The sequence below is a fragment of the Archocentrus centrarchus genome, chromosome 1 (assembly GCF_007364275.1).
Source record: "Archocentrus centrarchus isolate MPI-CPG fArcCen1 chromosome 1, fArcCen1, whole genome shotgun sequence".
Taxonomy (NCBI): Eukaryota; Metazoa; Chordata; class Actinopteri; order Cichliformes; family Cichlidae; genus Archocentrus; species Archocentrus centrarchus.
In genome coordinates, this window is record NC_044346.1 from 29059721 (window position 1) to 29131809 (window position 72089).

The 72089-nt window shown below is 38.7% G+C and overlaps 3 protein-coding genes across 3 annotated transcripts in view; all 3 read right to left on the minus strand.

The window, feature by feature from the left end:
- LOC115788053 (RNA-binding protein 20-like) overlaps positions 1–4264 on the minus strand; it is a 51109-nt gene extending 46845 nt beyond the window's left edge. The window contains exon 1 of the mRNA XM_030740934.1: positions 4143–4264. Within this exon, the coding sequence (XP_030596794.1) occupies positions 4143–4264 (122 nt within the window). The remainder of the gene's footprint in view (positions 1–4142) is intronic.
- An 11715-nt stretch (positions 4265–15979) lies between these two features.
- Positions 15980–42717, minus strand: smc3 (structural maintenance of chromosomes 3). The gene is made up of 29 exons (XM_030727631.1): positions 42541–42717; positions 41794–41869; positions 41579–41617; positions 41416–41483; positions 40989–41060; positions 40293–40372; positions 40117–40195; positions 39737–39854; positions 39057–39232; positions 38718–38798; positions 37567–37731; positions 36335–36456; positions 35692–35905; positions 35076–35179; positions 33099–33198; positions 30451–30611; positions 29902–30043; positions 29440–29590; positions 28793–28945; positions 26032–26183; positions 25694–25852; positions 24629–24736; positions 24212–24320; positions 21972–22219; positions 19950–20162; positions 19142–19333; positions 18437–18614; positions 17177–17283; positions 15980–16672 (listed from the first exon to the last, which is right to left on the minus strand). Exons 1-29 carry the CDS (start codon positions 42553–42555, stop codon positions 16601–16603), a joined length of 3654 nt encoding a protein of 1217 aa, XP_030583491.1. The 5' UTR covers positions 42556–42717; the 3' UTR covers positions 15980–16600.
- A 1481-nt stretch (positions 42718–44198) lies between these two features.
- Positions 44199–49121, minus strand: dusp5 (dual specificity phosphatase 5). Its single transcript, XM_030739791.1, has 4 exons — positions 48663–49121; positions 47611–47750; positions 46760–46979; positions 44199–44657 (listed from the first exon to the last, which is right to left on the minus strand). Exons 1-4 carry the CDS (start codon positions 49024–49026, stop codon positions 44251–44253), a joined length of 1131 nt encoding a protein of 376 aa, XP_030595651.1. The 5' UTR covers positions 49027–49121; the 3' UTR covers positions 44199–44250.
- Between the last annotated feature and the right edge of the window lie 22968 nt (positions 49122–72089).

Below are 72089 nucleotides of genomic sequence, written 5' to 3' on the forward strand. Positions count from 1 at the left end.
GCACCGTTTGAGGCATGTCACAAATCCTGCTTGTAACAATGCTTTTCTAAGGCCATTTTACAAACTGTTAGCCTGAAGAATATGCATTTAATAGTTCTGGCAATAGCCTCGGGGTGTGAAAGAATGTGTGCTGAATCTCAGAGCTTAAGAAAAGCATCTTTAAGTAGGTGTACGTAAACTAAAAAGGAACAGAAGCTAGATTTCATTCAGATTAAGTGCAACTCTTCCAAACAAACTGCTGTGTTTTAGAAAGCTGTGACATGTTTATGTTTTTACTGTTGTGCTTTGGTACTCCCCGTTATAGACAGTCATCTTTGTGTACAAGCCACTAAAATTTAATTTTCACAAGTGCTATGTCACAGTTGTAACTATGAAGACTCTCTCCGGTGCCATGCAACTGTCAGCCATTTAACATCAGGATTAGCCACAGTTGTTGCCATGTGTCAACACTGCAATGAACACATGCTTGAGGTGTTGGTGGGGGAGGTAGATGATCCCGAAACGCAAATAGACGACACTAGAAATGAAGATTTTCTGTAAGCAACGAAAAGGACAAATCTCGCTGCCAACAAGTGAGGTACGGGCATGATTAATTTGCTCCCTTCCTTAAGGAGAGATAAGAACAAGTCACTGGAACAGTGATGACTGTGTGTGTTAATATCAAAAATGACTAAATCAAAACATTTTGTAGGAGGCACTGGTGTTCCTTTTTGTCTAAAACTTGCTATTCTGCATTTTATATTTGCTCAGCCTTGCACCAACAGATGCCCTGGGTTTCAGGGAGACCCCACACAATCACAGAGCTGTGAAACAACCTCACAATCACTTGGCACATCTCTGTCCAGATGACCATTTGGGCAGAGCCATTTAAAGTGTGGGAAAGTCTAAATTAGCCCCTGTTAATGACCTTGCAGGGGATATGACTGGAACTTGAAGTTGACGACTCGGTGTAAAGAGCACTTTTAAACGCGATGTGCTTGGAGTGTAAACTAAATGGTGTGAATTTGAATTTTTGTACTGATGTGTTTCATCTACCGCGTTCCTACCAAATTTACAAACATCTGTATTTAATGGGATGAAATCTATGCTATGTAGCTGTAGCTGTAGGAGCACAATCAGACTATATTCTGTCCTGTAAGGCTTGAGCATAGTTGCACATGGCAAAATGGTCCTTCACTTTGACTTGTCTTCTCTCTTGCACTTGCGTTGCCTTACCACAATACAACATTTACAGCCTTCAGGCTCAAGCTCAAGCTCAAGAAAAAAATAAATAAATCAACACAAAAGGACCTAAAGCATGAACACAAAACACAAAGATGGAAGAACTCTGGCATTTACCTTTCCTGTGGCATTTTCACATGTCAGTGTCCTGATTGCAGTGCTGCAGGGTCTGTGGTACAAGGTAAAATTTGCTCAGGCATTTAACTGTCCTCTCTGTGACATGCTGTCACAGTGATATAGAGCTGTAGCAGGTGGGAAAGCGTCATAAGATGAGGAAAGTGAAATGGCAAAATAAGGGAAGGTATGAATGCTAATGCATAGATGCTGTGACAAAGCATGTCAAGCATGCTTAACTGATCTGTTACAGGACAATCCATCACAGACAACTCATCACTGAGCCACCACTAACACACAAGCAAAACTAGCCTGAAATCTAGTCATTTTATCATATTGATCACATATAAAAAAAACTCTGGCTGGATTTTTTTTTTTTTTTTTAAAAACACACCTTTTTGTTTTTGCGGCGCTTTAACTTCACAGCTTTCTTCTTTATTTTGCAGATGTTTGCACACCGGCCCGTATGCCTAACAGTCACAGCAAGTGAGCAAACTGAGTACACAGATGCGCTAAGCTCTGGAAAATCCACTACGCCAAGTAGAAAAAGAAAATTATTTTAAAAGTAGCTTTAAATAATTAGATAACATGTTTGGACAAGTCAAGAACTGCACTTAAAAGCGAGAATCTTGTATTTTACTGTAGCCTGTGATGACTATGTAAAAATAAAAATGCAAAAATAAATCAGAGTTAATGGTTTTCCTGTAACAAATTCCTCATCTAACAATATTGAAATTAATACTTAGTGTAAAGACTTTTTTTTGACATATACTTAAATGATTAAATCCATACAAAAGTTGTATATTTGGGAATTACGGCAAAGAAATTTTTAATAAGATAAGGAGACCCCAGCCTGTCACAGTATAATTAAAAAGACCTTGGTGGGCTTTTTAAAAAAACAGCTAAAATGAAAAACTTACAGTTACAGTCCACTACCCAACATTTTTTTTTATTGTACATTTTTACATGCTGGATTATGATGATCTTGTTAAATTTGAATTGGAATATTTGTACAGTCCTACTCTTGTTTGTTTTTTTCTGTTTTTGAAATTTTTTTATAGCTGTTTTTTGTTTTGTTGAGTTCTTTTTTTTTCATTTTCTAAATTCCTCACTGTTAATAATTCATCTCAAATCTTGATTCTCCAGGTTATCCAATATTTCTTGATAGGTAACTAACAGTACAGTACTGAGAAAAACTCGATCTAAGCCCAGGATGAGCTGTGAAAATACGCCGAATTTGGTAAATGACTTTGACCAGGCAGGGTGGCAGATCCTTGATGGAGAGATGATCTTAAATTAACAACAGACTGGAAATGCATTAAAGGACTATCACACTATTTTACTCTGATTTGCAATCACCCAAATAAAATGTAGCTGCCATCACATTCACACGCAATCCAACACAACAATTTGCACTTATTCATTATCATTCTTGACTCAGTAACTACTCTTTGACCAGTACAGTTTTCTACCAATATCCAGTATACAGCACACACTAAGTCAACAAGAGCACACTCCCTTGCAAAGAAATTAATATTCTGATTAATAAAATAATCACTTAAAAAAATAATCTGATTAATAAAAAAAATAAAGAACCATTCTGTCCTCACACACTGCACAGCAATTCATAGAAAAAATCATCAATAATACAAAAGTACAATCAAGATTTGTTACAGGAATGATTAAATACCTTTCACACAGTTTTGTTGTTGGATTGCAGCGCTTGAGCGCAGTTATTGTGATGCTGACAAATTCGATATACGGACTTTGTGTTTTTTCACAGAAAGACGGAGAAGTTTACTGACTTCATCGAGGATTGTTTGGCTTAGAAATTACATCTGAATTCCCCAATTTAATTGATATGTTTATCAACTGAATTTGGGGGTTTTATGGATGCAGTACATACAGAAAAATAGCCTATTTTTGTAGAGTTATTACTTTGGTTTAAAAAGAAAAAGCAAAAAAAAAGTCAAGAAAATATAATTTGTTGCTTTATTAACTTTAAGAGCAGCAGCCCATAAAACATTTTAAATCCTTACATGACAAGAAAGAGTGCCGTGATTTTTTTTTCTAAATCATAATAAAATATATGTAATCCTCACACAATCCTGTACATAATGCACGTAATAGTGGGATTATTTCCAACCTGTCCAAAATTTTGGACAAGATAACAACAGATTTGAATGAACAGGAAATCTAATTCATAATAGTGACTGATAAGAATTTAGTGTCAGTCAGCATTTTCTGCTGTTACATATAAAACCTGGACATGTTTGGCAAAATGTGTTAGCTCGGTGATCAATATATTCAGATAAATCTCCTGACTGTACAGTTTCCCTTTTATTTCATTTTACATTACTTTTTAAAAAAGCAACAACAATAAGATTAATAGGATGCTATGAAATATCACAATTAATTTTAGAGCCTCTCCATTTATTTTTAAAGCATACCTGTAATTTAAAATAACCTTTTAGAGTGTAGATATGATTATAAAATAAATTAAAAACACCTTTTATAGTGTTTATTCATGCTTTTTTTTTTCATAATTAGAGTATAAAATCCTCAATACTGTATTAATATTCATATACATTTTTGAGACACATTGCAGATAACGGCTGCGTTCTTATCAATTTCAGTTTCATGCAGGAAGACCTTACACCACAGATACAGAAATTATTCCAACAACACAACTACTTTTTTTTTTGTGGACTTTGCAAACTTTTTTTTTTCATATAGCCATGTGAGCACAAGGCGTGTGAATGTGTTGTATACCTTCTGATTCTGAGGTTTACAGATTTTCCTCTTACCTCTGTAAGGTGTCACTTGCTGTCTCAGGGGGATATCCACTGCTTTGTCCTTTCCCCAGCATTTTTGTATGGCCTGGTTTGTCACTGTCAACGCTACTTGTCCGATCCCAAGCGTTCTGCATGGCAAAACAAACTCCCTAGCACCACCCACAGCCTTAACACCCCTTAATCTCTCCAAACAGCCCTCCTAGAAGTAGCCACCACAGACCAAAGACAACAAATCCTGATAGAGTAACTTTCTCCAGCCTGCTTTGTTCTGTTTTTCTTTCTTTTGTTTTTTTTTGTTGTTGTATTTTTTTCTCTCTCCTTTTACTGAATGGCCAGATGAAACAAATACCAGCAGGCAGGAAGAGAGACTGGCTGCTGAGCACTTCAGCAGGGTCTCTGCTGCTCAGCCACTCCTGATCGACAGCAGCAAAGGCAGCAAAGACCCCCTTTACCCTCGTCTGTCTCTCTTTCCCTACAAACTATGCTACATACACTTCCCAGACTTTCCTTCACTTCCTGTGTTCTCTCCAGTGGCCAGAGATGGAGAAATCAGAGTAGCGCCTGTTCAAAGAGAAACAGGAGGATGACTGAGTGAAGTCAAAGAGGGAATAACAGAAGAGGTGGGCTCAAGGGATGGCATGGGTGGGGGGGGGACTAAAAGGGAGCCCCTGCCCAGGACAGCTCCACGCGGCACAACAACAGGGACAAGAAAGTCTCTCCAGCCACTGCTGATTATCGCCTCTGCAGTCACACACAAACACAGACACACACACTCGCATAGTCTGGCTGATGAAGGGATGCACTGCGGTTCTGGGAATGCCATCAGTCACTCAGTAGGTGTCGAGATCAGTTTAGCTGCTGAATCATTGGAGAGATCCAGTCTCTAGACCTGGAACACGGTGTCAGATTATTAACATTTTGTAATGGTCAGACAGTCTGGGGTTTCACATCTGTCAGCCAAAAGGTAGGTTGTGCTTGATAATAAATCACTATTAAGAGAAGAATAGTACGGAGCGAGAGCACCTCAGGGCCGTGCTTGTCCTGTATGGTTGGATTTTTGAGCATGGCCGGGAGGGGGGGGTTAAATTATTACAAGGAACCGAGACTGTTTTCAAGACATGAGTCTTAGAATCTGATCTTGACTTTAGTTTGAATATTATGTTTCTTTAGAGATCCAGATATAAATACTATTTTATCAGATTGATCACAAAACAAAAGATTTTTAACAAATCTGCAAAACCCAAAGATACCCAAACCCAAAGATATCAAATCAAATCAAAATTGGTGAAATCAGCCATCTGGATTTATCCTTGTGGCTTAATGAATCTACTTCTATGAGGGAAAACACGGCACTCATGGTTGCTGCTTCTATTGCCGGCTAGCTTAAAGCCAGCTGCTGCTGACTGATCAGCTATTTGTGGTAAATAATTTTGAGAACACAAACAGTCCAGCAGTCAAATTCAAGAAAAAAAAAAAAAAAAAGGCAAGACAATAGTTAACTTTACATTCTGTCTAACACCCATTCACAGCCTTTTGCAAATCTAATCCTCGTCTATATTTAAGCGGTAACCACATCAACCCAGGGACGTTACTGACTGGCTGAATGGAGACAACACGCTGTTCCCCTATCAGCATTTTACAAGGACTGAAATTATAAATCATAGTAAATGAGGGGGCATTTCCTAATCATCCAAGAGAGGGCACATTCTCTCCATCTTCACATTGTCTGCTTAAATAATGAATGGCTTTTTTTTTTTAAATATCTGACACGCCTTGCTGACAACCACTAGGAAACTATCGCTATGCATTGTGTGTGTGCAAGCGTGTGTATAGATTCATGTGACAACTCTACATAACAACCCCCCCGACTTATTTTTGGCCCTGCAAGAAAGCAGATACCACTGTAGCATGAAGTGGTTTCTATAATGGTGCGTGACTGGATGACTCAATGATAAGCATGGCAGTTACAGAGGTGAAATACATTTGAACTGTTTCTGTTGTGAATCACCTGCAATATTAATAAAAACATCTCAAACAGCTCAAGTTACTGACACGCATTTTATGAAATAATGATTAATGATGATTAATGAATAAATATTTTGTGTTCCCTTCTCTTTGATTTATTCCAATAGTGATGCATCAAGAACACAAAGACACTTTTATCCATCTAGTAAGTGAGTCTGCGTGTGCTGTCTGTAACAAAACTCTGTCTCACTATGTGAGATAAAACCACATTTCCCACAATTCACTAATGCAGCAGCTAACATTAGCACTGTCATGTGAACTGAGACCACAGTGACAAGTGATCTGTCATATTCAGTGTAGCCAGCTGCAGTTGGAAAGCCGAGTGATGAAAAGTCATTTTTGATGATAAGGAGTGACAACAAGAGGCCTAGCAAAGAGCTAATCAGTGACAAAGTGCTGTCCAGGTCACAACTTCACAGCACTTACATGGTAAAAATGGTAAATGGACAGCAATACATGAGACATTAAAGGAAGCCGAGTCGCATCTGAACACATTTGTTACTAAGTAAATGTGTTTTAAGTTCTTTCAGTTTTTCACTTAATGATCTGAGAGAAATATAATCCGTTTCCTTTTGTTGCACCGTGATGGTGTTCAGCATTAAAAATATCAACTCTGAATGTCATGGGAATTATATTTTAAGGAATTCTGATTTTAAACAATTCTCTACACAAACTGATGCCAACTAATAGCAATGTAGCTACCAGTAAGACCTGGCAGCTTTTATATTACAGGAGAAATATGTGAAGTATGTGATTAAATGTACAGTACTGAAAGTCTTGAGCTACCTGGCATTTCTTTATATTTTGCTTCCAAGGAGGCAGACTTTTCTTGTGGTTTTGAGCAATAATTCTCCAGGCTTTCTGAAGGTCTTTCAAGGTGCTTCTTTGGCCGTTGGCTGATTTTTCACTCATTTTCAGTCCAGTCCTCGGACCTGTCCATTTTCAGAGGAACATTTTTATGTTTATTAAGCAACCTAAAATTGACCTACGAATCATTTACGTATAAAAAGTGCAACAAACTCAAAGGATGAATCGGTGTTCTGTTTACACATAACAGACAACTTAGCAAATTATCCATTTTAGATTGCGTTTTTAGGCACATTTTTACTAGCAGCCTGTTGCAAAAACATTTTTAGATGAATCTACAAAAACTACCAATAACAAAGTTTGACTGGATAAAATTCTGTTTTTTGCAACAAATCAGTGGCACAAATCCAAATTTGAAATGTTTGGTTCAAATCCTCAGCGTGCAAAGAGGAGGTCAGGAGAGAGGTACAGCAATAAGTGTCTACAGCCATCTGTGAAACACGATGGACTCTGTCATGGTTTGGGGCTGCATTTCAGTCAGTGGTGTTGGGGATCATGTCAAAATTGATGGAATTACGAACACAGAGAAATACTGTCAGAGTTTGAGCCACCATGCAATAGCATCTGGAAAGCATCTTAAATATACTGCCAATGCAGTAAAAGCATACCTCGATAGAAAAACACACAAAGGAACACTATCAGAGCGCCAACATCAACATTACTGAAGTAATGTGGGATCATCTTGACAGAAAATGAAACAAAAGGCAGCCAACACCCAAAGACGAGCTTTGAATGTCCTACAAGAAGCCTGGAGAACTATTCCTGAAGGCTACTTAAAGAAATTACAAGAAGGTTTGCCCAAGAGTTCAGGCTGTGTTGAAAAATAAAATATCAAGCTTGTGACAATTGTACAAACTCTGCTTTTGCCTTACAGGCTGTATTTTGATGTGTGTTTGTGCACTTCAATAAATGGCTGCACCTATTTATAAGTTTCCTAGCAAAATATAAATAAATGAGGGGTGGCTCAAGACTTTTGCACAGTACTTGTGTCTCCAGAAATATTGCAGATATCTGTGTGACAGACTATTGCTGATACATACTAGAAAATACTGGAACAATGAAATACTTCTGACAGAATTTAAGATATGAGGCTAGAACTCTTGTGTACAGTACCAGTCAAAAGTTTGGACACACTCGCCCATTCATGTGAATGAGTGAGTGTGTCCAAAATTTTGACTGGTAGTCTATGTGTGTGGTTAATCTTGCAGCATGTGTGTCCACACTGCTATGATTTGAAAGCAGAGCATGTAGTCATTATGAGAAAATTAAGAGTGTCTGGTTTTACAGGGATAAATGAAATAGGGATATGGTTTGCCCTTTGTACAAATCTCACTGGATGTAAAGTTTAATGGCACCACAACTTCTCCATATCAATATCACCATTAACTTTTGTGACACAATAATTTAGTGAAACAAATACAACTCTATCAATCCATACCACTTGTGAAATGCTCAAGTAATACTGCGCTAAGTAAGAAGCAACTCCCTTTCCAAGCGATCAGTTTTCAGAAAATTCTCCCGGTGCAGCTGAGAATGCCTCTGTGGAGCCGAGCATTCCCATGAAGATGGGAATGCTCATTTTGCACAGGATTTAAACTGACAAGTGTGAAGCCATTAAGTAGACTTAGTTTGTTAATTAAATCCATTCTAATACTCTACCTTTGGCCTCATTACAGCGAGACCTCTGCACCCAGAAGTGAGCAGTACGCAACATGTAAGAGCTCACAAGCTCATTCACTAACACATGTGGCACACGCACACACACACACACACACACACACACACACACACACACACACACACACACACACACACACACACACACACACACACACACACACACACACACACACACATATGCACACTGAAGGTCAAATGTGGTTGTGGCCATTGCATGAGAAGAAGGTATCTATTTCAGCAGACCTCTTTGCCTCTGTGTGCGCACCAGCTAGCACTAATAGCAAACACAAACATACAGGGCATTAGTGTTAATTGTAGTTTGGGCTGAAGCTGTTTAAGATATCTTTTTAAATTATTTGTAATTATATGGGGTCTGTGGATTAACAATTTTTCCCAGAAATGTTTTTTTTTCCCAATTCACATAGTCACGGGAAGGCTATTAATCCTCAAATCAACATTTGATGCTGCTTGCTGCCTAATTAAAGGTCATATATATATAATAGGAGGGTTCTTTGTAAGTGCCAAAGCTGTTTGGCTTACAGATCCATCTTTCTCTCTCTCTCTCTCTCTCTCTCTCTCTCTCTCACACACACACACACACACACACACACACACACACACACACACACACACACACACACACACACACACAAACCCTGTGTTTACACTTTTTCGTCTAAGACCACTTCATGATGGTGCCCTAGTGGCTAGAAGTTATAACCAGTCATCAGCATTTGGCCAAGGACCCAAAGAACATATGACCTCATAAAACAAGCTTAGAAAAGGAATGATCACTGACAACGGCGTTTAAATTCCTTTGTTCATGACAGGACAGCAGTTGCATTATTTTATTGATGAACTAAAATTACACAGTGACACACCGAGTACAATCACTATCTTCCAATGTTACTGGCTGCATGGAGCATAGAAAGGTGTCTTTTAAATAACCAAAAGCAGAAGCAAGTTTATAAACACCTCAATGTTTTATATGCCCGAACGACACTAACACCAGCAGCGCAAGCTGCATGAGATCCTGTGTAAATGGTTTAAGAGAAGCTTTAAAAAGCTGCGATTCGGAGAGGGTTTGTGAACATTTTATAGACCCGAGGAGCTCCTAAACTGGCTGACAGTGAGTAAGTGGCAAGCCTTTACGACAGTGAACAGTGCAGCTTCCTGTAATTCCACAGGTACTCTTTGAGCTGAAGTTCCTGTATGATAAGAGTACAAGAGCAGTATTTTGAATGTGTATGCACATGTGCTCTTAGATATTACTCACATAGAAATAACATTAATAAATAATAAAATTATGAATATATTATCGCAATGAAATATATTCTGTTTGCTGCTTTAGTTTTATGACCCCAATTCTTGTTGTATTGTCACATTATCATAGCTTAAGAACACTTAAATAGAACAATTCACAATATTGATTAAAAACCTTATTTAACCTTACCTCAATTCTGCAACTCTTTACATGATAACCATGTGGTTAACCATAACCATGTTAGTAAAGGCGAAATCAAGTGTAAAATATTTTCACATTGAATATATGACTGTATTATAGTGTAGCTACGCAAGAAATAGCATGTGTCACATTACTGAAATATCCTCTTTGCATAATAAATATGGCATAAACCTGGTTAAATTCTACAGAATCAATATGATTGGGATCTACTGCAGGCTTCTGTTATCAGCTAAACAGACTGCTCTACAATGGCAGGGCGATCCAGTTCAAGCAGCAAATGCCTCTGGCAAACTGGAGCGTGCAAGAATGTCAAACACTCCTGAACTGGTATGCCAGAAACTGTCAAAAAGGAGATCATAATTTCTGAACCTTTTACCTTATTTTGCATCAGGATGCACTGTGTTGCAAGTTGTGTAGACTGGATAACACCATGAGTGATTGCAAACATCTGAGCCAGTGTACACATCAGTACTGACAAAGACACAACAGGCTGGAGAGTTACTGAATGAGCAGATGATCAGTGAATCATAGTGACTTTGAAATGGCAAAAACTGTATCAGTGTTTATTTCAGCTGGACTAAAATCAAGTGGTTCTTATGGATCCGGAGTTAAAATGTGAGGATGTCTATGATCATCATTTACCAGTCGCAATTGCTGTTATAAGACATTCGCACCTATTTGTGTTAGTCGCTCTTGTCTCCATCACTGTGTTGTTTTTTTGTTTGTATGGACATGTTGTGTTAAAAGCCTAGCAAAGAACAAGGTTTGCAGATCAGCTGTAGATACAAGTCCTTTGTACATTTTATTTAAATGAAGCAATGTTAATTTTACCTCATATTAATTAATTAATTAATTAATCAATTAAGAAAAGAAAAGAAAAAAATTCAGCGCCTGGCATGGCGTAAGGTGTATGAACCCAGGAGCCATGCTGCTCCTTATTATAGCATTAGATATAATAATTAGATATAATGAGAAGCACTGACATCGACATTTCATCATTTTTTAATTCAAAGAGGTGATTAAATGTGAAAGTTTTCAGAATGTAGTTGTACTTGTGCTAAATAAAATTATTATTTTTCTGTGATTATTTTCTGTGTGTAAACCAAATGAGAAAATGTGTTTGGCACCCCTGGGCCTGGATATGCCCCTGAACTTAGAGTGTCAGCAACCACTATTTAAATCCTTCTGCTGGCTCAACATCCCTTCCCTTAAGTGACTGGCAGCTTTGATCTGATCACTTAAAAAAAATAAAATTAAAAAATCAAAAGCTGCTGTGTCATTAACAAAAACATCTTTTCTGAGGTTGAGTGAGAGATGTTTTAACTCAGGTTTAGGATTTCACATTTTGCCAAGTGTGTTCTGTTTATTCACTTCAGTCAACATCAGGGGGCCGATCCCAGGATACTCTGTTCACATGAAGGACCTCGCTGCTAACCCTGTACAGTAACTGGTAACAAGTGCCAGTCTAATTATAATTCTGGCCATTATGCTCACCTGTGTGTAAAGTTATCCGGAGTATAAATACAACCATCTGGCACTAATCTATCTGGAGAGTTTTTGAGGTGCTATAGCTATGGCTACATCTGAAGGAATCCACCCGACTGATAATGTATTTTTTAAACCTTTCGCCATAAAATAAAGAATTGTTTTTATATTGTTATACTATTATTCCAATTGCTCCAAATATACCATCTGTATGGAGTGAAATTGTTCTTGTAAATCAGCACCCAAGCTCTGCAGTTATCTAAAAAAAACACATGTGTGTGTGTGCATATATATATATATATATATATATATATATATATATATATATATATATATATATATTTTTTTTTTTTTTTTTTTTTTTCACTAGTCTTTGTGTTTATTTATAACCTATAAACTTACTCTGAGATATTTAATTAACTCAATGTGCCAAATGAAATGTTGTAACTGGTAGCTATATTAGCAGGATTTTGGCTTGGGTTTACTCAACTTCTCCCCAAGGTCTCAAAAAATCCAATCACTGATTCACTGTATTACAAATGTTCCTCCAGGGCTTCCATAATTTAAGGATTTTGTGAGTTCATTTACACAACACACACACACAAAACCAGAGCAAACCCAGATTTTTTTTTAAATTTCCGTAGCTGGATACACAGCTGACTGTGCTTACTGAGATCTAATGAATGAGTTTTCTTTTCACACCGAGAGCAAAAATGTTTCTGCAATTCATCTCTCACCACAACGTCCAGGGGCTTCAGGTCAGGGTTTGGATCAGTTACATGTTTATGTAGGAACTTTAACACTGAACAGAATCGCATGTCTGTGATGGGAAAAACAGTGAGACAAATAGACAGATGACAGACTGACTGATCAGCTGACAGGCACTTAAAACAGACGGATGACTTTGGAGCGGCCGAGAGGAATAACCAGTCAGACTGTTGGGTCTGTGTGGCAGATGGACCACCATGAAGTGCAAGGACAGAGCCAGTCTTTTCACAAGGCTCCCTCCTCCTCCTCTCCACTGCAGTTAATAAGCACCTGTTACACAACAAATTAATTTGACTGCTTTATGCCTTTTTTTATGATAAGGAGCTTGATTATGGGATTTGGTATTATCAGTCCACTACTGTATTCCATATGTTGATACCAGGGGGCAGAGGGCTGAGCAGATGGTTTGATATGGTGTTTATTCAAGAATCAAGAATCAAGAATGCCTTTATTAGTCCCACAAATGGGGAAATTGAATGTTTGACTATGAAGAGAAGTTGAGATGTCTCCAGAGAAATTCTGGAGACATACAAACTTTTTTAAATTTGCTGCACAAAATTCATGAATAAACATTCACTGTAAACATGTTGGGACTTACACAGACAACTTAAGCAGATTAACAATTACTGGATAAAGTAATAAAACCAACTCCACCTGATTCAGGCATCTGTGTATTCATGCTGGCTTATTTAGTAAAAACTCTGCAAATAAAGCTTATGAGATTTTATTTTTTCTAAACAGTGTGCACACAGTGGTTTTCCTGTTCTATTTAAATGTCAATCGTAAGAAGAAAAAAGTATGAGCCTTTACTTTGTTGTTCACACCTGTGTGAGAGAGCAGATCGTGCTTTTCTATTGGTGGACAGAGTATGGTGGAGTAGGTAGGCAGGCTGGATCCTTTTTGATGTATATCAGCTGACTTTGCAACAGAAAGCGTGCAGAGTTGTTAATATGTGACAGGCAGAGAAAGCAGATCTGCATCCACAGGGGAACAGATGAGCTGGGCTGTCATTACCAATACTTGAAATATTATATTTGATAAGAGTTAGCTTTACAGTGTGTATTCACATATAGAGGAACAGCAGGGCCAACTGTATATTTACCTACCTGTCTATGTGATGGATTTGCCAACATATACCAATCACAAAATGGATACATTCACTCTCATTAACTCAAAGAATCCAATCTGGATTAGTTTTTCAACTTAGGCACACCACGTAACCACGGATTCTGATTTATGAATTTAGTCACTTTCCTTTCCCTTTTTTATATTTTTGCTTTATTCTTTAAAAATTCAATTTACATCTCCTATGCCATCTTACACTTTTATATATTGTTCCTTGATGCTCTCTTTAGACTCAGAAAAATAGTAAATAAATAAATAAAGGCAGTTGAAGCTCTTGTTTACTGAGTATGATAGCCACAGTGGAAAAAAGGAGATGAAGATGCCATATGGTATTTTTTATTATACCCATGGACATTTAAGAATGAATAAATGTTGGGATGAGGTGGGATAAATGGTTATTTCTAATTATTTATGTAAAGATTGTGAATTAGTTTTGGAGGCACTGGCTCTTAAATACAGAGAATCTCACATGGATGGAGAATAGGAAAATCTAAATTGACTCCTATTTGGTTTCTGTCTCTGCGGTCACCCCCACACACCAGCTTTAGGACAGAAATATATTTCTGTTTTAGATCGCGACTAACAACAGAACTGGAGTCATTACGTGTAGGACAAAGCTCCTGGTACTCTGCTTTCAAAGGGGAAAACACTCTGACGTAAGATACCATGCTAGTGCTGGCGAACGCTGCGGACCGAGATGCTCAGGAGGTCTGCGGTATTACAACGGGGATCTAAGACTCAATCTCAAGAGGTCACAACCTTTCAAATGCACTGCCAGTGCAAGGTGATGTTACACTAGAATGGCAGCCATGCATGCGTGACATGCGGGAGCTCCCCTGACACAAAGTAATTCAGGATCATTGATATCAAAAACAAAATATAACACACGTTAAAGGGCCGTGCAGTGTGTGCCAGACACTGACCTTGTTGCTGACCGCATGTCTACTGTGCCCTGTGTCTGAATCTGAAGTGGCCGGGGATTAGGTTTCCTTCTCAGGTTAGATTAATTTGGTGTTGAAATGAAAGGATTACACACAGACAAGTGACGTGGCAGAGTACAATCGGGTATGAGAATATACTGACACTTTTATCTTCCTCTTTTTGTAAATGCATATGTATTGTTTCTATGAATTTATGTTTTCAAAGCTGTTTTAAAAGATCTTCTGTAAACACTTTATGTAGCCGACTTACAGTGCTTAACAAATTTATTAGACCACCACCCAGTGTAAGGTTTATGCCACAGCTGCCATAAATTAACAGTACTCGTAATTACCAACATTATTTTTTAATGTTTCTGTAATGGTTAATCCACCCGTATGTGCAAGCTCTTTAATCAAAAATATTTTTGATGTTAAAATATAATTATTATCCATGAATTTTCAGATTTACAGTTTTAAAAAGATACATGAAAAAATAGTAAAGCACTCTGACTAAAATGACAAATTACAGTTATTTACATGCATTTTTGAACAGAAATTTGTTTTAGTGCTTGAATGTGATACTTGTTTAACTTCTGACTTCTCAGAGAAGAAAAAGTCCAGGATGCCAGCTCAAATCTGGGTATAAAAACATGAACGTAATTTATTTGCCTAATAAACATCATTTGTAAACAAGTCTGACAGATTTCCAAAATATTTGTTTTCTTGTTTTTATGACAGGTGATCTTATAAATTTGTTAAGCACATTACAGCGGTTTAAATTATTTTCCTGTCACTAAATTCGTAAATGTATAATTTGATCAGCTTTGCTGCTCAACAGTTACTGTATTGTGGTGACAATGTAAATAAACTAAATGCAAAAACAACCTAATCATATCCGAACTCCTTAAAAGTTCAACTTTACTATCAACGGACCACTTTGCTGTACAAATACTGCTCTATCATGTGAGGATGTAGGGCAACAGCGGTACAGCACCATCTTATGGTGGGAGTCTTATGAACTAAAATGCAGCATGACAGGATAAGTTTTTTTATTTTTCTTCTGTTTTATTATTACATAAAAAGGAACACAAACATTACAAAAGAAAGATCTGAAACAAGGTACAACATATGAAGAGTTCAATCCCAAACAAAAACTCCAAGAAGAAAATTAAAGATTAATGACAACTTGGGCTTTCTAGAAAACAGCAACTGACCAACTACTGAACCCGAGTGGACACAGTCATCCAGCAGGATTACTTTAACAAATAATCTGTTAGGAGGATGTGCTGATTTCCAAATGGGTATCTGTTGTTTTGGAATTAAACTTGATATACTGAAATGAACTAAAAACAGAAATCAGACAATACAAGCATAAAAAGGGAACCACAGCCTTTGAAAGTTTTAAGCCATGTGGCTTTTGTGACAGACTCATTTACGTAATGTTTCATGAGTACAAAGAGTATACATTACAGAAACCAGAGAGTAAGAATGAACACCGGTGACTTTTTTTTTTCTTCTCCCTCCCAATGTCGGAACAGAAACGCACACCCAGATTAGCCTAAGGCCCCCAAAGATTTATCCAAGTCATATCAAAACACTCAACTGTACACAAGAGGATTTGCTTTCTCATAGATCCTGAAGGATTACATCTCTGGCACTTCTAACGTCAGATGACAGATTACCAAAACTCGGCTAAAATAAAACATTGCAGTAACACGAAAGTGAAGTGCTTCCTTCAGGACCTGTTTTGTTTTGTTTTTAGTGTAAAGTAACTACACTTAGCTGTCAGATGCAATGAGGCTGCTTCACATCAAGTCCTCTGAAGATTTTCAACAGCCACACTTTTTCCTCCGGAGTTTTCTTATCAGCCTTTGATGATTAAACTCTAAATATGATTAATGGCCAGTTTCTAAACTTATTTAAATAACATATCTAATCTTCAAAATGTTCTAAGAAGCACAGACTTGCTGTGTTTTTTATGTTTAACAGGACTATAAAAAGGTTTCTGGATTGAGTTGGAAATTTCTGTCTGGGCCTGCTTTGGAGGCCTTGGAGGTTCGCAGTGCACTGCAGAGGTGGAGGAAGAGGAGGAATAGGAGGAAGGGACCGTGAAGATGATAAAGAGCAGAAGACTCTTAACCATGGGTGGTGTCATCCTCCACAAAGTCTTTGGCCTGCTCTGCTGTGATCACATCGATGTGACTCACCTAAAAACACAAAGACAGTTAATGACTAATCAATGACGTACTGACTGAGCTGTAATCGCTTTTTTAGAGAAACGCTGACAAATGTAAGAGAAATTACTATTTTCTCTGAGGAAGAACAAAGACAAACTAACTTCGAGTGCTATTGATTTAATAAAAATGGATTTATACAGAAAGCCAAATTATGGTTACAACACTGTCACCACCACTACATTTTCTCCCTTAAATCCTAAAGTTAAAGTGAAGAAAATTGATTTTGTTTTTTTTCCCCTACTAACTTTGGTAGTCTGGGCTGTGGAAGCATGAATGTGGCTTATTTTTCTTATTACTGTTTAAAAAAATAAATGACCACATGGCACTGAATACATCAAGTGCATTTGTATTTTGGGACCTCGTGGCATTATGAAGATCCCACACAGGGAAGATTAAAGCTGATTCATCCCTGAGCATATTTGGACAAGTTCAGACCCTCGGTAGAAACACAGAGACTTGGAAGGAAGACCTCACCTTGTTTCTAAACTTGACACCATAGAATTTGTCAGCAGACTCGAGCAGCTCGGGCCTGAAGGTGGTGGTGATGAACTGGGCGTGGCCTGCCAGCTCAACAATCATATCTGCAATTATAAGCAAAATGTGATCTGATTATTTCAAGAGAAAATTTTTAGATAATGAATTAAAAGAAATAAACAGTGGCTCTTTACACATTGTTTTTCAATATTTTGGCAACTGTTCTTTTAAGATAACATGCGCTTTGATTTAAAACCAGCATTAAAAACATCTGAGTCGGACAATCGGTCTCTGGCAGTGTCAAAGTTCTGTTTCATAAAATGTGTAAAGAGAATTTTATTTATTGTCAGCACAGCTGAAAGGAGCTTTTTATGCTGCCATCTTCTTTCAGCTGCTCCCTTTAGGGGTCACCACGGCGGATCACCTGCCTCCATCTCGCCCCATCCATAGTATTTTATTTCATGTCCTTCCTGCATGCCCTCCTTGACTGCATTTATGAACCTTCTCTGTAGTTTTCTGCTTTTCCTCCTGGCTGGCAGCTCCATATACAACACCCTTTGTCCAATATATCCCCTCTCCTTCCTCTGCATATGTCCAGACCGTCTCAGCCTTGTCTCTCTAAATTTGTCTCCAAACTACTTGACCTGAGCTGTCCCTCTGATGTACTAATTTCTAATCCTGTCCATCCTGGTCATTCCCCAATGAAAATTTTAGCATCTTCAGCTGTGCCACATCCAACTTGGCCTGCTGTCTTTTTGTCAGTGTCACCATCTCCAAACCATACATCGTAGCAGGTCTCACTACCATCTTGTAAACCTTTCCTTTCACTCTTCACTGCTATCCTTCTGTCACAAATCACCCCTGGCACTTGTCTGCACCTACTCCATCCACCCTGCATCCTCTTCTTCAGCTCTCTGTTGCTTTGGATGGTTCACTCTAGATATTTAAACTCATCTACCTTCACTACCTCTGCAGCTTGCTGTTACATTTGTCTCCCTCTCATAATACACATGTATTCAATCTTCCTTCTACTAACTTTCATTCCTCTTCTCTCCAGAGCATACCCACAACAGATCACAATGTCATCTGTAGTGAGAGTAGGGAGCAGGTGAAAGAGAGCCTGGAGAGATAGAGGTATGCCAATATGCTGTTATATTAGGTAGATTACACTGGTGTTTAAGTTTCTATTAATCAGGCCTACTGAACCTATATATTTAATTCCTTTAATTTCATGTGTGCACACAGATAACTCATCTTTACCTGAGACAGCCTTTCTGTGCTGAGCGTCCAGGGCCTGGTCGATCTCATCAAACAGGTAGAAAGGAGCAGGGTCACACTTCTGGATGGCAAATATCAGAGCCAAAGCCACCAGAGACTTCTGACCTCCAGACAGCTGCTGCATTTCTCTCATTTCACCTTGCTTCCCTGTAAAGGACACCTACACAAGACGTGCATCAAATTACACTATGCAGTCAAATTTTACTTGAAACAAAAACAGAGAAAGTAGTTTTTTATTATAGTCTCTGTTTTATGAAGTTATATGAATCCTCTGCATTGTTACAACAGCTTTGATAATGATAAAGATAAATTTAGCCTTAAGAGGGTTGCGCATTACTCATTGCATGACCAATCTCACCTTGGTTCTTCTCTGTGTGGGAGGACCAGAAATCATAACAGTCCAGAAATACACATTCACATGTTTCCAAACAAAGACTCAAGGAAACTCGTACACTAAGGGTATTTAAAAAGCACAATTCTACCTCAGAAACACTGTTTAAATGTCTAAATTTTATATAATGTGAAAAATTCAAGAACAGAACTTTTTTGCTCACTTAAGGTACCTTCTTCCCATTTGATTGTCTTCCATTTATTTCTTAAAAAAGTGACTTGTAAATGGTAATCAGGCTAAAAAAATAAAGTCAATCTAACAGCAGATAAAACAACTGAACTGAAAAGATCTCCTACCCTGATGCCGACTCCAGTGAACTGGTCCACTGAGGGAACGCTACTCTGTGAACCAGAGCCCCTCTCGCTGTCTGCTCCCCCCTCTCCTTCATCTTGAGACTGGCTGCCTTCAGTATCACCCTTCTTCATCACCAGCGTAGCTTTGCCACCTGGCACCAGTTTCTGGAAGACCTCACTGAAGTTCTTTGACACCTGAGTGGAGGAAAAGATGGCAAGAAGAGACATAACGTGAATTTTAGTCACACTGCTCTGACATTATTAGCAGGCACAACTAATTTTAATGTCTTAAAGAAGAAAATGGACCAAAATAGATTAACAAAAGTATATTTGTACAGAGTAAACTAATAAGGGTAACAACAGGCAAGTAAAATATTCAAATAATTAAATATTTAAATAAGTACTGAACTTCCTTCAGGGATAAAACTCTTGCCATCTTCTAGGTTTCACCTCAGCTAAAGTGGAGTCACTACACTGGACCACTTAACCATGTTTGTAGTGTTTGTTGCTTTTGAAGCATTTTTATTATGGTTTATGGTGTAATGAAGTGTACTGTTTTATTAGAGTGTTACTAAGCAATAATAAGCAGGTGTCTGAGTTTGTCTAATGCAATCCAACCACTGATGGATGAAGCTTGCTAGCCTTAGCTGATAAGTCAGCACTCCACATGCTTGTCCAAATACAATCACTTCTGATTCCACAAAGGAAATGTGGTGATGATGAGTGATTTAACTACAGGTCTAAGGGTTAAAAAAAAACAAAACAAGCTGGATTACTGAAGATTTTCATCAGAGTCTGCGCTGCACTGTACCTGTTTGAAGGTGAGCTGGATGGCCTCATACTTGCGCAGCTCCAGGACATTCATGAGCTCCATAATGGATTTATAGCCACGGTCCAGCTCATCCTGACGCTTGATTAGCTTTTCCTTCTGCTCAGAGAAGTTGACAAACTGGTCCAGGGCCTTTTTGTTGACGTGACTGTACTTCTTCAGCTCTGTGTTGCACTGCTCCAGTTTTCTGAACAACTGTTGGAGGGGTAAAAATAGGAAGCAACACATCGTTAGTTCCAGGCAAGATCAGATGTGCTGTCAGTCAGTATCTTTTGAAATATGCTTGCTTTTAGAGTTATACTGTAGATTGCTTGTAATTTTTTTCCCCATTTTTATTAGTAGACAGATTCAATTTTTTAAATCTGTTGTGCATGATTTTAGATTTTAGAAAAGAAATACTCATTAAGGTACGCACACAGAGAGACAGTGTAGGAAACTGCATGCTTGTTTCAAATTTAAAGTTTTTAAAACCTGAAGTCTCTAATTTGGCATTTTTGTTTTGTTGTTACAACTACGCAGCCAGGAAATGTTGCTCATTGCCTTCATATTTTCAGACTATTTTTCCACTCAAGGACAGGTTTCATAATGATAGAAAATGAGTTGTATCCTGCCAATTGTAGCTTCAGTTCTACATGTTTAACTAACTGACCAACATACATTCAAAATGCATTTCATGAAAGTCTTTTGTCACATCCTATTCATATCCAAAACATGACACAGCCTGATCAATTAAGAACTAGTTCAGTCTGGCCCAAAAGTGTCTCTCACTCTCTCTCCAATCTCTAAATTCACTAATGACCAAGGGAACATGAGCAAGTGCCATTATTACATGGCCCTCTCATCTACTTCTGCACTCAATGGCACCATCATGCCCCCAAGCAGTGTCCTGCGGAGAAAGATTAACTATATGGAGTGTTTATGAGCAAGTTTGAATCTATTTTTGGCATTGTCGAGGAGGGGAACTGACACAAAGCACACACATAGACACACACAGTGCATACACTCAGACACTTATCAAAGATGCAGCCAAGTCCACTCAACACACAGTCTCTGCCCCTAGTGTCTGAGTCACTGGTGAGTGGGTGGGATGTGATGGCCTTGGGCTTTATTCCTAAAGAGACCTGGCTCTAGCTGCATGTGTATGCGCAGATATTTCTGGATGGATTAAAAAAAGAAGCGCATAAAGACTGACCTCAACACACTTCATTATTGTTTGTGCTGCTGTTGTAATGGCTAAAGTGTCAAAGAAAACTGCTCATGTAAGACTGAATTTCTCTACAGGATACTGCAGTCTTTCAGCTCACTACTTTGGATTTCAGGTCACTAATTTACTATCACTGATCTCTTTAACCGCATTCTAGCCAACAAGTCAAATGTTTTCAGTAGCAAAGTCCTCTACTCTACTGAATCGCTAGTATACACAAGTGGGAAAATATATTTTTTACCTAAATTCATCAGGCAGACAGAAGGGGAGGGGGGGGAATTAAAAAAACTGTGAAATTTAAACACACGCACAACAACACTTTTTACACACCATACTCTTACACTACTCCATCTGTTCTTTACTGGGCAGGTGAATTATTATAATATCTGTGATTTCTCTCTCTCCATTATCACTTACCTCATCTGCTGATCGCATTAATATCATTAACACTGTGTCACACTGTCTATTTGCATTTCAACTGATATGCCGTATTTATATTTCTTATCATACTCCAACAGTTTTTCTTTTATGTGCATCTTTTTTTAATGGACTGTTTTATTCTGTGACTCTCTGCACCCAGAGTTTCTTTTTATTACACTGACCATGTAAAATGCACAATAATTTCCCTCAAGAATAATAAAGTTCATATTTTGAATAAACTCACACTGAACAATAACTGCCTAAAAAAAATTCTACTGTTGGCTGAGAAAGAAAGAAATTTTAAAGCAAGGGCAAGCTTGTAACAACATCATGCTCGCTTGTGTGCCTGGGCTGTGTGTGCGTTTGGAGGGGGCATGTACCTGTTTGAGTGTGAGGGTCTGGTATTTCTCAAAGGCCTCCTGAGGCAGAGAACCAAGCTCTCTGATTTTCTTCATGCACTCCTCTTTCTTCTTCAGCAGCATGCCCTGTCTGTTGGTCATTTTCTCCAGCTCCTTTGTGTCATGGTTGATGGCGTCATTCTGTTCCTTCTCTATGGTTTTCCATCGCTCCATACTCTTTATGTGCTCTTTGATCTCTGCCTCTGTCTTGTCAATCAGAGAATCCAGATCTGGGGAAGGCATTTAAGGAAGTGGCAGTTAGATTTTTGTCTACACAATGTTTTAAAAGTTACTGAAATTTGCTTCTTAAAATCAGCTGGAAAAACAGCAAAGATGGTGCGGGGAAGCTTTTTACAACCTTATTTTGGGGAAAGGTCAGGTGAAATGTTTGAGCCTTTTCTTAAATCAGACTTGGTAATTCCATACGTACAATTTTTATGTACCGGTCTCTCTAGAAATTAAAGTTAATGTTGAAGGGTGTTGAAAAAAATCCCAAAAAGCCCCAAGAATTTCAGGTTCATTAGTTAAAAGTAAGAAAACGCAATCTATTATCTAAATAACAAGGTTAAACCAATCATAATTACCTTGGTGATGAAACATTTAAAATGATGAAATGTTTGACACTTAATGCACTTTCAGATGAGTTTGCCAACAGTAACTAAAACTGGCAGTGTAGAACCTGCAGCTGTCTTTTAGCTGCAGATCAACATCTACACACCTTTGCAGAATGTGGTCACACACTGAAAAGACCTGCAGAACAAACTGGTTTGCAGATTTGCCAACTGCTTTACTGTCCACCTTGCTTATTTACAACTCGTCACAGACAAGAGAAATAAAGGTGGTGCAAAACATCTTCGAGCTAACTGTTGTACATCACTGAAATACGTAGTTAGTTAAACTGACTAGTATTACAAGAGCCAGCTAGCGAGGGCAGCAATTTTTAATCATTTTGTTAACTCCTCTGGTACATCCTTAGTTTCAGGATGGCTGCTGCAGCGCAACACTTGCTTCTAAGACTTTGTGTCATCTTCGTTCAGCAGCAGGTATTACAGCATTTGTCTTTACAGTCTTTTATCAACAGCCTACTAAATCGCAGACAATGTCATTTAAAGAAAGAATAAATGAGACTGTTTACTTGATCAAAAATGGTAAAACTGACAATAGTCAAGAGAAGATGACTGAATATAATGCCTACTTAAGAAAAGGATCATGCCGTGAGTATGTCTTTCATTAGTTAGTGCCAATGATGAAATATGAATCCATGTAAATTAAGTCTATTCAGGAACGAGTGCTTTTTGACAACTGCATTTTATCACCTCTGAGTCAGTGCACCACATTTATAGAACATTTATAAAAATGTGCGACCAAGCCGTTTGTGCAAGAGCATATTATCAAATTGTGAGTCAAACATATCAGAGCCATTTTCACCATCTGCTGGCAGTACCACCACACTAAAGGCATCCTACAGTTTCTCAATTTACACTCAGCTGATAACAACAAATTGGCCCAGACAGATAATAAATTAAAACAAAATCTCAAGAGATACAAGATTAAAATGATAAGCTGTGTTTTTTTTGTCGCTTGCATTTTAACAACAATATGCAGTGATGAGTACTACTTTCAGAGTTCATACACATATTTACCCATAGTCTAGCTATACATGAAAAATAAGACTTAAAAGTCAATGTCAAGAAATATTCGGGGCTCAGCACTGCAAGGATTGCACTTACATTTGTGAAAAAGTAGAACTGAAAGTATTTGGAGCACACATGCACAAAAACAGCAACATTCAGCTTGAGAAGCCTTTTTTTTTTTTTTTTAACTTGCCATGAAAATAACTTTTTTAAATTCCTTTATTTTTCCTGATTTATAATGAGCACACTGATAACTTTATTAAAATAACTGTATGTGATTATCAGAATATAAATCACAAATTGTGTTGCTGTCCAGAATACAGTGATCAGCTGTTCAGTTGTCTGACTTTTCTTCAAAAATTCAACTTTATCTCCTGTACAACTGTGAAACATACTTAGATTTTTTTTGAAAGCGAACAACTACAACAGAGGAACCACCAATAAAAATACACCAGCAGGATCCCCTCGAAGTTAATATATCTAAATTAAAAAGTAGGTGTAAGCTGTCCTGACATCCATCCAGATGTCTCGCACAAACATATGGATAGTCGTATTGACGAGCATATCAGCAAGTTAAAAAAAACACACCTTCTGATCGAGCCAAAGTCTCTTTGACACGTTTGTTGATGCCATCCAGCTCAGAGGTTGTGGCTGTGAGCACCGTGCCTCCCTCGGTCTCACGGAGCTCGTTTAGCTCCTGTGGAATTAAAAAAAAAATAAAATAAAATAAAATAAAGAGGGAACATCAAAATAAATAATAAACAGTTGTTTAACACCCCTCTGCCTATTTGTACAAATGAAAGCATTACTTATAACCAAGTCAGCTGTTCTCAAGACTTCATTTATAACAGAACACAATTTAATTAACGGAAAGCTCTCTAACAGCTGATAACAAAGAATCAAACCTTGCAGTTATAACTTTATAAATAGAGAAATAAGCTGGAAAATAAACATACATAGATCATGTGACAAAAATATTCTGCATGCCAAGTGCTTAAAGTGTACCTGCTCCACTTGGTCAAGGCGTTTCCTTAAGTTCTCATTGAGATACGTTTCCACTCTGGTCATTATACCCTCGAGCTTGATTCTCTCATTCAACAATTGTCTGTTGTCCTGCAATTGGACAGAGAGATCGATACAGAAAAGTTACTCATGTCTTCACCATGTGTCGAAAACCAAGACACCAGCAATTTATTTAAATATCAAATTACTAGAAACTGGTAATTTAATATTTGAAAGGGTTTTTCTTGCTTGGTGTAACACATAAGAAATCTGCTTCACAAAATGATGCTGTCAGAGTGATGGATGCACGAGGAGTGATAGCCATTTATCTAAATGCCTGCACAGTTTCTGCCTTTAACACCATCCTGAAAATCCTAAGGTGGAAGCAATATAAATTTTTCAGTCTATACAGAATAAAACCTTCTAAGAATTGTGTATACATAAATCTGCTTCAGCCGCAGTTATCCAACGTTTTGCAAAGGAACACTTCTCACTGCAAAGTCTTTGCCCACTCATGTCCCAGCAAATGCATATTAACTAAAACCCATAAAAACAAACCAGGAGTAATATAATCTGACAACTGCCAACATAGCAGAACCATACATGAAAGGCTTCATGTTGTGGGGGTGGAGTTGTTGCGCAACGATAGCAAGAATGGCTGAGAGTTCATTGAGGGGAGAGCTGAGAGCAGCTGGCCGTGAAAGAGAAAGACAGGACAATGCTGTATCACAGGAACATCCCACACACAGCTGCTGCCTGCTTCTCTCACCTCAGTCAGATCATTTGATTACACTAGGAGGAGGCAGAAAGTGAAGGGACACAGAGAAACAAATGCAGGTAAACGGCACATTCTCTGAACTTCATGTGTGGATGCTGCCACTATTTCAGATTCAACCGTATATTTCCAAGAAGGTTTTAGCATTTGAATCAGAATATTTGGTCTTCAACCAGCAGTAATTATTTCATAGGAACATTTTTCTATATAGTAAATCAATGTCAGTTATTTTACAGTGCAGAAACACTGTTATAAATTCTGCATGTACAAACACAGATTGCATGTCCACTGACCTGCTGCAACTGACGAATCTCATCGTTGAGGTCATCGACACGCCTCTGGTCCTCCAGGCTGAGCTGAGAGAGCAGATCTGTACCCAGCTCGGCCTTCAGCGACTCCCTGGTGGACTCCATGGCATGGAGGCTGGCCTCCAAACTCTGAAGGCTGCGTTGCTGGAGAGGAAGAAGGAGAAGAAAAAGTAGGACAGCATCAAGAGACGATAATGGGGACAGGCTGAACCTGAGGCAAAGACCAAGTAAAACATTACTAAGTATAGTTCATCCGGACATTGAATGCAAGGTTATTATACAAGTTTAAGTTATAATACACTGCAACAGTAGCATATTACTACCTTGGGCATGAACGTCTTCTCTGATTGCTGCCTCTTCTCCTTCAACATCTTCATTTCTGACAGAATACTGTCTCTGGATGCCTTAAACTTCCTCTGTTGTGTCTCAATCTGCTGCATCTGATTCATCAGTTGGTCAATCTCATTGTTGATGCGTGGAGAAGGCAATTAAGGAAGTATATGTCAAGTTTTACTGTAGATGAGCATTTTAATGTTCTTTCAATAGCCACTTAAGAACTGTGTTAAAAAAATCAAGATGCATTGTTAACAGGCTACTACTGTTTCCTGCAAGTACTGAGACTGTACAGTGTTCCTAAACAACGGAGGCAGTTTTGTTGAAGCAGCAAACTGGAAAGGTACTCAGATTGGATCCTTTGCCAAGGCCAATGTCATTATCTGCCATTTTAAGTGATTTGGCTATAAAATAAAAATGTGTAAAGGGTCTTCCTTTGTGCAAAAATGAACTTCAGCCTGGTAAATTTTCTGTAATCACAGTGACAGACACAAAAAGACACTGATCAGATAATGAGTAAAGTCACAGGGCATCTTGTAGGCTTTTTAGTGCTCCAATAATGTGATTGTGCTTTTAGGGAAGGAGGTGTCACTAAAATCAAAGCAGAGGATTAAGAAGGGCTGCACATGCTCATCATTAAGTTAATTTAACAGACAGGCTTATTGATCTTCAAAGGACTGCAAACCTCATGTGGGCCTCTGAGGTTTACCAGGACTCAATGAACACTAAGGCCAATCAATGTGGTGATATAAAAAGGGCTGAAGGAAAGAGGATTTCCCTGCCTGTTGACCAGAGCAGATTGAGAAAACAGATGTTTAAAAGACCATTTAATAAATGTGAACGGATGATATTTGGCTGCTAACTTCTCTAAAAACAGATTTATTTTTTATGAATAAACCTGATGAATTACCACTTAAATATAAATCACATTAAAATCAGGTGGATTTCAAATTTGTTTCACATACAAACCATATAAACTTTGACTGCAATGTGATGGAAGAATGCCAACTTAAAGTAAGAAATGGCTGAGAGCTCATGCTTACTGACAGGGCAGAGGTGGAGAGTGAACAACAAGGTGTCTTAAATAATTAATCAGTTCTCTGACTCACTGCTCTGGGGAGGGAAGTGAAGCACCATGTCATCAGCTTGCCCATTTCTCCTACTGACTCGCACACATACGTAATCACCAGGTGTTCACAGACTAAGCAGTATACGCTTTACTGACTGAGTGAGAAGCTACACACCATGACACAGGTGTGCAAACAGACATTTAATCATACTGGGCCGGAAGTAACTATATTCATAAATACATTGCACATGCAAACACAAATCCTCTGTGATCCACTTGTTTAGCCCTCACAAGCTGTCCAGCAGTGAGTCATGGCTCTGGCCGATATCATCCAACACACACTAATCCTTCTTGACCCGATTAAACCCTGCCACTGTGTCCTGACCTTGAAGTGGCTACACAACCCAGACTGATTTAATAGACAATTAAAACCAAGGTTCAGCCATGTGACATCACTGCATAACTGAGTGAGGGTGGTTTAACGTTTTGTGAGTTTTTAAACAGAAGAACAGCTCCAACACAGTGAAAAAAAAAAAAAAAAATTCAAATACTCCTTTTTAAATAGAAGATGTGCAAAGTTTGTCTCTTTCTGTTGTCAACACACTTCATGACAAATTGATTGTGCAAGACTTAAATTTGTATCCCCATGATGATGTCAGCCATAGTCAGAGGCATTATGGTTTTTAAGTCCGCTGTCAATTCATCCAACTCCCATGAATACTTCCAGGAAATTCTTCAAATTTGTCAAACCTTTCCTTGATTTGGAAGATGACTAGAATAGATTTTAGTAGTCACAGGTCAATGTTACAATTACTCCGAAATGCAATTATTGTTTTTTTTTTTTAACCATAACTGAAAAATTAATATGCCAATGTCTAGTAGAATAAAATTATGAAGTGATTACATTTTATGTCCAAGGCCAAAGGTGACATATTGTTGTGCAAAAACTATTCTGCATAATATTCACTAACTAAGAAAGGGGCCACATTTCTCTCCATCTACACTAATCTTTGGTGCCCATCTATTAAATTCTTTACAACTGCAACTTGACTGGTTAAAAGAAACACATAACCCCAAGGAAGAAAACATAGTTTGCTTTAAGAGTAAGTCGATATGAAAACTATTTTGGAAAGGCTAGTTTTAACTGAAAATCATGACTTAAAGCATTCAGACAAACAGGAGATTCTATCCTGAAAAGGGAAAGAAAATCTTCTTTGGTAACAGATATGGGAACTGATTATTAACTACCTGTCTCCAGTGTTTATGAATTTCCTAACATTTCAAAGTGGGAAGTGTCTGTTTAGTCAAGTTAGTCATTTTCAAATTTAGTCTTGAACCACACACTCCCCTTTTTCATTGGTATTCCAATCTGACTCAGCCCGTTTTCCTACTGTCGGTAAGTCTCAGCAGGGAGCCAAAAATCTTTTTCTAATTAAGTGATACTTCTGTGAATCTTTCACAAAACTTTCCATTAAACTTATCCTAAACACAGCAAACAGAAAGTAATCAATAAGACAATTCTGATGTATACCAAATTCCTCACAGATTCACTGTCACTGGTACCACAAAGAGCCTTCAGAAAATCTCTCTGAAAATTCAGGCACTTTTGAAAACCTAAGTTTGCGTGTACTCCCAATGGAGATCATGAACAAACTCATGACATGCTTTACCAGAAAGGATATGTTCAATGTTTCTGCGCAGGTTCTCATTGAGTTTGGCCTCCAGCTCACCCAGCTCCTCTTCGGCCTTCCTCATGTCTTTCTGGAGCTCCAGACGAGACTTTCTGGTATCATAGTATCCTCCTGTCAGAGCTCCACGGTGGCTTACTTGGTCACCTAGGAGGGTACAAAACAATGTAGTATTTGTATATGTGGAATATATAGGAAGGCTACAACCAGTACTCAATTTCACAAAGCCAGGTCAGGTTTCAGGTATTTTCAGAAAACACTTCCAAATATTTTCACATCTTTGAAGTATAGTGAAACTGTGATTATGATTCAGAAAGGGTAAAGTGCTAAAACTGCTACACTACAACACTCCTAACATCTTCCACAGTGCAACTGAACAAAGGTTTGACAATGCAGAACTGACAATTCCACAGTTTTTATATGCAACTTTTCTGACAAAACATGCCACAAACATGGCTGACACAGTAAATCGAAAACACAGGCCATATAATCACATTACTGTTTCCTTAGCAGAGGCTCTCTGATTCACCTTTGATCATAAAATTAGCTTCTTGATGGAGCTGCCACCTTTATTTTCTCATCTGTAGTTTTTTCATCTGAAAAACAGTTTAAGATGTAATGGGTCTTGAGGTTAAGCTTACCCTCCAGAGTTATACAATCCATGGTGAAAGCTCTTGCCAGCTGGGTGGAAACCTCCATGCTACGACAAATGAGGGTCTTCCCAAACACGTGCTTGAAGGCTTTGTCAAAGTTGGGGCTGTAGCGCAGCTTGCTGATCATTGGAATGGCATCCTGATGGAGAAAAACAATCAGTATGAATACACGTTAAATGTTACATATTGAAACAAAACTGTCTGTGGCAAGCTCGATGAAAAAATGAGGGTGCTCATTTATTGTGACATTATATCCAATAGGATGAAGACGATTAAATAAGGGTAAATAAACAGTTGCTACATCTCATGGAAAAAAAGATTAAATGTATTTAAAATAGATGAATACCGTTTCTTTAAATGTTGCTTTGCTGTCATTTATCCCCCATTTGCTGTTAGAGTCAACATTTACTACATAAAAAGTATCGGGTGCGATTCATGTCAGGTACTTACGTTGGTTTCTGGGTAGGCGGTGTCTCTAACGTCAAGCTTACTCAAAGGTAGGAATGTGACCTCTCCAGGCAGGTTCATTTTGTTGAACTCCATGAGTATTTTAGTGCTCACTTCATCAGTCTCCACAATGTGGTAAAACAGCCTGAAAAACAAGTTGTCCCTTTTACTACAAATCATGTCTATCGACAAGCAAAAAATATCTGTAAAATGTACAACACCTTTGAGTTTCCACGAGTAGACATGAAAACTCATTTCTGACATTTAAACTTCAAACTGGTTCTAAAGATACAGAAGAAAGAAATTGATTTTAAAAAGCCCAAGGCATATGGTATACTGATACTACAAAACAGGTGAACAACTTTATACCAAACTTTTTAAATGTATATTTCATTCTGACTGGTCTGCTGGCTTCCCACATAACAACCTACTCCTTATACCCACTGGCCACATTTGTATAATTTTGCAGAATAAAGGATGTGGAGCTGAAAAGTGTTGTTTCCAAGTCAGCCTCCATAGACATTTGAATGAAAATCTAAAAGCAATCCACACCTGGTTCCAGCTGTAACCTCCACACAGGTGTAAAAGGCAGGCTCACACTCAAAGTTATTCATGACAATGCCATGATAACCATTGATGACATGTTGGTTGATGCCCTTGCGACGGAAATGCTCGAGGACTTTGTTAATGCTGTCAATCCCGTTCAAAATTGCCTGGAGGAACATTAGAGACACAAAAGGAATAATGATTAGAGTAATGATTAATATGAAACAGATAAAAATTGACTTTGACCATATAAATGATAAAAATATATTGCATAAACATTAAAATAACAGTTACAACAGTCTAAGCAGAGATCCACTCTATTAAGCCTCCTCAAACTCTTCTAGGAGAAGAGTTGAGAGCAAATCTGTACAGCACATCCTGGGTGTGCGCCAGGGTCTCCTTCCTGTAGCACAGAAACATCTCACCTATGAGCCATCCAGTAATGCTAGTTAAATAAAGTACCTCAACTGGTTCCTTTGATGTGGCTATACTCTGAGCCCCTCCCAAATGATGGAATTCCTCACCCCATCTCTTTGGGAGGAAGATCACTTGTATCCATCTTATTCTTTCAGTAACTGGTCACAGCTTGTAGGTAGAACACGGATTGACCAGCCTTTCCTGCTCAGTTCCCTCTTCACCCCAACAGACCATTCTATCTGTCAATCTCCCACTCTACCTCCTCTTGTGAACAAGCTCAAGAAAAACTTCTCCCTAATCTGGAGCTGGAAGTTCACCCTTTACCAGCTGAGAATCAATGTCTCAGACTAAAGTTACAGTATGTAAAATTTCACTGAATTCTGTTTTCTTACCCCTCCAAATTCAAATGCACAATCCTAGCTACGGTGGCTGCTGTAGGACAAGCAACGCTTGCCAGCATCCATCTGTAGTGAGTGTAGGCTGTCAGCCTGCTATTTACCTCAGCTGTCTATGTGTCAATGTCTATTTACTCTTTAAAGCATTTTTATGTGTTACAGCCCTGACTACAGTTCAGGAGACGAGGCTTGACGTGAAGAGAAAGAAGATGACATTTTATCCAGATGCCAGTTGCGTGGTCTCTTTCTTTCATATTTTTGCTTCTTTGGTGAAGTGGACCCCCTTCTCAGATGATAAAACATAGGTATGATCCTTCATATCTCGAGTCTGAAGGTGCAGACATGAATTAAACGTTGCCTCCACAGCACATGATTGTCCACAAGTTCTTGTCTCTGCCTTTGGCATACTATATTTGTGGCCGGTCTCTACCCACATACATAAAATGCAATTAGGCAGAATGCCAATGTCCATCTCAGCTACTGTATTCAAGATGGTGGGGCAACATTATGGCTTCCACAAACCAGCATCCGCAGCCATGTATTTTTAGTGGATTAATTCAAAGCTTATAATAATGCAACAATTTGTTGGAAGACGTAATCACATACTAATCAACATATATTTGTGTGTGCCACATTCTTTTTTACATTAAATGACCTCAAAAAACAGCTGACTATGCCTTTAAGGTGCCAATTCTCATCACTGCCATGTTGCATATAGCTGAAAACCACCCTTCTGCACAACAACCAATCATCCACAAAATGCAAAGATCCGATCATGTATGATTCCATGCCTGTGGTGCGGGTGGCCTAAAATATCTTTAAAAATTTTTTAAATAAATAAATAAATAAAATTCTGTTATGAACAGAATCTGCGACAAAGGGTACCACTGCTGAAGTCGAACGCCAACAGTGATTGAGTCTAACTATGACAAAATGTTTTGATGGAAATGTGCTCACAGTAACATAATTTGAAGGAGCTGTACCTTCACACCTATGCAAAATAAAAGGGGGGGAAAAAAAAAAAAAAAAAAAAAACAGCGTAGAAAAATAAATTCATATTGTATGAGCCATGAAAAAAAAGCTCTGTATTATCCCAATTGCGCAATGCTCCACTGAAGTATACACTGCAAATATAAAATGTGAGGGGATGGATACAGACCATCAAAGGCTGGAGACAGATGAGTCAGCCAGGACTAATGTAAGAAAAATAAATGTAGGACATTTGTCCATGAAGCTAAACACAGCCTCCTTTCATCTGGGCAGACATTATTCAGAAGTGATATTTGATTGATGTATATGCCCAGAAGAAATGACTGGATGAGGCAGAGAGGAGTGAGTCATATGTAAATTTAGCTAGCTATCATAAGGTGCCAGCAGCGAGGTAGATGAATGATTCCATTTGATATACCTATTCTGACAACTGGCTGAGTCACAAAGTGAGTCCATCGCCATATTAAGGTGGGCTCGTTTAGAGAGTGAGGCACCTTTTCTTTTTTTTTTTTTTTAACTTGGGATTTGATTTATCTTCACTTGCCCATTCCCTCTCTAACAGCTCTTCTGTATGTAAGTGCATGTGTGAACTATAATATATGTGCAGCATGGAAGGTCTACCTGTGGCTTACAAGTGTCATCCTGGGAAAGAGGAAGATAAATCCATGTACTCTGTGTGTGTGTGTCCAAGTAAAAGGATTACTTTTCAATCCTCTGAAAAAAAGAGTTTCCATTTCTGTGCCCATACACACACAGCCACATCTTTCACTTGCATCCAGGTGGAAGCATTAGGGATCCTGTAGTTGCATTATGCACGTCAATAATTATGCAGTCATGCACAGTGACACGGACCTTGCCGGTGGCTGCTCTGAGGAGCTGCTGTTTCTTCTCCAGGTCCTCTCGTTTGGCTGCCAGGGCCTGCTGCTCTGCGTTCTCCTCACGCCACAGGTAGCTGGGCAGATACAGAGAGTCACACACTGTTACACTTATGTCACCAGAAACACTAAAACGCAAGCGCAGTCATGATACTAACGGAAAAAAAAAAAAAACCTTCCAACTATAACTCTCTTTTATAAAGGGTTACATCTTTTATCTCTGCATTGACTCATCATTGTTTTTTTTTTTAATATTTGTAAAACATACAAACTACAAAAGGGAAACTCAAATTTTACATTTATCGGGTATTTCTCCTACTAAAAATGTGAAGAAAAAAAAGGAAATGGTGCTGCTTTAAGGACCATATCCTTTTGAAATGGAATATGTAACTGACACAGCTTCTGATTAATGGTTTGAAATAGGTCTGCAACGATCGATTATTTTAGTAATCGAGTAATCAAATAAGAAATACTTGCCTTCTTAACAGTTCACCTGCATATTTTAACTTCCATATATTTACTGCAGATTTTTTGCTGTGTGAAACAAACAGCAGTGGATGGAGCAGCTACAAAGATCTCTTTTCTTCACGTTAACGCTTGCTGATCCGGTAGTTGATGAAGGTCCTCCAGCTGTTTCCCAGTAAAGGTTTTAATGGTGGTTACGCTAGTAAAACGTTTCCTTTCGCTCCACTGTTCTCGATAACGGCTCCGCCTATTTGTGGGTTCTCGTCGCTAGTGCTAATGGCAGCACCGGCTAGCAAACTGTGCTCATCCATTAGCTAACAACTGAAATTCTCAGCCCAGCAAGCACAACACAACACAACACACACAGTGTAGAGAGCAGTGGAGGTGTGGAAAAAACGTGTTGGTTAAAGGTCGTTCTTCCAAATGACAGAAATCCATCACAGCGTTGGAGAACTTTAATGCTGCTCCGCTTACATGGGCACACCTGAGCACTGCAGAGTTTAAATGAAGCATCTAAGCAACGAATTTGTGTCATGGATTTTTTATAATCTAATTGTTTGAGAAACTCGAGAAATTGTTGCAGCCCTAGTTTGAATATATATTCAAATATAAATGAATATAAATAAAGATACAGACTGTGACCATTATCTTCAAGTAAAAATAAATCCTCTCAATTCCCTGCCAAACCACCTCATTGTTCCTGTTAGAGTAAATTCATCATTTGTTCTCATTTTTAGATCTATTACTAATAGCTTGCAGCTGTCATTCTGCCTTCTCACCCGACAGGCTGAGCAGAGGATCACAGTGAAGGCTGCATAGTTAAAAATCTGACAAACTATTCATGGAATCTGTTTTACACTGTGACAGCAATAACGGTTTTGTTGAATTTAATAGAATTCTGTTTAAAAAAAAAAAAAAAGATCACAACCTCTTTTTATGCTTAAGGCAAATTATCCATTTTGAGTGTCATTCCTAATAATAGTTGGAGAGGCCTGAATATGAATGGTGCCTTTGTCATGCTTCAAGAAGCAGAGAACAATATTTGATGTTTTCACTAAAAAGGTGCAACACAATTCAGCCACCCCGAAGGACCTTTTAAAGGCAAGGATACTGCAGCAACAGAGGCCCGAGGTATCATCCTATGTGTTACATAAACACACCTCATTGTTTAAGTGGACTGAGAAAGCCTGGTGATATTCACAGCAAACAATACACTGGCATCTAACTACAAATTGCCAAGCGGAAATAGCATACTGGCTTAAAGAAAAGCTGAATAACCTTTCAACTCAATTCAAGATGTAGGTCTCACTTATGTAAAGCTTCATTTCCTCACAGGATGTCATCTAATATTCAAAACTGCACATTAAAAAAAAAAAAAAAAAAAAAAAAAAGAAAAGAAAAAAAAAGCTCAAAATATGACTGAATTTTATAAATTAACTCAAAGATGTAAGGTCAAAATGAAGATTACATCCAAAGATGAGGTTCTTACTTTCTTTCGCTCTGCAGTTCATCTTTCTTGTTCTTCACTTCATAATACTTTTTGTCCAGCTCCTCGACACGGGTCTTGACTTCATTCAGATCTTGATCAAGTTTCTAAAGACACAAGTTTGAAAGTTTGAAATCAGACACACTAACCTGCCAGGATATCAGATCAAAACTGAAGAAACCTTTTCCAACCCAAATACATCACAGCATTTCATTTTGAGTTAATCTGAAATAAATTAAATTGTATTCCTAAATTTTACATTATCAGCCAAGTATCAGTCATTGCCATGTTGATAGATGTTTTTCTTTTGTATTACATCAACTTTGCACTCATTGTTCACATTTTGTATGATGAAAAGTCTGAAAATGTTTATAATGAAGATTTCTATTTTCCCCTGCAGAATTTACCATCTCTTCAAGTTATATGCACAAGATCACAAATTCCTAAAATAAATTTGAGGGAAAAAGAAGTATAGCTCAGTATGTTCTAGCAAAAATATAAAAATATGAATAATAATAATAAAAAAAAAGTAAACCAAAACTCCCTGTGCAGTTCTTTTTCATGGAAAACTGGAAAAGCAGCCTCTAAAACCTCTAGAAAGAGTTCTGAACTGTCTTACGTTGTACTGCTCAAGGTTCTTCTCCTTGTTTGCCTCTGTGTCCTCCAGGTCTTTGTGGATGGCAGCAATCTGCCTCTTTTTGTCATTGATGGCCTGGTCCAGAGACTTCAGCTCCTTCTTGATCCACTTGTCCCTCTCCTCCTTGGAGGTGAACTGACTGCCACGACCCTGTTTGGCATACAAGTCTGTCCTCTCTTGTGTAGCTTGGGCTAATCTGCAAGACCGAGAGGGGGTGGGGGGGTTCATTGTCATAGACTTAGAAACTGAAACACTGGTTCTAACAAGCTGCAGCATCAATAGTTTATAACATGCTTTTCCAAAGCAAACTGTGCATGTTCATCAGACATTTCTCTATACTTCTCTACTTGCTCTAATCAGTTACAACCACATAATGCAGCATACAATTTAAAAAAAAAAAAAAAAAAATGAATAGTTTTCTCTGGTTCTCCTTCCTGCAATTAAGGCATCCAAATGTTTGTAAAACATGTATAACAAAATACTTTGTAAGAGAGTTCACAAATATTTCATGTGAAGAAATATTTAATTTAATCTCCAGCTATCAAAATATATTTAACTTGGATTGACTGACTCATTAAGTCGTCGGCCGCTGGGTGAATGAAAGCTGAGAATGAGTCATTCCTACCTGGAGATGCCCCGCTCCTCCTTTTCCTTGACCATGTTGAATTTGGGTTCAGTCTCCTGCAGCTCTTTTTGCTTCTCCTCAATTTTCTCCAGGAGCTTCTGACGCTCCTTCAGCAAGCGTTTCTAGAAGAGCAAGAACAGACTATTTTTCCAACAAATGTTACAAATGAGAGGTTAAGAAAAGAAACTAGTTAAATGTGGGAAGTGTTGGCTGTCCATTCTCCCCCCCCATAGTTTGATCAGCCACCTCAAAGCTGATGAAACCAGGGTCCCCTGTAGCTAGAGAGGCTTTTCATTTTGCTCCAATAACTTTTGGCTGGTGTTGTGCCAGCAGTAGCCAGGTGGGCTTAATCCAACCACTAGCCAGCACGCTGCCTGGGACCCACCATGAACCATACGGACTGAGCCAATAGAGCTGTTATGTATAATTATCGTCTTCATACTCGCATGTGCACACAAACACCAGGCCATATGGAGAGAGAGCCATGCCAACTCTGTACACAAAACCTCATGCCAGGGATGATGTATAGTGAAGCTGTGAGCAGAGTCTGATATGCAACCTGGTGCTTACTCTGTTTTCATTCTCAACTCATCCCATAAGCCAAATGCACATTTTTTGCATTGGCTGCCATGTTTTAAAATCAATCATGATATGGCTATTCTATGAATACTGGACGCACTGTAACATATAGAAATAGGAAAATATACTAAATTGTTTAAAGCGATTAAAAACTAGCATGCATTACATGAAGCAAATATCTTTAAAACACCTTAAACAAAACCGTACATTATCAATTTTGTCAGACTAAAGCACTTAATTATTTTGATCAGTGCTTTTTGACTAGCTGATAAAGTCATATGCTGGTTTACTTTTTCGTATCTGGACATTCTGGGATTCATATCACTCTAGATTAAATAAATTTAGATTATTTTTTACTCTTTTTTTCAGAGCCTAACTCATGATTTGGGATTTCTCTTATTATAAACAGACCCTAAAATAACTCACTTATTTAAATAATAAGAAAAACCTGACAGACATCTTGACAAAATTCTTGAAAAGTAAAGCAACTGTGGAAAAATATCCCCATTTCCGGCTATACCACAAGAGTGATTAAAACAGTAAAGACTACCATCCTTTTCTTCATACAGAGATGGTAATGGGAAAGAGGCAGGGGGAGTGTTGTTGGTGAAGCGTCACATGTTCGGAGTGACGCAGATGGGAGGCTTCCGTACCCTCTGTTCGCTGTTGCCTGCCAGCTCATCCTGCAGGTCCTTGGCCTTCAACTCGAGCTTGGTCCTCTGCTTGATCTGCTCCTGGCGCTCCGCCGACAGCTGCTCTCTCTCCTCCTTCATTGCAGAGATCTTAGACTTCAGCTCTCGCACAACACGCTCTGTTTCCTACAAAGAGGAAGCCAAAATAAAGAGACAGGGTATGAGATTGCCCCCCCCTCATCCACAGGAAAAACAATCCAAAAATGTCTTTGATATATTTAGATATGTGCTGATATACTAACTGCTTGAAAAAGGTCAAGAAGATATTAGATGCAAAGATAATATAGAAAAATTAATTCTACTTGCATTTTACTGGCTGAATGTCTGCAGTTCTGGAACCTTTAGTGTAACAATTTTGCCTCATTTCCACTAGTACCTACACAGCGCGACTCAACTTGGCATGATTTGTAGGGTTTTTCATTAGGTCCTGGTACCAGGTACCTTTTTACTACCCACTCAGCTGGGGTTCCAAGCAATCTGAAAATGTGATGTCGAAGAATAGCATGCCACTGATTGGCCAGGGAGTGTCATCACTAGCTGAGTCATAAGAGCATCTCCTTCACCAGAATCAAGCGTGTCATTTTTAAAACCCAAAAGCGAGGTAAATGGAGACACGCAAATCAACACTGGTCCAACAAGGTGCAAAGGTTTCTGTGCTTGGTGGCAGATGAGAAATAGGAAAGTGTATCAGGAGGTCTCCAAGCTAATGGCAGTGTTTGAGTCACATACAAATTACGTCAATTGACTTCTGTCCTTGTTGCTAAATTGACTCCACCCACATTGAGGTGGTACACAGTTGTAATGGAAACAAAACCAAACCGTGCCATGTTGAGTCGTGCTGAGTAGGTAATAGTTGAAACGCGGCATTTGTTTCTAAACAAAATCAAATCCTGACAATATCGACAGATGAATTTGTTACTCAAACCATAGTTGTTTAAGTTCAGTCTTACCTAAATATAACAAAGTATGAAATTGGAACAGTTATCAGAATACAAACACAACATTCAAGAACATTATGTAAAAGCATAAAATGTTTTAACATCATTTTAAATACAATTCTATGATGGTTATTTTTACTCCCACCAATCCTAGACATGGTTATCCTTATTTACCTCCACTTTGTCTCGGGCATCTTGCTGAGCGTCACGCAGTTGTCTGGACTTGTCTCCACAGGTCTCTCTCTTGGTGGACAACTATTAAGGACCCAAACAAAGTACAAACATCTTGTTACTGAAGCAGTACAGTCTACCTGGTTCTAGCATTATTTCATATTTAAAAAAGGATCACTCATTTGCCCATCACATCACACTTTTAATTAAGTCCATAATGCAAGAGTAGGAATGTACCATTGCCCATCATGGGTTACATTCTCACACCTGTATCAAAATACAGAGGAGTCTATGTTTTTTTTTTTTTGGATGTTTGGTTCAGCATTTTCTCAACTTTGTTACCTCATCCAGTTTGGCACGGGTTTCATTCAGCTCCTGGTTGTAGATGGTGTACTCCAGAGCTCTTCTCATTTTGTCCCACTTCTGGTACTGAGCCAGCTCTTCTTTCTCATCTTCCAAGGTGTGCAGACGCTCCTCAATGTATTTCAGCAATTCATTGATCTTCTCTCGCTTCCCCTCTGAGGAAAACAAACACTGGATTGTTTTCATTCTTTTTTAAATCTTCTCCACTAAAAGGTGGACAAAATTTGGGGGATTTTTTTAAATATATAAACAATGAATAAACGTGTTATGGTCATGCACAACTGTGACTGATGGAAATCAGATTGGTGGCGCTATAAGACAATGGAGTGGCATTTATATTGCATGTTTTTAGTCTTACTGAACGCACAAACACCTTTAAACTACAAGTAACCATACATGCATAGCACATTTCTTTTCACCATACACTTAAGCACTTTGTCTACCTCACTCCAATTTAGAATCACCAATTAACTCAACACGCTGGAGGGAGAAAGGCCCCAGTGAGGGTTCAAACTGTGAGGCAACAGTGCACGATACAAAGTACAAAACTTTCTAGTTTAAGCAAATGCAATATACTAACAAAACTGTTCAAAGACAGACAAATTAAAAAAAGATAATTCAACAGAGGTATAAAATGAAAGGCGTTCAAAAGCTTTTACCCGTCTCCTTCATGAGGGAAATACTCTCCTCTTTGCGTTCATCATACACCCGTGTTCCCGCCACCTCTCTCAGCAGCTTTAGACGCTGGGAGTCGGGTGCTGTGGCCATTTGGTTAATCTGTATGAAAGAGCAAAATATGGTGAATTTTCTAAATATCTGGTGTGCCTGTAAGATATTCCTATCAGAAAATAAAATTTGGGAGATAATAATTATAAAAATCAACACCAATTTTTTAGTCTACTAATACTGTTAGAATTTTTACACAACAGAATAAGGAACATAAATAGTTTAACCAATTAGTATTATGGATGCTGACTAGTGAGGGCAGCGGTGTTTTATTGTATATTTGACTAGATAAGGCACTGCACTCCTCTCTCACCTTTCCCTGCTTGACAATGTAGTAGGGGTTACTGCGAGAGAAGCCAGCACTCTCCAAAAGGTTCATGACATCATTTTTACTGCAACAAGAAGAGTACATGGAATAGATGGAATCACGTGTGTAGTAATATGCTATGACAAAATTAACATAGACAGTTGATCCATAGCAATACTTACGTCACCATCTTCTTGTCTAAGAAATACTGGTCCTTCTTTGCGCCAATGACACGGCGAAGGGAGACCTCCTCTTTGTCAATCTGGAGAGAGATGTATTTATCACTGGTCAAGCTGAGAGTCACACAGAGCGGGATAATTGGCTGGTTGTGCCACAGTATCACCAGGCTGCAAGATTTCATAAACATCCGGCCTTCATCATCAGAATAATAAGCACTGTGTGACTGAAGGCAGTGAGGTGCAATCAGTGGTCATCGTAACAGTTATCAGGAGAGACTTCAATGTGAAATAAACAACTCAAATTGGACCAAGAATGTTGACTGTTTTAAAGTTCAAGTTTAAGAGTCCTGTTACAAAAGCAAGTGAACGGGGGTGACGCTGCTAATCTTAAAGCTCTTTTTGGAGTAATTTTCTTTTATAGTTTTTAATTTTATTTTGAGGTTAGCTTGAACAATGTAAACAAGTATGCAAATTTCATTGTCAAACAAATATCAGCAGTAAGAAAAGAACATATAATCATATGCACATTTAGCCACAAGCTGCCCAATCCAATGGACTTTTTATCTATCACATACACACATAAAACATTGAATATTACTGGAAAGGTCTACGGAAAAGTTTAAACAAAATCATAGTGGAATCAACCATCAAGCAGAAAATACAGTAACAGGATGAATATGAAATATTTGTCATTCCTACCGGCAGCCGGTTGTCAGAGTTGTCAAATATAATCTCCACAAAAGCCGAAATGACACGTGGACCAGTTCCCTCCTACAGAGAGAGAGAAAAAGCATTTTTAAACAATAGTTTAAGTTTGTTTTCCTGCACAGAGAAACTTCTGGCATCCACCAAAGAGGTTTTCGTAATACTGTAATAAAATTTACTTAAAAAGAAAAAAAGAAAAAACATTTTTGCCAGTAGGTGTTTCATTTACTTTAGCATATTAAATATTTTGTTTATCAAACAGGTAGAAAAATATGCGGATTTCTGTCATATAAGGTGACACAGAGTCAGTTTATTAATTGATTATTTACCAATCATGCTTACATGTGAAGCCTCCCACCAAAGGCCCATTTTAAGCCAGGAAATCCCCAATGTTGTAGGTCTCACATTACCCTGTACTTACATGGAGCAGGGCCAGGCGCTGCTCAGGTCGCAGGTGGCTGAATTCATCACTTAGCACAAACTGGATGGCTAAAAAAAAAAAAGAGTCAGAGTTTTAGACAACAAACAACAATGCCAAAGACATGGTTAATTTCTGTATGGCAGCATGTTTTGAGGCTTCATACCATAGAAAAAGTTACTTTTTCCTGACCCATTTCTTCCAACTGTAAGATGACGAGAAAAAACAAACAAGATGAGGATATGGTGCCATATAACACAACAAGCATCCTAAAAACCCCTTGGGTACATTCAATCAATTCATTGCTCTTTTCTTTATTGACTAGCAACTCGGGTACAATACAAAATAATTAGTGAAAGGTTTAGATGAGCACATACTCACCAATGACATTGTGCTTTGGACTAAAAGGGTCTACCACAGTTTGGTCCCTGTAACTTCGGAACCCCTGAATGATCACCTACACAGGAAACCGGAGACCACCGTGAACACACAGACCACTACATCAACTATTTTAGTGCAACATTAACGACACACTGTAATTTAATATGGGTATAAGAAGGGAGCTCGCCTCTCCCGAGTCCAGGAATATTTATAAACTCAACGTTTGTAACCTGGGTATGCTGAGTAGCTGCATCACATGTAAAAATGGGTAACAGGGCCTTCAATGATGTTCATTCTGACTGATGGGCTACCGCTACTTTTATTTGGGACATTTTTGAAGGTTTTAAACACAACCATACCAAGTTTGCCTTCAACAGTACTGTGAATTCTCATATTCTGCATGATATGCAATATTATACTTTATAACAATTGTGAAAATAAGTATTTAAATCCGCTAATCTAAGGCTAGCCTTGTAGCGTTAGCTTAGCATCTCGAGAAGGGGACGGGCAATTGAATTCTATACTAATTCAAATAGCGCTAGCTAACGTTAGCTAGATAGCTACGCAACTTGTGCCGTTTATACAGTGCCTATGCACAGCTTTGCAACCCAATCAACGTTATAGTTTATGTGAAGCCTCACTATTAATATATTTATCATTCAGTGGAAAAACGGTAAGCTGGCCTAATTATTGTTATTAGGCCACTAGCAGTCGGTAACACGAACCAGTCTGGTCTCGTTAGCTTACCTGTTTAATATACATGGCTGCTTATGCAGGGCGTCTCCTCTGCAAATTTGGAGATGAAACCCTCCCTGCGCCAAGCTGGAGTAGCCACAAATGTAATAAGCCGAACTTAACAATCAAACTGTTGCATTAAAAATCATAAAATACTGCAAGGCAGGAAAGAATAACATGGAAAATGGCGGCGGGGGCGGGATAGAATGGATCGTACGATTTTGTGAAAAAAAGGGGTTGAAAGAATATACTTACCCTAAATTGTGTGTGGAAACGAAATCATTCTTACGTAAGGTAACAATGAAAATAAAACATGCATGTATCTATGATTAGGTTCTGTTTCTACGTTAACATCAGGTTTGATAATCTTGCTGTATAGTTACCTCCCTGTTTGCAAGGTTGGTACAGTCTAGCCGTCTGCGTTCAGGGCGCCAAAATTGTTTTAATGACCGGCAGTGGGAGTTTTAAAACTAAAAGCGCTAATTAATTTATTGATAATTATCCAAATAATTTTATTAATAATTATCCAGATAATTTTTAAAATAATTAATGAAAACATCGATATTGTCTTGAAACAACACAGTGCGGACATTTTTCTAAAGGGAATTTTTAGTGGAATATTTCATGTAAAAATAAATAAGTAAATAAATAAATAAATAATAGACCTAGAGCCTGTCTCCAGTACCAGTCAAAAGTTTGGACACACTTACCTGAATGAGTGAGTATATGCGTCACTTGTATATGTGTCCAAACTTGTATATGTGTGGTAAGAAATATAAGCAAGGTTTATGATCTAAATCTAGTTACAAAGGCCAGCTTTAAGTCACTGTAGGTGTCACTATTGCCTCCACTGATGCATATATGCCTGTCTAGACAGGATTTATTATCTAAACACAAAGATTTCAAAGTATTGGTCCTTCCTTTTTATTGTTTGTCTTGTCTCCCTCCCCTCATCCCTAACCAATTGTGGCAGATGGTTGCCCCTCCCTGAGCCTGGATCTACTGGAGGTTTTTTCCTGTCAAAAGGGAGTTTTTCTTTCCCCCTGTTGCCAACTGCTTGCTCACAAGGGGTTGCCTTATTGTTGGGGTTTTATCTGTGTTATTGTAGGGTCTTGACCTTGCAATATAAAGCGCCTCGAGGCAACTGATGTTGTGATATGGCTTATATAAATAAAACTGAATTGAAAAGGCTTATGCTGGTTTGGATGAAGAAGGGGCACTTTTATCTGTCCGCAATACCACATAAGAGCTGCAATAACAGGCTGTCTACCGTGGCGCCATCTTCGAAAAAAAAAAGACGTGCACAATAATGATTACATGACAACAATATTTTTTGCAGTGAAAACATTTATTAAACACATATTTTTATCCACATTATTGAAAAAAACAGACCATTATTTTCAAATAAATTAGGTTTAAATGCCTGACAGTGTTTGTGAATAGGCAAATCACAATATCAACCTAAGGCATGTATATTGCAGTTTATCACTGTGCTGTGTTGTTTCATCACTGCAGTTCACAAGACAGGAAAACAGCATCAGTGTCTGTAGCCTGCAGACGTCATAGGCCTCGAGTCCTATTATGAATACACTTGTCTTGACTCTTCTTTGTGTCTGTTGCTGATCTCCAGTCTGTCTGCTCTGCTGTTTTCAACACGAGGCACACAGAGAGAGCATTGATTTTTATATTTTCAAGTAAGACTACAAGCAGTCACAGTTCACTTTAAGGCAGTGCAGTTATTGGGCTCAGTTTGAACTGGTGATGGACCGGGGACTGCAGGCAAGAGGTAGGGAAGGTGAACACAGACGGCTCAAAGTTTTTGGTGTTAAAAGTAGTGGCAAAGTCATTGGCAAAAAAAGAAGCAGATTCTGAGACGCAGGGTGTGGCCGGTTCAGGTGTGGCAGCGTGAGCCGGGGCGTTGGATAGTACCTCCGACTCAAACTGCAACAGCTGACTCATAAAACTGAAGTTTGGAGAGATGACTGCCCGGCGCTGCTTGATGATGTCAAAGGCTGCATCAAGTCGCAGTTGCTGGGTCCTCATGATGTAGGCCATGCAGATGGTAGGTGAGCGTGAGATGCCCGCTTCGCAGTGTACCAGGACCTTCCCCTCTGACTGCTTCACGTGATCTGGAAGACAAAAAGGAGGAATCTGTTGAGCCAGTGGCATGTTTTTTTCTTTCTTCATTCATCAGCAAAATTGTTGCAATGTAATAAAGCCATGCATGAAATGGATTTTAAATCAGGAGTTTTAAACAGGAAATAATTATAATTTAACTGGGTAATTATTGTCTACTCTTTTGCTCACTAGCTAATTAATGTGATGACTTTTCCTACATAGTTTAGCTCTCTTTCTTTCTCGGGGACTTTCACCGTGTCATCTAATTTGTAGTAACACAGAAATGAGCACACAGCCTTTACCACTCTAAGTGGCACACACAGAGACACATGGGAGGCTTGACTTAGTCAGAGAGTGCAGCTGTACATGTGATTTGTTTTCTCCTGCACCGCTGTGGGGGTGCTGGGTGCTGCTGTGGTGTTCACTGTGGCACAGAGCAGTGTGTTCTAATTTGGAGCTGCCTCACTCCTACACACTTAGTATGTTTTAAGGCCTACACACGACTCTACTTCCACACTAAATATCTAAATGTCCTTCGCAAAACGTTTCAAGAATTCTTAGAAGCAAACGCCTACATGTCTCCTTTTCTGTCTGATCTACGTATTGACAGTTAGTTCCACGAGCCGCTAAAGACACCTACACGTCCCCTTCTGCTAAATAGCAACATTAAGGGCCACTTCTGTGTGTTCGTGAGAGGCTCTGCAGATGGAACGCCTGATTTCTGACCGCTCTGATTCTTGATAAAACCACACGAATGAATAATGAACTTTTATCTGGAGAGGAGGGTGCCATAAGAACAGGGCAGCAGCAGTGGGTGTTTTAATTACCATCCTTTGGCTTGAGATGTCATGACATGCTTCAGCAGCTGTTTTCATCTACGAAGTCAATAATATTTATTTTCTCCTCTCCAGCTTTACATCAGTCGCTTGGTCAGGAAGGTTTCTGATTTGTCGATTGATTTTATGAAGCCAGCAGCCCAGGGGATCTGTTTGTACTGTGTGTCTAATCACTTGGCGTGGTTGATGAAATTTTGAGGCCCTCTTTGAATGTGGGTTAAAACTGCCCCTGGAACAATTTCCTGTCTTATGTAATGGACAGGCTTATTCAAAGACACCCTAAATGTAGGCTGCATCCCCAAACAATGCACAATACTATCCAGCTAATACAGGTCAGCCAAGCTGCTTGTGGGTGAGCTTTGTCCTTGGTTATGCCTGGATATAAATAGCCGCCAGCACATTTTGTACATCTTTTGCTGTTGCTGCTATTATCCTGCACCTCTCTCCCTCCCACACTTTCTCTTTTCCTCTATACCTCATTTACGGCCCTGCTGGCCACAGGTCCATCAATGAGACCCCCCTGCTAGCAACAAACTAATGTCCTTCCTTATTGTATAGCAGTCAGCTGTCATTTATCCTCCACCCAACCATCATAAACAATGTGGTTGTGTCTATAGGTGTGTGTGTGTGCCTGCATGTGTGTGCGTGTGCGTGCGTGCATGTCCCAACCTCTGCCCAGTCATTACTAAACATAGACAGCTCACCCAGTTGTCACACTGACTGGCCACACCCGGCAGCGTGTGATTTGGCCTGGGAACCAATGACGGCATGGGATTGTCTTTTTTAAGGAATGAAGGGAGGGAGGTCGGAAGGGGACGGGGGAAGTGAGCAAATCCTGAATGAAAGCAGACAGGCGGGCTATGTTGGTGGAGGATTGAAGGCTGACGATTAACTTAAACTGATTACAGCTGGGTTTCTTATAGCCCTCTATTTGTGAATGGCAGCAGGTGAGAGGCAGCGATAAAGGAAGGCTATTTGAAAACAAAATCGCATTTCAAAAATAAATACATCCATGTATAGGTATCTCACTCACTCAGCTTGGGTATTTTTGAGAGTCCTTGGGGAGAAGCTGTATTATAAATAATTATAGACTGAAGCTGATCTTACTCCAGGAAAATAATCCATCTAATGTCGGTCTATATATTTCCCTTCTTAGCTGGTTTGAGTACTATGTCAGCTAAATTTTAAGATAACAAAACCTTTAAATGCAAACCGCATGAACCAGAAATTAAAAGTTAAAATGGAAACTATTGCAGCATTTACTTCCTTCAACTCACCTATAAACTCTATTGCCTCCTGGAAGTGGGAGCTGATGTCAGCCATGTGGCTGTCCTCCACCGGGATCCACTTGTAGTCATAGTGGCCCTTGGCCGGCTGCAGGTCCCTGCGTGACACATTGAGCAAGGCTGTGATGTGAAGGTCGCTGAGATAATCCTGTCTGGAGGCATGGTAGGCACTACCGAGGTAGAGGAAAGGCAGGATCTCTACTGGTTTACCCTGAGGAGGGGAAAGAGGGAGAACACAGAGATGTGAGTCAAGTACATAACGCACAGCCTTCTAAAAAAAAAAACATTAGATGCGATCCCCAGCTTTTATGCCACTGCTTTATCACATCCACCCCTGCAAAAATGCACCCATTGTTCAAGTCAGAACATCCAAGCCAACTATCAGTAGATCATTACAGTCATCTGCAGACAAAATGGATGCAGGATGCTGGAGGAATTCCTCAGTAGTGAAATAGCCCATAATGTATCAACCCAACACAACAGTGTTCTTTGAAATCTAAAGTGGCCACATGCTTTCTATTTGGCCAGTGGACATAGTATAGCAGAAAGGTCAGGGATGAAAGACTGCTTTTTTTCTATGGGGTGTCCTGATACCAGCTGGGTATCATGCTGTCTTTATAAAGAGATTGGGGAGCAGTGAAGGTCATATAATATCACATGTAAGTTGAGAAAATGTTTTGATGTGCCAAATATAAAATTATCTGATGTCAGCGTGCTCTGGATGTGTATGTTTCTTTTTGGAGTAAGTTAAAAATAAAAGCTGGCAGTGGCTTCCTGCCCTGTGGTTGTGTAGGAGAGACGGTAGGAAGTACTGTATTGTACGATAAAGGGTGTTTCCATACCTGATCATAATCTGGTTTGTGGTGTGAAAGCTTCTCGTTGTGGTTGCTGACTCTTTTCTCGGTTTCAGTTCCGCTCTGGTCAATGGTTTTCACATCAGTGCAAAGTTCAGGGTATAGAGCGTGGAAATTCTCGTATCCCCCTGAGAGAAGCAGTCAAAAACAAGCACTTTTAATAAATGAGCTTACAATAATTCTACCTCCTCCGACCAACACACAAATCTTGTGAAATGGCAGCGTTTATGAAACAGACTTAGTACCGGATTATAACCTCTATAACCTGATTATAGACGCGTAATTAATTACAGGAGCCCGCACCGAAGGACCGGTAATCCGTTTAGGCCAACATCCTGAGGACGCATAAGTGACAGACGGAGATGGATGTGTTTAAACACAAACCCCGGGGGATTTATTTAGCCAGAAGAGGTAATGCGGATTGGGGGGTGGGGGGTGTGAATTTCTTCGGTTTATCAACGAAAGTCATTGCACCACCAATTTACTGGCGTTTCTCTCGCACTGACTCATCCGCTCCACAGTATGCCCAAGAAGTAAAGAAAATGACGGCTCCTCTTAAAACAGGCAAAACGGGTAGAGAATTGCCCCGAACACTATCAGTGTTATTAGGGGGAAAAAGGCTATGACGAAATATTATAATTTCTTATCTTTCGATACGAAATTCTTGATGTTACATTTAATCAATTCTAAATTAGATTAGAGATTTTAATAGACAATGTTTACAATTTGTCATAATGAAAGGGCTTCATCTTTAGGTCTGCGGAACAACAACACAAAGTCATGTGAGATGTACAGAAATTGACTCTGAAATAAGGTCTCCATAATTAAAATATCAACGAATTCAGGACACTTGTGAAAGATAAAGTAAAAAAAAAAAAAAAAAAAAATTTAAATGTTACAAAAACAAACTAAGTTGTCTTGCTTTTGGGGGGCTTACTTTCATTTTTTTAGAAAGTCTATTTAAAAAAAAAAAAAAAAAAAGCGAACTTTTAGATTTTCTTCTTGTCTGGAATAAAACAATTTAATTTACCAAATCTCACCTTTTAGGAAACAGATGCTGGCCCCGCTCGTTAGATGCGACAGGGTGTTTATTACTATTTGTGCTACGCTGTCCTTTTTCAGTTTTTGCCAGTGGGACGTCCGATCATCCAAAGCTACTATAGCCGAAATGCTCCCCTCACGAAGCCTAAACAGGGCTCTCTCATCCGGGATGACAAACTGCAGAGGCACCGGTCCTCCTCGGGATCTCCGGACCACCACTGAGTTGAGATTAACATTGACTGAGCCTTTGATATTAGAGTTCGTGAATGAAAAATAAGGTCGACAGTCCACAATAAGGCATCTTCCATACTCCTTCCTGATGATTTTCCTCAGACGCCGGCAGTCTATGCTGGAGACTTTCATTTTGAATTGCTGGAGTTGTTATTAATGCCTAAATAATTAATCTGGATTACTCCTGAATACGGGCGAGAGAAGTGCCCCGCGCGTGCCTGTGCCTACATTTCCTCCAAGGGGATTCCGGCTGATCAGTTTTATCTGAATGGAACCTCCGGAGCGCGACGTCACGAACCATATATGGACACCGGCGAAGTGCGACGGCACGAAAACCACGCCCACCGTTCTGACTCAACTTTGTGACTCCGCCCGCGTCCCGTGTAAATACGAAACCCAGCCCACAGCTGTGATGAGTTTCATTCAGCCATTACTCAGAGTGTCCTCTGCCTGCACCTACACCTGTCCTTTCATTATTTTCAGGTTCCACTTGATGTTCAGTGACCGCTGAAAGGACACAAAGGCAGGCATTTTAAAGGGATGACCATACAGCTCAGTGAACAACTTAAAAAGAAAACTGGCCAGAAAAAAGATGCAGTGTTTTGGAAGCAGGTTATCACGCATAACATCCAGAATTACGAGTGAAACACAAAAATGCACCTTAGTAAAACCACACAAAATATAAAAAATGAGCTGCAACTCTTCATTAATAGCGTCTTGTGGATTATTTCACTGTACTACTTCCCAGCCAATATGGCTGTGCTTTTTAGTGCTTTGCATTGTCTAACAGTCTCAAATTCAGAAGCTTGGCCTCCTTGTGTAAGGATAAGCAATACAAGTATTCATTTGCCTTCATGTCAGTAAATCTTGCTAACAAAAAGCTCACGTAGGATAGCCCGAGCAGTAGGTAGTTTATGAACTGCAGCTGGTGCAATTTAGAGCTCTGTTCTCACAAAGTGTGATTTTGGTTTATTTATTTATTTGTAATGTTATGTATTGTTTGGTTTCAGTGGAAAAGAGAAAACTGCACAATTGTGAATGAGCTATGAAACTTGATTATATCTGTCGCTCTGGATTTGAAGGTTACTGGAGTCTGTCCCATCTGTCATAGAGCAAGAGGGTACACCCTGGACAGGTTGCCAATCTTTCACTAACACACAGAGAGAGAGAGACAACCATCCATTACCAATTAGCCTAACAGTCTTTGGACTGTGGGAGGAAGTTGGAGTACATGGAGAGGACCCATGATGAGAATCTAGTCTTGGGCCTTTCTACATAGAAAGGCCCAAGACTAGATACAAACCCCGTGAGGTAACAATTCTAACCACCACTCCACTGTGCTGCCCTATTAGGTTAATTGGCAATTCTAAATTGGCCATGGATGTGAGGTAGATAAAGTTCTTAAAGTGCATGTGAATGTATGGTGAAAATATGACTTGTAGTGTAAAGTACTTTAATGAGTGGTCATTAAGATTAGAAAAATGCTATATAAATGTGAGGATATTACATGACATTAGATGGTTTGCTTATTTAAATAATGTAGTTATCAATTACAAAGAAGCAGATTGACTCCTAATGGCCAAACCAATCACATCAAAGATTCAAAAAGAGTTTTTTGCTCTTGCGCTGACTGATTTTTCAAATGTTGCCCAAACAAAATGTTATCATTCACAACAATTTGTGGAAGCACTTTGTAATACTGCCCATGATGTCTGGGGTAATTTCCCAACATTTACAATGAAATTCTTCTAGATTTATGGTGTAATTTTCATTACCTAAGATAGTTACCAGAAGGTAAAGTTGAATGAGGAAGTGACAATCAGTAAGGTTGCTATCAGTTTCACAGTAACTTACTGGCAAATAGATGACACTAAGTTACTGCAGAATTTTTTATGCAGTTGTTACTGTATCTTGATGTTCAGTATATTACCGAAAATATTTGGGGTCTTTGGAAAACTGTTGCCAAACTGCAGGAGTGAATCGAATAATTTCTTTCTGTAGTATACTTTTGCATATAGTACACCCAACCTGCTTTATATAATGTCAAAGTAACTTTTCTGTCAATGCCTTATTCACTAATAGACAAACTTTGTTTTGATAAATGAGTTAGAGGTTTTGGTTGGGTTATAGCCTTTTGCAGTCTAATCATGATGTTCTATGAGCTATCTTGGGAAATAAGTCTTCAGAGCTGAGAGCTTCAAATATATTTTTAAAAATATGCCAAACTGTTCAGAAAAAATGCATAAAAAGCACTCATATCATAAAATAAGTAACAATATTTGCACCAAGACCAAATCAAAATGGTTCATATGATCTGTATGTTAGTGAGTACAACACCTACTGTACTTTAAATCCCCAAAGGAGTTTTTTTTTTTCTCTCCCAGAGGCTACTTAAGAATAATCTTTCATTCAGTACTCAATAATGTAGGGAATTTCACAGAGAGCTCAGACAAAGTAGGCGACAAATGCAAACTCTAACTTCCGCTTGGCCCAGAGAACTGGCCTAATATCCTCCCAACATCCCTTGGCTTGAAATCCTAATCTCACAAATGAATTAACAAGTTTAAACGTCACACTGCCTACCCTCACATGACATGCAAACAATCCTGACACATAGCACAGGACTGTGTTTGGGCTTTGTTTACATTCGTGTATTTGGATTTCAACATGTAGCCCTTAATCCAGCTGAAACCATTTTGGACTGAATGGATTTCATACTAGGAGTATGAGTACATGCAGTAGAAGAGACCAGACCAACCAAAGTAGAATTTGTTCACTGGTGACTCTGATTTTTTTCTGGATCTACTGATGATAAGAAAAGCATAGAAATGATTCAAGTGTTGTATTAACTCATTTTAAAAAATCCACACGCAAACCAGCTGTGAAAAATGTAACGATGGAACGCTGACAGCCTCTTTGGGTAAATGAACCTAACAAATAGTTGTTACATCATATTGTGCCTGCTGCATGAATGAGTGGGAACAAACAGAGTAAAACAGAGCAGCAGTGAACAACAGAGATGTGACAAACGCACAGACAATGAGACAGATGCAGTGGCAGACACAGATGGACTGACACCGCACAAGAACAAAAACAAAACTATCTCTGTGTGCCCGGCAGCAGTTTCATTCAGTGGTGGAGAAAGGACTGTACATGTATGCTCAGCCTGTCCATGAATGGTTAGTTGGTTAGTTAGTTAGTTAGGTAGATAGATAGATAGATAGATAGATAGATAGATGCCTGAATAGCAGCAGAGGATTAGAGGTGACAGCAGGCAGCGTGCCATATGGTCTGGTCTAATCTGGGCTTGTGACATCACTGCTGATGAGTGGGGAGGCCTGCCATCAATTTCAAGCTCTCATTTCATTATGGGGTTTGTTAGTGTAGCTGTAAATACCAACAGTGGGCCCATGCACAAGATGTGTTCAATTGGCTTCTGATTTTTCCCCCTCTCTCCCTTTGCCAGTCTCCTTATCTCTTTCCTTCCTTCTCTTTGCTCTTGCTCACTCACATGGATAGTCTGTGTCCATACATATCACTCTAATAGGATTGCATCAGTATATAATTGGCTATGGGGTATAGCTAATACATTAAGGAAGCAGGCAGGCAGTTTTTAAAGCACTTGCATGCACAGCATCCTATTGTTGGCTATTAGGCTATTAGGAATTTATTTTGATGTTCAAGGTCTAATTAAATTGTTAAAGCCTGCAAAACTGCTGCGCTTCTGTTAGTGTCAACTAAATCTGATTTAAAATACATTAATACAGACACATCAATTACTAAAAAATACAGAAATAAAGATTAGAAGAACTACAGGAAAACAAAAACAACATATCCTCTTCACAAATTACTACTACCATCTAACTCCCTGTGGGATTAAGTATAACTACTGTAACTGTAATAATTCACAGGTTTGAATATTGCTAATGAGATTACTTTCTTAGATAGTCTAGATTTTGGAGTGCTGTTCATTCAATACATAACATTTAAGGCATATGGTTTTATGCTCACTGTAAAAGTCACCGACATTTCTATACACATCCAGCATTTCAACAATAACACTGAATGTACTGTGCTGCAATTTTACGTACATTTTAAAATGTCAGCAATCCGTGGTGTTCCATGCTTTTCTAAATTTTGTGCTTTAGTTTTGATTTTACCCACTTCCATGTGTGTTTTCAATAACCTCACTGCACTGTTTTGTAATATACCAACTCTGGAAAATCTGTTGTTCCGCCTTAAGTGTGACTGATTACTTACCGTTTCATTGTTGAAACCTTATCCAAAATAGTGGATCTAGAAATAATTTTATGCTTCTTTATATAATTTGTTGACAGAACTACAGCCATGTGTGTTTTTGTGTTTGTGCAATATTTTTTTTTAAAAAAACACCCTGGACAATAACTGTTGGCCAGACAGCATATGTACGGTAACCCACTTCCTGTTCAGAATGTCCCTTTTTACACGTGACTTCTAAAAAGAACTCCTACACAATAGGGTTGCCTTTGCAGGAACGCGTACCCCACTCTCCCCCCACTCACCCTTCCTCCTCTCTCGGCTCCACAGGTGCTTCCTGGTTTGCTGACAGAGGCTCCAGATTATGATGCAGTTTCCCATTAAGTCCCACAATGCTCACCTCCCCCTCAGCTGACCACTGAGTGAAACAGGTTGGAATTCCACTCTGCTAGCAAAATGACTCAAAGATTGAGCTTGGGTCTAAATCTAAAATGAATATTTTGCCTGTTCTATTTCATGGATAGGAGTCATTTCTGGTAATGCCACCCACAGACTTAAGATGGGGGGAAAAAAAGCCTGTCTTCACAATAAGCCAATAAACCAGTGGCTCTCACAGTTCTTCTGGCATGTCCCAATTCAGAAACCAAAAGAGGTATATGTCCCAAATGACACTATTTTCCATCAATCATGAACAACAAAAAAGAATAATAATGTAATGACCCTTAATAACGGTCAGTGCAATAGCATCAGCAAATTATTTTTGGTTTATTTTCACAATCATTTATTTTGGGTTCACTTCATATTTTTCACCTTGATGTTTGCCCCCCACCAGCATGGCCTGAAGCCTGGCAACCTGCCCTGTGAACTACAGTGTAGCAAGAACTCTGGCATTAAATGAAGTAGACATGTTCCTTAGTGAGAAATAACTATCACAAACAATTCCTGGGAATATAGAACTAAAGAAAACATATGCCGTTGGCAAGAATAAATCATATTTAAACTGTTACGTTTTAAAGTTTGCCCTTACATTAGTCACGCCACGCAGTTCCCGTCTTTGAGGGAAGTCAAAGCTGAGGTTTTCTAACTGCTGAATGGTAAACCAGTGGTTACATTTTTTTGAGTGTGATAACCATTTTCTAATTATATGACCCGTAGTGGCATATTAGCTTTGGAAAGCTACACAGTCTCTATAATTAGACTCTTTATTTTAGTTAAGAGAGAAGGGCCATCTTCCAGGACAGACAAGGTATATTATCATATTAGGTTGAAATATATAAAAGTGCTAGAAGATGTATTTAAAATGGAAAAAATTTGCTGCAAAGGATTTCTCAATGGTGGTATTGGTAAATGTTTCTGGGGTTGCTGATGGCATGTTGTCACATGCTGGCTCTTGTTAATGCAGAGAATGCTCAGACTCAGCAGCAACAACAAATTTCAGTGTTGTGAGTAACCAGCAGTCAAATCATATCACATCCAGTTCTCCAGTAAACCAGCGGCTGCCAAATTCAATATGAAAAAGGAATGTTTGGTATTCCTGAGTTCAAGTCATGATATGATGACCCAGATGACACATGCTGCGCACACACACACACACACACACACACACACACACACACACACACACACACACACACACACACACACACACACACACAAATGCTTCAAACTCTTGACTCACCCACCATTTCCACCCACCACTCATCGTCATGCCGTGACTTTTCGAGGCAAGCCAAACTCTTGGGCAAGAGATGAAGGAGAGAGAGAGAGATAGAGGGAGAAAGAGGGAGAGAGATTGTTGTGCATGATAAAGAGAAAGTCATTTACCCTTTATGATTGTTCAAAAGAAAAATCACTCCTGATCTTCTGTGAAATTTCTAGTGAATTGAGGCCTCATGTGGTGACTAATTTGGCTTGCCCTTTTTATTCTGCAGAAGTAAGGGAGCTTAGGGAATTCATTGTGGTGCCTGGAGTTTTATTGTGGTGCTCTGTGACATTGGAAATATAAAGAAAAACAAACCCATCTGATTATTATTTTTTTAACCCATATTTACATAGGACAAAATGTCCAGTTATCAGCACGCTGTAACTTGATGTCCAAGTAGAGCAGAATTACATTCTGTACTGTACTGTACTGTGAATCACAGCATGACCTGGTTATTGAAGAGGAGGTTTACAGCAGAGCCCACACTTAACGCTTTTCTTAAAATACCACAAGCCCACTGGCAGACCCGTGAAAGCTACCATAGCAGATGATAATCAAAGGAAACTGGCCACATGCTCTTCACCTGCTTTACATTCACACTTACACAGATTCATATCTGAACTGTGTCTCACAGAAACCCACCGTATAACTACACTGAAATTTATTACCTTTATCCGTACTTCCTAGATCGAAGTGAGTAAGTTATTCAAAGCAACGATGAAACAGAAACATATGGTAAATAAGTAATATTTCGCTGCACAAAAAAGGTTGTCGTCATTTCTGTTTTGGCTTGTGAACTGTCTGGTCTCTTGTACTGTACCTAAAATGTGATATAACTGCATTGTGCTGAATTCCAGCAAAGAACAGGGGTTACTTTCTTTAACCTTTTTTTTTTTTTCCAACACAGTTTAGTAGGTTTAGGTTATTTGGCTTCTAAATTTACTTTAAGTAAACAGCCAGGAGAGTTAGAGCATAAGGCTGTTGATATTCTCTACAGTTTTTCTTGTCATCAAGTAAAAAACAGGCCAATTATGAATCTCTCCTAGTCAGTGGTGATTTCTAGATTATGTTTCAGGGGACACCATCCAGCCCAGCATTAGTCACCATTATGCTGCAATGCGCTAGTTTGCAATGACAGTAAAGGAGACCTGACCTCCTTTTGCATCATAGAAAGTCATCTTGGTATAACGACAATAAAAGCTTCTAGCTTTTCAATAGCTCATCAAATTCTTGTCTGTGACTTAAAATTGTCCCAATTAATGCTGTATCTATAATCATTTGGATACGCATTTATTTAAAATTAAGGGTCTCAGCTTTCACTTTAAAATGTGAAAGTATAGCTTCTGTTTGACTGGAACTCCTGCACATGTCTCTTTTATGAATTACAGCATTTCAGCCTATCAGTCAAAGTCCTAATGAAGGCTGGCTCTACCAAAATGTATTATTTTACAGCATGTCACATGCATTTACTTTTAAGATGTATGCATATCTTAATAACAATGAACTACCTCCTGACAGACAGAATAACATGAGAAAACACTGAGACTAACACCATGTTATTTCTTTCAATTTTCTCATGGTATTTGTTGATATTAAGTACAGACAAATGCTTGTCTTGATTACTGGTAATAATGGACAGTTACTAAAACCAGAACTGCACAGTGTATTATTGGTTAGATTTCATATTAACCAGAAATACAAAATTATTTAGCTCTGATTGTGACATTGATGAGAACAATCTTTTGCTTTCTTTTTTTTTAGAACTGAAAGAAAACTGGCCTTTGCTAAAAAATTAAATCTCTGCATTGCTGTTCCAAAAACGTTTTTTTTTTTCTGAATTTGTTGTCATGCCCTGTTTCTGTGAATTTCTTGTAGAACATTTGGGCAGAAATACAACAGCAGCGCAGCCTCGTTGCCTGACTAATTGCTCAAAAGAGTACGATTGCAACCTTAGAGCAGACTATGTCCTTCTGCTTGCCTGTTCTGCATCATACACATCCTCCTTATGTTTAAAACAATTCTCGGCAAAGCCTTCTTCTTCAGCTTTGCTCGCAAACTCATTTACGTATCTATAAATATCTGTATATGTCACTATATTGTTATCTGTCTTCACTTCCCGTCAGTATAGTTGGTCACAGAAGAGAAAGAGGAAGGAAGCCAGAAGAAAAATAAACACACAGAGTACTGAAAAGTAGCTGGTTGTACTGACAGTGTTAATGTTATTTTGAGAAGGCAGTAAATATCACTGTAAGCCTGTGGCACTATGTCAGCCAACTGGATCAGCGGGCAAATACAGAAAAAGAATCTGGGTTATGCGAAAAGCAGAAGAAAGCTTTTAATATCATAACCTTTGCGAAGAGTGTTTCCCAGGAGGCTGTGCATTTTTCAGAGGCCCCCTTTACTCACACTCTGATGAGAAGCACAATACACGGAAGACAAAGAAATGTTAAAAACTCTTTCAGATAATCAAGACTTCTCTTTAACTTGCATTTAAGTTTGGAGTTACTCATTTCAAGAAGCTCTGAACCGAAGAGGTCATTGTTTGGGCCAACCAATTCCTTCTTCCACATCTTTCATACAATTACAGCTAACCAATGCTGTTTTGCCTGCAAATCAAACAGATTTGTAGGCAAAACAGCCTTCAGCTTCTGCTTCTGAACACACAGCAAACTTTGTTATTCTAGGAAATGTGTTTTCTTGCGAGTGTGAACATATTCCTGCAGGAAATCAAATGTCTGTATGTGCTGCTCTGTGTGTTTTTCAAAGCTATAGATGTGTAAGCACAGAGGCCTGGGGTCACTGAAACCTGAACATGAAGAAATATCTTACACTGAGTTGTAGAGTCAGTGTAAAATTTCAAGTGTAAAAATGAAATTACTAGTAATGTTGTGGCTTTCTCTTCACACGAAACAGACTCAGTTTACTGTATGCTAACGCGTGTTTGTATTTCAGACATGAACTTAGGTCACCATCTGAGTATCATGTGCAGGAGTTATGCAACTAACTGTTTTGCTCACAATTAGATGAAACTCAGTAGCGGTAAAGCACCACATGCTGAGGAATACAGTATGCTATGAGACAAACAAACAAAAAAAAAAAGATAAATTCAGAAAATATCAATTTTCAATGGCTCATCAGATCTTATGCCACCTCCTGCTCTTCCATACATTTCCCCAAAAAAAAAAAAAAAAAGACTGGTGGCATTATCAGATATCTAGTATAGGAACAGCATCTCAGAATTGCTGGGCTCATAGTTGATGTAAGTGACTGATACATGTGGCTATAGAATTTTCTTCCAAATTATGCTATATAATACTGTACAGCCTTTGGGTCTCAGATGTCAGATGTAGGTTGATTAAAAAAAAAAGCACCAAGACAAAACTAATTCTGCACCAACATCACACTGGTGGAAGTCAAGCACTGGACAGATGCCACGACTAACCCAACTGTCTCCAGGGTCAGCCCACACACCCTCTGGAGAGTACTCACGGTAGCCGCTTGTAATCGCAGTCTTATACTTTTGGTTACTATCCACAGCTCTTGGCCATAGATGATGGGAGGAATGTAGCCTGACCAGAAAATTGTCAGCGTCACAAAAAGTAATAATAATAATACAGCATAACACAACATTTTGAATGGAATACAGAAAACTGATAAACACACAACAGCTGTAAACAGAAAGTGTTCAGACACGCAAATGTTATTGCAATGGAGAAATACAAGTTAGCGACCACAAACCAGTTTTGTTTTGACCTTACAATAGGGGGTTTTGCTTTTCAAAAGAACTGTGCCTCATCATGGAAACAAAGCATATGTGACCTTCATAGGAAGCTATATCAGAAATCTTCCCCTTCACAGATGCAGAAGTAAGTTTTTGTTTTGTTTTTTAAACTTAGGAGTCACTTCTCAACCTTCCCCTCCATCTGTCTCTCCCCTTTTGTGTTTTACTTCCAATATCTTTCCTCATCCCCTGTTGTCCAGCCTGCTTCCTCACTCTGCTCTGCCTCCCCATCCTCTTCTCTCATCACCTGTGTGGGAGGCACAAAGCCAAATGCACTCAGCTGGAATTAAACTTACTGGGACCTTACACATTGCACTTCTCCACCTTTAATACGCACACAGACTCATATACACACACCTGCGTGCTCAGCGGATGGAAAGACCTAGGCAGGGATGGAAAGATGTAATAGATAGGAGGGCTGGGAGTGGGTGGTGGCTGGGGAGTGCCCACGTCACAGGAAGTAGGTATGGACATTACTGTCACAGACAGACACACACGCTCACATGGTGTAGCATATCAAGCATCAGTACAAACACAAGCTGTTATCACTGGGAGCAGCTGTCAGTATATCACAGAATTACAAAAAAAAAAAATTGCAGAGAGTGTTGTCTTGATTCTGAATATGCCAACATGATAGCTCAGTAACGTGCACATCGCTGCCACCCAGTTAGTTACAGCTGTGGCTCTGCATCTCCAGTGTTTAAAGGAAAATTACACTATTACACCTAGAATGTGCCTCAAATTACAGCCTGTTTTCGAGACAGATTCCTACTCTCTGCTTGAGGCTGTAGTGGCTCGGGTATATGAGTCACTACTAGCGTAATACAGTTGCATTTTGGGTAAAAGAGAAGCCAGTTTTTGACAAAAAAAAGAAGTGAAATAAAAAAAAAAGCCAATATCACCAGTTTTTGCTGCATCAGTTTCTACATAACAAAACCACTGTTTGTCATAAATTTGATAATGTCATATGATGTCAGAGAAAGAGGATTATTTTAATGCAAAACACAAACCTGGTGCCATTACAAAAAAACCCAAAAATAACATGAAATATTATTTAGAGAAAGCGTCGCTTACACAGCTGTTGATGCAGTAATGTGAAAACCTGAGCATGTTTACTTCCAGACTTCATTGTAACTTCTCATGTAACATTATGCTGTTTGCATTTCATTCGCTTTATTCCAGTAAGGAAAAGTAAAATTAAAAAAATGTGTAAAGAAAGCTAACTAGTTTGTTATCAAAACATTTTTTTCGTTTAAGAGCAGATGTGCTTAGAAGATTAAGAGTGGGGTAGATATTTAATATTTTCAATGAGTGCACACAGAAGTATGTACACACAAACCTGTATAGTAAAATTATCAATGCAAAAAATTTAGCGTCTGTGACAACAAGCTGGTCCATAATATCAAAAACCTACTGCATCTGAATTGTACAACTTTATCATCACATTTTAGCTGAGAAAATACAAACTGGGATGATATTTCATCTTGCATAATGTGCAGGGAGATTATAAGTATGTGGGTGAGAACTGTGCACTAGAATCTCTCAGGGTGGACTAAGCTTCTGCACACAGAAACATACACAACAATATAATGTATATTTATTATGCGGCCCATGCTTTATTTGTTCATAGAATCATGACAGTTGTGGGTAAGGTGACATGATGCATTGCACTGAAGTTTGTGTAATTATCAGGGTTGCAGACAGGCAGCTGGGGTGTGATATTTCCTCTTTCTATATCATTCTTTAACAGTCTCACAGAGGAGATGAGGTGGGGGCTGGCCTGGTGACTCATAGGTTGTCTGTCTCCATCTGACTACCCCCCAATCAGAGGACACAGGGAGGAAGTTATGTGGGATGTTTGACTCTCAATTTCTTTCTTTTTTCCCCTTTTCATATTGGCTGGAACTCCCCAGGGAGCCACAAATGACTCAGGGAGAAGCATTTTTTTTTCTTTTGAGAGGACGTGAAAATTATGCATCCTATATTGCTGGAGTTCTCCCCCACCCATGGCCTCCATCTTTCCCACTGGGCTATCAGATAAATGAAGAGGCTAATTTTAGCTGGTAAACCCATCTCCTTGATTACGAGGAACTGCTGCTTCTTGATAACACCGTGGTTGGGGTAGTGGGTTAGAGAGGTATAGGGAGGGGTAGAGGTAGTAATTTACAAGTAAAGAGGAAGAAGAAGAAGAAATAAAACAAGCATCACAGCTGCTGACTGGCCACATCTCACATAAGATTCTCGGTTCTGCTGAAACACAACAGGTTTCACATGATTTTATTAATAAACCAACTGTAAGCAGGGAGGACATCTTGACATCTGTGTTGGTTATTCATTTAGGTAGTACATTTTTCCCATAATAAAATAAATGATCCATTCATGCCTCTCCAGTAATGGCTGCTTTGTTTTTTTCTCTCCGCTGTTCTTGATCTATTGCAGCAAGATGGATGCTGTGGGGGGATTAAATTCAATCTATGGTCATGTGCTCTTTATAGTAAAACAAAATAGAACCAAACATTCATACTCCACAATAACTGACTCATTCATTAGCTGCTTAGCTACCAGCTGACTAGAAACATCTGGTTATATTCATGCTGGCAGAGAGTAAGCTCATTATAGCACGATAACATGATAACACGATGTTGCTCATTATTACCCTACTGCCATGCCAGTCCTGCTGCAGTTTCCTCCACTTCCTTTATTACCCCACCCAGGCATTTCTATGCACCATTTAACTATTTTTTTTTCTAAGAGGAAAAAAAGTTGTTTTTGATAGCAAACAGCACAGCGCTCTGGGTTAAAATGCCTTGGCAATGCCAGAGGAGAATGGCCAGACTACTTGGAGCTGATGGCAAGGCAAGAATAACTCATTCGGTGCACTCGTTACGATCAAGTTATGCAGAAGAGAATCTCTGAATACACAACACATCGAACCTTGAAGTAGATGGGCTACAGCAGCAGAACACCAATTGAGCATTGTTTAAACTCCCCAACCTACCTGGGTATTGTTGCTGACCACATTCATCCCTTTATGACTATGATGTACCAGTCTTGTGATAGCTGCTTCCAGCAGGATAATGCACCGGGCCACCAAGTTCAGATCACCTCAGATTGTTTTCTTGAACATGACAATGAGTTCACTGTACTCAAACAGCCTCCACAGACAGAAGATCTCAAATCAGCAAATGAAGCAAAGTGTGTTCCAATGGAAGTTGAACAACATGTAGTGTAAGCTTGCAGTTTCATGTGTACTTTATTGGTCGTCATTCAGGGGGACTGCGATAAACATTAAAAACATTTTTAGAAGAATCAGAATGTTTTCCACCCTCATTTAAGAAACCATCCATCAATCCACCATTATAATTCCTTCCACACTATTAGTAGGGCCATTTCTCTTCTTCATAAATGGTGAGGCTACCTCTTTGGGTTAATGGTTACATTGACAAATAGAGATCATGACAAGATTGGGGCATTTGTTACATAATGAATTCAAACACACAGGTGTATTCTGTACATACTGTGTCCTTTATGCTGCAAAATTATGATTTGCAGACATAAGAGAAAGCATATAATAAGGAGAAAAGGTCATGATAGGACACTAAGCTTAAAAGCTCTGTCAGGAAATATAAAAAAAAAAGTAAAAAGTAAGACACATAATGTTCCTATGTTCATGAAAACAGTATTGCCAAATTTTAATGGGAAGCTGTTAAAATGACAATTGAGGTGACAAACAAGTAAACATTTTCTTTTGAACAAGTTCATGACAGTTTAACTGAGATCGAAATACCCTGGATGACTCAGCCTGTTGAGAAATAAGCTCTCCAACCCCCCCTCGACACAAACTAGTATATAGTGAGGCAGGATGGTCTTTAGGGAATACTCTCACACAGTCATTTCCTTTTCTACAGAAAGAGCTGAAAGATTCCCTCTGATATGAGAGCAGAGAGAAGAGACCAGTAGCTAAAGAGTTCCGAATTTGTGGAAAGGTGCAGCATAACACAAAATGACAACTCAAAAACCCTGCTCTGCACCTCTTGATTACGTAGCTAGCTTCTTGGTGGGTAAGGCTTTAGTCCTGTAGAAAATCAAAGGATTTTTCTGATAAATGTTTGCAGTAACACCAGAAAACATGCCTCAAGTTCCAAAAAAAAAAATATTACTCATTTATTGCTATCTTACTTACTCTGTACCAACACAGTTTGGGCATGTTCCCTAAAAGAATGTGATTCACTTTCTGGAGGAGACTGAAAATCCCTGACAAAAGTGGAAAACAGTGGGACAAGTTTAAGCAAAGATGGCACACACTCAGAAAGAAAGTTACAACATTTTCTTACAAAATATCTTGTAGAGTTGTTGAAGGATGACGGTGACTAATTGTGTGGGAGCAGCCTTTGATTATTACTGGGAGTGTGGCTTCCTGTTCCACAGTAATATCCTGACATGTTAGTTCACTTCCTTCAAATTCATCTATTTTATTTCCCTTATCCCATTTCCTCTGACATATAATGACAAAATACATGATGTTTTGAATGAGAAATACACTTAAGGTTGTGATTCTGAGTCATTTATTTGCAGCAGGATCAGAGAATAGCATCTAGATGCAGTTCTGGTATCAACACAGTAGTGACTGATCAGGTGTGGCTGTGCCTCTAGAGAGAATTTGTATACCAGCACTACTGGGAATAATCAACTAATGAAATTGAAGGAGTAGTTTAACCACACACCACACTTTTTTAATGCAGTACTAATGTAGTACTACTGAAAGCAATTTGAGCCGTAAAAGAAACACAAACAAACAAAATATATATATATTTGGCTTCAGTTTTTGATGTCTAATTCTCAGCTTAAATGTAAAAAAAAAAAAGAAAACAAAAAAACCCCAAAACATGAAAGGTGGAATTCTTGAGCTTTCTCTTTTCTTAGTTTACAGTGCTTAACAAATATATTAGCGCACACCTGTCATAAAATCCAGAAAACACAAATATTTTAGAAATCTGTCAAAAACTTGTTTAAAACTCAAAATTATATTGTTATTTATTATGGAAATCATTCACATTTTATACCCAAATATGGGCCAGCATACTGGACTACTCTGAGAAGTCAGAAATTAATCAAGGATAACATTTAACCACTAAAACTATTCTTTTTTTTCTGTTCAGGAATCCAAGTAATGTACTTTTTTTTTTTTTTTTTAGCTTTTTTATGAAACAGTAATTTGAAAATTCTTTTATAACAGCATTTCATTTTGATTAAAGAACTTGCACATACTGGTGAATCATCAATATATATATATATATATATATATATAAAGATTTTTGTAATTTTGTTAATTTAGGGCAGCTGTGGCATAAATGTTACACTGGGTGGTGGTCTAATAAATTTATAAGCACTGTGTATGTTAAACTATGAACAAAAGGGCACTTTTTTTGCAAAGTGGTTTCCCTCGACCATTGCTTATGAGCAAACAAATCATCAACTGTGTTTATTTTCTTGCTCAATATAAATAGTGCAATGCAAAAAAAGAAAGATCAAAGGGTAATTTCCTGTCTCCTGAAAGTCAGCCCCAATTACCCAATAATGGAGCATATAATCCACCTTTGCTTCTGAGTGTTTTGCTGTGCTTCCTCTTTTAATGTGAATTACGGAAGATTTACTCTAAGCCAGGTTATTGCTGTTCTTTGTTTGTCAGAGGTTTTACCACTATAATGTAAAGCTTGGAGTCTTAATACAAAAGGCTCCTTGGTGTTCTGTTCATTAAGGCAGCGATCAATGCCCTGGAGATGAGCCAGCGTACCTGAATTCAATCAGTGACCTGAGCTAAAGCCTGTTATCACAAAGACCTCTGGCGCTGATGAAAGGGGACGAGGGAGGCAGACATCTCCCGGCTGACAGGAGACGGGTGGGATGGGATGCTAGCAAGGTAATTTACCCTGAGATTGGAATTCACAGAGGATCTGGGAGCAGGAAGCAAGGGGCCGGTCAGTTTATGTTTATAGTTTTAAGACCAGTAATGGATAAATAGCCCCAAAGTAAAATCTGAATCAGACTGTAAAGTAATCTATAGATCAGATATCTGCATGAATATCTTCTGAATGCAGGCTATTCTAGTTACTGTCAAACTATTTCACCATAGAGGAGGAAAAAGCAAAGAACAGGACAACTCTTCAGCAGTTCAGCTTTGAGCAGAAATAGAAACTTTGCATTTAAAGAAAATCCGCACCTTTCACTGTTTGAACAGCAGTCACATTTCACAGTTTGTCACACACAAGTACTCTCAGTGATACCATACTCAAAGACATCTTATGCAAATGCTAATAAACATAACCCTCATCTAATGTAATACAAGAAAGGTCTCTCAAAACTACTTACCATACATTGGTTGGCTGGTATCTTCTGTGTTTTGTTTTGTTAGTCACAATAAATTAAGTAGAATATTTATATTTGACAAACTTGTCTGAAAAATGTTAGTTAAGAATATTTTTGATTGATGAATTGATCTACTGATAGGGCGGCTAAAGGCAGTTGAGTGACCACCTCTGAAAAATGTACATTTGCTTATCGTAGTGTTTAAAAGCTATTTTATATGGATCTTAAGGGGGGTTTTTTTTTTTTATGCACCAAGTGGCATTATATTGACACAGATAAATTCAGTAGGGTTCAGTAGGGTTCTGTAGATGAAGTAATTCATTTAATTAACCAATCAATTAACCAACTAACCAACCAACCAATCAATCAATCAATCATTCAATCAATCAATCATTCAATAGGGTTTCTGTAGATGAAGTAATTCATTTAATTAACCAGTCAATTAACCAATCAATTAACCAATCAATCAATCATTCAATAGGGTTCTGTAGATGAAGTAATTCATTTAAGCAATCAATCAATCACCCAATCAATCAAGGAGGAGTTGTGAAACTACAGCATGGTCATATTTTTGGTGGTAAAACATCTCAAGAATTTCCTTTTACACCTTATTTTATTAAATGTTTAGAACAAGATGTAGATAGATATGAGACTCCTTATCTAATTGATCTGGATTTGTCTGAATGCCTTTAAAAACGTCGACTTGACTGTTTTTGCCAACCAGCTGTTGAGTTTATTAGGACAAACCAACTGGTTTTTGAGGGGGGGGTCCAAACATTATCACAGTTACTACATTACAACAGATGAGTGACAGCATGAATTAATAACATGCAGGAACATACACACAGACAACAAGAAAATAACAGCAAAAATAAAAAAGTGAAATGCTAAAGTTTTGCCACACAAGGAGTGTGATGGATCATCAAACACCGTTTTAAACATTTAAACAGTAGGTACAAATGCTGGTTTAAACCATGACCACAATCTTTTTCTAACCCAGTGACTTAAAAAACTTTGTATCAAAACTCTCCATTGAGTGTAAATATAGTTTTTGCATTTTCTTTCCTTCCATAAACGTCTCAGCCTTTATCAGCCTTCTGCCAGTTTGAAAACAGCCACCGAATCTCTAACCAAATAATTCTGTGCCTAAACCTATGATTGATATGAATCATATTGCTGTTTTGGGGTAATATGGTCATTTAAAAAGTAATGACTTGACTTGTTGGAAAGTAGTCATCAACATTACTGTATATAAAACTGTTTTCTGTTTTGGCGCTAAATGTTACAAGCTACAGTAGCATAGATGAACAAAATGAATGAGTCAGAAGAGTGACCACCCCCGCCCCAACTAAACACTTGCTTGGTGACAGCTGAGGCCTTAAAAGCTTATTTTATCCCATTTATGGCAATTACCTTTCCTCTTGAGTCATCCTACCAATCATCTTTGTTTCGCTCATTTCAAATAGCCTTCACTAGCGACCCTTTTTGTTTCACCCTCTCTCATCACCTGTGAGCCTTCCAGTTCCACCTGGTGTCAAGTTAATTGTCTCGCGCTCTTCCTCAGATGTGACTGCTCCCACATGCAAGCAGCCTTCTAGCTTCCTGTCTAGATACAGAAACACATGCACACCAAGCTTTCGTTTAGGTGGTGTTCGTTTCATCTGGCTGAGATAAGGCATTGCCTGATGAGTCACTACCCTCCTGCCACCCACCTGCATTCAAGCTCTATTAGCAGCTGCCATTGTCAGTGGGGGGGGGGGGGGGGGGGGGGTAATGATGCTGCTGACCTCAGTGGTGATGACTGAAGTCATGGAGAAACTCCAGTGAGCTGATTGCAGTGTCTTTACTGTAATTTCACCTTTAAGAACGGAGGCCTGTGTCAGAATTTGACGACTCTCTGACTCCATCCATGTATGAGATGGGAAAGATTAAGTACATTATCTTTAACGCAATTCCCTTTAGATACAGTCTATTTAAAACTTTTGTGACAAAGTTGGAGGATTAGGATTGTTAAGGACAGATGAGAAGATTAATTCCCGTAGAATATAGAGACATTTAGACACTGATAGGACACGAGGTCCAAGAACACTGAAGCTCAGAGAAGATATCAGCATTATCTGTTAAAAAAAAATTAAAACAAAAAAGTGGACATAACTTGTGGCTATGATTTGAAGCTTCCACTGTAACAATATTGGTCCAGACTTCCTGTCTCGTGTGATCTTCACTGTTGATGAGTGGAAATAAATTTTAAATTAATATTAATTAACAGGGGCTGTGTGTTTGTAGCATGCATCACCATCTCTAGCTTCTGTTTGGGTTGAAATCCTGTAATTCTTACTTCAAAGGCCAACAGCAAACAGACATTATATTATAAACTTTAATTATCACAGTAAATGCTGTAAAAATGTGAGATTCTTATTTTTGGCTGTCTTGTGTCAGGTTCTTTCTCTTTGTTGACCGACAGACAACATTATGAGGATTTGGGGGGGCAGTAGCAGCAGGCACTTGTTGAAACTGCGCAATTTTTAGACATTTCAATCATGCTTGCTTTCTGTTTAATTTTGTTTTCACTCACAGTTTGGTTTTTACAAAGGTTACGTTTCCATTTTTGGTTGCAAGATGACAAATTCCACCCACCTATGCTCAGAAAAGCACGTTGACCTCCTTTTGATTTTTTTTTTCAGAAAATATACTTTCAGAAAATATACTTCACATTGTATGAATCGAAAAGTGTTTCCTAATACACAGATGAATAGTTTAGACACAGCTTAAAAGGCATCCTAGAACTTTTAAGTATCATTGCTTGAATTTATGTCCTCTCTTGTATTCACTAATGAATTTGAATTTTTTTATAGTTAGGACTGGATCAGGTGATCCTGAATCCTCCCTTAGTTACGCTGCAATAGGTCTAGGCTGGTCTGTGTGTGTGTGTGTGTGTGTGTGTGTGTGTGTGTGTGTGTGTGTGTGTGTGTGTGTGTGTGTGTGTGTGTGTGTGTGTGTGTGTGTGTTGGGGGGGGACTTCCAATCATGCACTGTTTCTTTTTCACTCACCTCTTGTCACTATCTGTGTGTTTATACACCACTCTGCATTTAATCATTAGTTATTATTAATCTGTGGCTCTTTTCCACAGCACATTTTTTGTCTTGTCTTCCTCCTCTTACCCCCAACTGGTTGCAGCAGATGACTGCCCCCAGAGGTTTCTTCCCATTAAAAGGGAGTTTTTCCTTCCCACTGTCACGCCTATGCTTGCTCAAAGGGGGTTGTTTCATTGCTGGGGTTTTCTCTTATTATTGTAGGCTCATTACCTAACAATATAAAGTGCCTTGACTGTTGTTGTGATTTAGTGCTATATAAATAAAACTAAATTGAATTGAATTGAATTTTTCTCTGTGGCTTCAGCTCGCCACAAAGATTTTTTTCTTCTTATTTGAAAAAACAAACAAACTACAGGATGGAAAGCTGTGAATCTTTTTATATATTTATACTGATTAACAGGATCAACGAGTTCGGAACTTTCCATCTGTAAAACAAACCTGCGGACTCAGCAATAACAAAGAGCAGAGTAGAAAGGTCGTTCAAACATTGCTCTGGACAATGTTTAGCATAATGAAGGGACTGTTTCCTGTTGGCCAGTGTACTCTTCCTGTCTGCACTGCAAGTGACACTGAACTTCCTCTGCAGCAGGAAACTGGGCCCACTTTGTTAGGGCAGGTGGTAGAGCAGATCAGCCAGCGTAACACTCTTCTGCTATGATTGGTATTTTGCTGTTGTGCAGCTAATGATGCTCTGGGATTTGAAAAAGGTCTCACGGCAGCTAAACGGGTCAGGTGTGGACTGACTTTTGTCTTTAACATTTTTCAAACTGCTTTGATGATGATTGGTATAAGTAAGTTAAAAATAAACAATTGTTATGCTACACTGATTAAAATTATCAATAATTTTTGCAGATCTCTTTACCCACCAAACAGTAATATTTTATAAATGCAGAGCTGCTGGGCGCGCTGGTGTGATGGCAATGTGTTGTGTGTATACAGTCCAAGTGACAAATACAACCAACAACCAAATCGCTAAATGATCAAAACTACTAAATGAAAATCAGCATTTTACAGTGGCTTGCAAAAGTATTCATGTAATGTTTTGAATCATGTATAATTTTCTTTCCACTTCACAATTGTATACCACTTTGTGTTGGTCTTTCACATTAAATGTCAATGAAATATATTTATGTCTGTGGTTGTAATGTGACAAAATATGGAAAGGTTCAAGGGGTATGAATACTTTTGCAAGCCAAAAGTATAACCTAACATGATTTGTACTGTTGGAGAAAGCCAGAATACTCTAAGAAAACCCACACTGACACAGGGAGAACACAAACTGTGCAAAGAAAGACCCCACCTGGCCAATGGATTAAAAACTTGCACAGCATTTTTAACATTTTTATTCCTCCCACATCTTGAGACAATGTATCACATTTGACTGGTTCTGCATGACACACACTTTTCTAAAGTCTGGCTTTTACAAAATGCACATGAAGGGAAGACTTTTTATTATCAGAAGAAAAAGGTTAGCCTGTCTAATGTACTCATCAGGGAACATTATAAGTCATAAGCTTTGCAGATTTTCTTTAATGGACGCTACCATAAAGAAGTGTCAGTATATTCTGCGAAACAAAAAAATGTCACAACAGAGATTCCCTCTGGCTGACCTAATGTAGTACCAAATTTTTGTCAGGAGGTTGGAGGCTGAAAAGGGATTTATTTTTATTTTTGTTTTTTGTTAGGGATTCTTACAAACAACCATTTCCCCCCCTTTTCCCTTCTTGCAAGCTTCCCCTGGAAAGTGCAGAATACACGTGTATAAATGGATGTGGTCGGTGGTAACGCAATCAGAAGATGGATTTCACCACAGCAGGGCATATTTATGTAATCATGCCAAGTCCAGGGCCTCCCAGCAGGATAGGTGTTGTTAAATATGAATGCCTCATTTATAACATGACCGAAACTGTGGTGACTGTGAGAACAAAACTTCTTTAGTGAGTTCAGAGGTGTGTGTGTGAGGATGCCGTGGGCGTAGAAGAAACCAGTGTGATTAGCTTGTTGCCTTATGCGCCCAGTGTTTGTATCAATGATTTTCTTTGGAATTAGTAGGCAATAAGTAGTGACAGACAAACATGTCTTCGTTCATGTAAGGATCTAAAAGGATAGTTTTTTCAGAGGCAAAATGTTTCACTGAAACTGTCAATCTTATGGTAACCTTGCTAAATCAGACTACACTGTTAGGGAAAATTCATTCATTATTATTAGCATTTATTATTTATATATATATATATATATATATATATATATATATATATATATATATATATATATATATATATATATATATATTTTTTTTTTTTTTTTTTTTTTTTTTTAAATTTATACAGACAATGTCTCTGTGTTTTAATGCCACTGCTTAAATGCAAATAATATTTTGAAGCAGGAGTTTCACTGCACTGTGTGTGTGTGTCAAAATATTCTCCTGACACCGGACCAATGTCAATGATAGTTATTTGTGCAGTTTGTTGTTTCATTTTGTTTATTCCATATGAGGACATTAATTTTTGCCTTGTACATGCTAAAAATGATTGAGAAACTTTACACTACATACCAGTACCATATGAAGGGGAGATTCTTTAGACATGACGCCAACATATTAAATTGCTCTCAGATTACAGGAAGGGGTGCATGTCTATGGGCCCACCAATGTTAAATAAAATGGGGAATCTGCAGGTCTTTCTACAAAGTTTATAATTGTCCTTTTTGTGCTTGCCTTGCTTCTCTGTGTTTCTTTCTGTAACTGACTTGATTCACATATCACATGATGAACACTCCCTTTCATATTGTCTGGATCCTGGTGGGAAGGAAGCAGTCATGGTGTGGGGTATCTTGCCCTAACACTCTCAGCCCTTGAATCTCCCTGTTTACCCACCAACATCCTGCATAAACAGGCCTGCCTCAGAGTCAGACAACAGTGAGTAATCTCGCCCAATCTGTTCCTCCATTCCTCGGGCTTTTGCTTTCCTCCCAGCAGGCCGCAACCCAGAGCCAAGAGCTCAACTCGCGTCATGCGGAGCCGCCGGGCGGGAGGGTGGTGTGGTGCGTGCACACGAAGCCCACCTGGCTGTTTAACTAAGTGCGATCTATGAGGATGATGTTGACAGGGACTAGTGTCAGTGAGGACGATGGTGAAAAGGCTGGTATACAGCAGCAAATGTTTAGGTACTGTGGAGAAGTGCTGGCTGGTGCTCCAGTGGGGCTTTAGCTTACAGGAAAAAGCTTTTTATGTCATTTATCCTGACAATTGAACTGTTTATGCTGGGTTTGTGATTGCAGTGGGATAATGAATATGTACCCAACAACAATACCGGCCAAGAATAACACAGGATGCGGTTATGCTGTAGCAGCTAACAGGTGCGATCAGAGAGTAATTTTCTCCTGAAGCAAGTTTGATATCTTACTATATAAAGCACATGCTATCTTTGGGAGGTGGGAGAACTATAGACAGAGGTTACACCTAAGGAAATAACAGTATAAAAGAGAAAGAGTCACTGGAAAGTACCTGGAAAATGCCATTCTGCCAATTATAGCCACACTTTTCTGGGTTTGGAATGATGTTGAGAGTTTCCAACTCAGTTTCAAGTCTGGCAGGTTGAAATCATGAAAAGAAGATTTGTCACTGAGGTTTCTATGAGCCCTGTTTTTCTAACTTAACCATGACCGCGGTCTTAAAGCACTGGTTGTGCTTTGTGGGAAATGGATTCTTTACTTTCTTGCCAAGAGATTGATGGAAGAGCAGATTGCACCAGTTAGGTGACATCTCCCGACATGTCGCCTGCCAAGTAAATTCTCTTTGGGTAGCTGGTCAGTGGCAACAGAAAGAGAGGAAGACCACATCTGGCACACATCCATCCAAGACAGGAAAATTGCAGCATCTTCTTGTGAAGTGAATATCCAGGTACAGTCAGCAGTCCAATTAGCTTAGCTTAAGCAAAACTCGTAATGTGCAAAAGTCTTGAGTCACCCCTCATTTCTTTATAATTTGTTTCCAAAAGAGCCAGACTTGACTGC

Coding starts and splice junctions, on each gene's coding strand:
- smc3 (XM_030727631.1), bottom strand. Junction 41,618..41,793: donor TCCAAAGCACAATGTCATTG/GTGAGTATGTGC, acceptor GTCATCTTACAG/TTGGAAGAAATGGGTCAGGA. Junction 18,615..19,141: donor TCACTGGAGTCGGCATCAGG/GTAGGAGATCTT, acceptor CGTCTTGTGTAG/GTGTCCTTTACAGGGAAGCA.
- dusp5 (XM_030739791.1), bottom strand. CDS start 49,026: ATGAAAGTCTCCAGCATAGACTGCCGGCGTCTGAGGAAAATCATCAGG. Junction 46,980..47,610: donor ACAAACCAGATTATGATCAG/GTATGGAAACAC, acceptor TCCCCTCCTCAG/GGTAAACCAGTAGAGATCCT. Junction 44,658..46,759: donor GGAGGCAATAGAGTTTATAG/GTGAGTTGAAGG, acceptor TTTGTCTTCCAG/ATCACGTGAAGCAGTCAGAG.